We start from the raw sequence: 72,089 nt of genomic DNA, 5'->3' as shown, positions 1-72,089 counted from the left end.
CTTCGATGGTGTTATATACAAGCCATGCATTAAAATAGGCCTATACATAATAAAGATGTTTCTCAAGTGATCACTCTCACCCGTGAGTACGGTTATAATTATGTTCCACCACCCCCTGAGGACTTCTTCCGCGGTATGTGTGAATGTTCTAAGTGAACGCTAAAAAGCTATATATTAATTGCAGCAAGCAGTAACAGATGTGTGGTGTTTAATATAGCATGTTATTGACGGCAAGCTGTCATAGTTTGAAAGTACAATGAAGCTATTAAAACCAGGAATGATATACTGCGCCATTACTGATAAAAAATGAGCATATTTTATCTTTTTTATGCAAAATGTCTGACTGATAGCGATTCGTAGCTTTCTCTTGCAATCTCTCTTTTGAGATGTTATGTCCACGTTGCGCAGGCAGTGTGTCGTTCTCTTAATGAAATTGGGCATTTTGTCATTTTTTTTAAAGGGAGGAGTCATTACTTACAGCTGGGTTCCCAACGCTTGTCATTAGCATTTAGCCTAAGAACCACAGTTACATATACTTGCTTTCAGCAATGGGACGGGTAGGGCGGGTCTAGGCCGTTAGGCAGGTATACTTTGACCAGGACTATGTCCAGTATTTGGGCCTGCATACTCGATTGATGCAAGTGGGCCGGATCTGGCATATTGGCCGCCTATTGAGAAGCGGTGCTTGAACCCCTGATGAAACCAGGCTGTCCTTGTAACGCTTTCTTTCTCAGATATGTCTACCTAGCCGATTTAATTGTACTTACACGACTGGAGGCCCCAAATCTTCATCCTTAATAACGTATTAGCCTTTATTAGTATACTTCCGTACAGTAGATGCAAACCTTGATATAGTACAATATATTCCACTCGTCGGTATATATGTTAAGAAGAAGATAAAACGATGCGCATATGATAGACATTAACCTGCTATTTTAAACTTTCAAAACTTAAATAATTACCGATTTGTGTATGGTATTAACTAGATAATACAAAACCACAATTTAAAACTTTATTCTGTTCTATTATTAACGTGTCTGCAATAGGCTATGTTCAACAAATATGCCTCGTTGCAAAATGTAAAGTTTTATATATTATATTTACGTTAAAATAACATATGTTCTGCACAAAGTCACATTTAAGTCACATATTATATGGGATTGCATTTACTACGAATTATTGAATGCTATATGGAGATAAAAATTTATCACTTTGTCATGCAAGTTGAGGTTATTTTTTTGTATTCACATTTCGTCTTAAAAAAAACTGGATCCGTTATGACTTCAGAGACATGAATAGACAAAGTTTCCATCTAACATGAGATTGAAATTGCAAATTGATACGAAAATATATTTTAACATTTCCAAATAGTCTACCATGATACAATTAACTCCTTTTTGTGTGCGGTCATCCTATAAAATTCTGCAATGAAACCAATGATATCTCTCAACCTAATAATTAGAAAGCTGAGTTTTCATATCGGAAGGATGTATAAATTAACATGTGATATCGTCTGTCAACTTGGTTATACAAATCCAAATTGTCTGGATATGAATTGTACAAGCTACAACAGACTCGTCATATCTCACACACATTGGTATACAAAGTATAGTGAGCTACCCCTCCCGATGATAATATCATTATTGCTTACATAAATTATATTACATTATATTATTGCTTTCTATGTGGCAAAGTAAGTAACGTAACCAAAGCGACTTTGCTTAGCTCATGGAGCTTCGAAAATGGCGGTTATATTGTGTCAACGGATATGTATATTTCCATATAAATGCATCATTACATGCGCATTACAAAAGGACTGTAGGAATGTCACCGACGAGACAATTGACCTGCACCTATGCGCACATAAACTTAAATGCTGATTTATCTTTGTGAAACCCGTGGTCCTAACAACTGCCACTATCTTGCCCACAGACAATTATCGTTAGAAGATCAATTGTCGAATGTGAAGCTTTCGAATGTAAACGCAAAATGTTGACAATAATATCCCTAGTTCCGTTCGCACAGCAGTTCAAGCCTATATATCTCTATGCAACTCATTAATCCCACATTTCTTCATTGATGTCACACTTAATGAATATACATGAATATTAATCTTGATCAATTCTTTTTTTTACATCCAAGCTTATTATCGCAGTTTTTGCTCAATATTGTAAGAGTATATCCGTTATAGCTCCATAGGATATCCGACAGGAAACTCTTCTTCATTGACTTCACACTGAATGAATATTCATCGTGTTCATTTTTTACTTACATCCAAGCTCATTATCACAGTTTTTGCTCAATTGTATAAGGGTATATCCGTAATAGCCAGTATATCCGACATGAAATGCTCCCTCAATGACGTCACAAATAATAAATATTCATCGTGTCCATTTTTTCCAGCCAGTTGGGACAATTTTCTCTATACTGTAGCGTGAAGTCCCGCTTCAGAGCACTCGTATTGTCTGTACGAGCAGTATGAATATCATGTTTCTACCAGATCAACGGAACCGTAAGGAACTGTTTGTACTGTTCAGTTCAGTTCAGTTAATATATTTCGCATATACATATACAAAAACAGTGCAGTGATGGTATATACAGGATACTAGAAAAAACATAAAATGTTTATCAAAGCTAGTAACCCTAAAGAAAAAGAAAGAAAATAACAGAACAAAGTAAGAAAGAAAAACAAAATGTACAAAACAAAATTGACAATAATATCAATCACGGTACTTGGAAGTTAGATAACTCTTTAGTTGATACTTAAATGAAGCACATGATTTCGAATGTCTAATAGTAATACCAGTTGGGAGATTATTCCCATATTTTATAACAGTAATTGTTTAGCAGAAACTTTCCATGTTTAGAGCGGTGTCTAGTGACAGAGAATAGTACATTAATTTTGTTCTCGTGACGTTTGGGATATCTGACCCAAATCTTGGGTGTACAATATTTCGAAAGACACGAGGCAGTGCATTGTCAACGTATTTGTAAGCAAAAGTACACATTTTGAAAATATGAACATCGTTGACTTTGAGGACTACCAAGATTACTGTGCAGATAGTGTTAGCAGGAAAACGCCAGTGGCTGAACGTGATAGTTTTTATAATTCTATTTTGTAGAACTTTTAAAGGCTTAAGAAGGGAAATATTGGTCATACCATACGTTTCCACACCGTAGGATATCCTAGAGTAGACTAGTGCATAGTAAATCTGGAGAGCGACCGTGAGTGGACGTGAATATCTAAGGCGATAGAAAATGCCTGTGTACTTGATAAGGCTGTTGCAAAGGTCATCTATATGTGGCTTGAAGGTCAGTTTATCTTCAATAAGAACCCCCAAGTATTTGGCACAAGTTGTTCTACAGATGTGAGTACTATTAAGAGTAAAGGAATCTGGGCAGGGATGGAAATCATGCTCTCTACAGTGAAATACTGTGTCATTGGTTTTGCCAAGGTGTAGTGTAAGTCTGTTTGCGTCAAACCAATGTTTTTGTTTCCCTAAAGTCGCTTTGGCCTTGGACTGAAGGTTTACACAATTTGTGTGATGGACACGCATGTTGGTGTCGTCAGCAAAGAGCCCCAAATGATCGTTAGGAAGTACGTTACTAATATCGACATAAATAAGAAATAACAATGGTCCCAACACTGACCCCTGAGGAACGTCAGTATTAATAATACACTGGTAAGATAAAATACCATTTAACATAGGTAGCTGAACATGACATCATATTTCTTTCCACGAATGCCGTATGCATAAAGCATTTTAAGGAGAAGTTTATGATCGACGGTATCAAACGCCTTCTTCGGATAAGTAAAGACATATAACATGTTCACCCTTGTCTAAGTATGAACGAATACAATGTAACGTTTCAAGAATAGCATGACTAGGGTAATGAACTTTCCTGAAGCCAAACTGAAAATCAGAGAGGATATCATACTTATTCCAATAGTCACGTAGACGTTTTTCAATTATTCTTTCAAGTAATTTGTTGAAACAGCGTAATAAGCTTATAGGGCGATAGTTTTCAGGAAGTTTGTGATCACCCTTTTTAAAAATTGTGACAACCTTAGCTACTTTAAGGCCATCAGGGTAGATAGCCTACCAGAGGAGAGCACAAGATTGAAAATATAAGACAAAATGAGGACTATGACATGACAAATTGATTTCAAGACATTAGGAATGATTCCATCAATACCGGGAGATTTACCATCGTTCAAAGAGTTGATCCCTTTGAGTATTTCTTCATCGGTAACAGGAGAAAGAAGAATGGTTTGCGGCGAATCAGTATCCATAAACTGGTTAGCGTCAGAGTTGCAGTGAATGTTTTCTCCGAGTTTTTTTCCTGTATTTATGAAGTAGTCGTTAGCAGCGTCATCACTAATCGATGTATTGTTGTGAACAAGGTTATTAATATCTGGACTACTCTTCCTTTTTCATATTTAGGAGTTCGTTTAGTGTAGCCCATGTTTTTCGAGGAGAGAATTTATTAGCATCAAGAATACTTCTGTAATAGGAAGACTTAGCATATCTAAGCATATCTAATAGATTTGTTAAGGATGCATCTATACTTTGCAAGATTTGCACGTCTTGCATGAGACAGATGATCAATATACTTACGATAGAGAATATTTTACCTGACAAAAATATTTTTACTGACAATACCAGTGCTTTGAAGGCATGATATTGGTGTACAGTTTACAGTGGTATTAAGCATTAGGAAATTGTCCCAACAGGCTGTTTTTGTTTTACATCCAAGCTTATTATCACAGTTGGACTGAATTGTAAGAGTATATTTCCGACAGGTGCATATTAGCCTAAACAAAAAGTGCATTTCCACCGCATACGTCCATTACACAACATTTCCATGGATATTTAATTTCGTGAATGTGGAAAAGTAGGTGATTTATCTGAACTTCATAATATACCTTCTCACTGGGCCTGGTTTAGTTCATAATTATTCAAACTCATAACCGCCTTGGTTTTTGTCAGTTTTTTTTTACCTCACCATCAATTTATTTTCATCAAGACCCGTGCTTGAAACAGTTTTCTAAGCCATGCACGTATAAATGACACTTGGAAAGTCATGGTAGAAGGTAGCTTCTACTAGACATTGAATATTAAAGTGTGACATGGTAGACAAAAGTCAATCCATCAGAGACTTAACGACTTTACAAGCCTTACATATAAGAAACAGCGGCACGTGAATCTCCATTTTGAAGTTGATTTAGACAGATGCAGTCAGAAACTTATCACACTACAGAAAATGAACTCATAGTGTTATGATAGTATATAAATATAATCTATACGAATTGATCACACGATGAACTATTGTTAATACTGACTTAGTAATCTGGGTTTTTTTTTTTATGTGTAGTATATAGTTACGTGATGTTTCGTATATTAAAGTGTCGCATGGTCTAAACGTTTGTGGATCAATCAAAGCTTTATTTAGTTTGCATTATTGTAGTATCTGATCTTACTTTATTCGGAAGTGCAACAGGCTGCCGAAATGAAACGGAACAAAGAACATATTAAGCTTTTCTACTCTTTTATCGTATTACAGAGCAATTGTAAACTCTGAAAAGCTATATTATTCCTTTGAAAATACACAAACAACTATTATTGGTGAGTAATGTTTTGGTTGTGCGAATGGTAAATATACCATGCTGTTATTACCGCGAAGGAATTTCCACTGAAATACAGAGATATTCATGAAAAGCAACAAAGCTTGTCAGGTAATTTGGTTGGGCTCCTTAACATACGATGATATCCTGTCAACTCCATGTGATCAACAAAGCACCCAATCATGCCATGCATGCGTGCATTGTAAACAATATGTCATTTGAGGTCATAGAAATCATAGACTTAGTTGTCCAGCTACTTTAATTGATGAAACACATATGCTTAAAGATTCATTTCTCAAAAATAAAAAGTGGCATAAGATACAATCTGCACTGATGAGCGTGGCTTTTAACGGTCTTCAACATATCGAATTAAAATTTTCATATCAAATTAAAATGTATGCAAACGTTCATCATCTAAGACAGCTGTATAGCTTCTTGCAATACTGAGATAACAAGTACTGAATGAGAGCTACCATATACTATAGTCTAAACGGTTATCAATGTTAGCGGGGGAAGAGACAAGAGAGTTGGGGGAGTCCCATACCCCTATCCATACCGTTGGCAAAAACGTCGCAGCGCCTTTATGATTTCAGCATTACACTAATATTAGGTATGTGCACAGTTATAACAAATTTAGGCAAGGTAAGTATTTACGTTTATATACTTGTATACATACGTGTACACATTACGCTTATATACTTGTTGTACATACGCGAATTGCGTGTATACATTATATTGTAAACCTGTGAAATCGTGCTGTTGACGTGTGTACATATCTTTCTATAACACTACATAATTAGTTGATTCCGTAATAGTTCGGATTTCCCACACATACTGTGCCTACAGAGCTGAGGTAAACGGAGACTCGGTCAGCACTGATCACTTTCTGAAGTAATAAATTCGAAAACTTAATGCATATTTAATCATCTTGAGAAATTTTCAATAAAGCTTGCACCTTTTGACGAAGGCCAAATGTTGTGTAGAAAACATTGCAGTATGTATAATTAACTAATTTAATAGCAAACATAGTAAAAACTTCCGTAACTTTGTCAATACGTAACTTCAATGAAGACAATACATCCCCACCCATTTTTGTATCATATTAACGGACCATCAACCGAATGGTCCCACCTAAATGGTGGTTTTATGGCAAGAAGAATTAACAACGTACATGATTATTCCTTTCATTTTTGGGATGGAGGATTTCTTATTAAAGCCATTCTTTTCCTTACTGCATCTCTCGTTCATTCAACTTGATAAGCATATCCCTTTAGCAGCAAAACGGAAGTTTCATTTAAATGAATTCATAATTACCTCTTTGCATAAACACATCTCAACAATTCTCTTTAGAATTCTCGTAGGATTATAAAGTAATAAACAAAGCGAATAATTGTTGCCGAGTATTGCCTCTTGTTTCATACTTTTATTGTGAAAGAGTCGCTATGTTTTATGTATTGAAAATTGTCCACACGAATTATATGAAACATTGTCGTCTAAATGAGAACATCAGAGTAACCATACCAAGGATTTCAACAAGTAGTTCGCGCGTTGTACGTGGAATTTTCTAATGTGTACTTTCTCAATGTCGTCATCGACAACAAACAGATCTCATTAGTGATCTTAGATCCTTGAAGATGTTAGCTGGATATAATTAGGGACGTTTGTTTTTTGGACATTGGTGAGTACCTTTTCAGCCTGTTACACGAGTGGGATCTTGGTTAGGAGAAGTTTATCTGGGGCGGGTAAGGGAGGTTAACAAAATATTGATAAACTTAAGCAAACATATGGTTCCATGTACCTTTTCGACACATGTACTCGATATATTGACGCAATAGTCTGTGAACCATCATTATGTTTTCTTTCTTGTCTTTTACGTACAAATAGCTGCTACATTATACCCTCCACCAGCAGCTCAAGTTTGGTATTGTCTTCATTAGTTAGATTATTGCATGGCATGCATATAGGGTAGGTACGTCAGCTATGGAAGTGTGATATATGGTTAAGCTATATGGTGCTGAAAATGTTTGAACGAAAAGGGAACATATTGTTTCACCTCATTTTGTTTGATTGCAAAAGTAAATTAAATATTCATTTTGTTTAAATAAGAATGGAATATTAAATGAGTCACGATTACTACAAGTTACGAACAATCAAAATGTAGCATATATAGATACAAGAAAACAGGGAACACAAAACTTGTAGATGGGTAGAACAAAGAGTAAAAAACAATAACAACAACAAGCGAAATTCATAGTAAATAAATCAAAATAGAATGACAGAAGGATAAAATTTGTCAAGATTTTAAACATTTGTAGTATAACATGAAATAAAGAAAACGAACAATGCTATTAAGTGTTACGCTCATTTGACGAATGAAATATTTGACGAATGAAATATTTGACGAATGAAATATTTGATGAAGAAAACGTACACTATACCAAAGACAACGGTATGTAATCGGTATATAAGTTGACTGTTTATCCTATATTTTTCTAAAAAATAATCAAATTATGAAATATTCTGTTTCGACAGATTATATCGATCGTTCAAATAAAAGTGAGTAGATCATATAGTAAATGATATGTCAAGATGAACATTTAAAACTTGAAACATCTTCAAATAGACTATGATCGATACATAACACATTCAAATAACAAACAAACGTTAGAATGCAGTCATATTTTTTATCAATTGGTCAAAATTATGCAAACTAATTTAAGATGTCAAATCGAAAGCCACCAAGAAGATTATTTGCTAGCAAAACACTCCGTTCCTGATAAACAAAATGTGTTTTCAGAACATTTTATATTTTATATTTTTCTTTGTATACCGATAAGCTTAAAGGAGTATCTAACACAATCATCGTTATTATCCTGTGTTAAAAAGGTACTTCTTATACGAACAACTCTTCTAGTTCATTTTGATTAAGGTTATATATGTTTTAAAAGCCATAACAAGGTTCTGCTATTTCGTCAAGTACTTTCAAGTCAACGACTTAATAAATTACTTAAAAGTAACAAATAGTTCTATTAGTACTGACAACTTGGTGTCACCTATATTACGAAAGAACATCAAAACCGTGATATCTGCTAAGCGTATAATGAAGCAGTGTGTAGAATTAGTTTATCATATAGTAAGGAGCTTTATATCACATTAGTTAACTATGATAATGAGGTTTGAAATACTTTCCTTTAAATACACATTGACAGGCAAATGCATTTCAGGAAATGACTTTGCATGTTAATTAAAAATGATAAATCAGATTAATTTATGGTAGGCTGTATAATCAATGTTTAGGAGTTCACTCGATTTAGTTTCCGTGCTAACTACTTTGAAATATTCGCCACTTTTTGTTTTAGATTATATTAGATGCTCCGTCAAACTATACCTGTATGTCTCATCATTGCGTATATCTGAAATAAACTAAGGTAAAAATTGCTTGCATTAGACGTGGAATTATCTTCGTGATTAAAGATCGAAGAGAATCGATGGTTTAATGTACCTGTTATCGGCAAAACCAATGTCACGCACTAATTCATACACAGTTTGTTGGAAGATAACAGAGTATATTAAGATAATTTAGCAATTGTCTCCGTATGTGCGTATCTACGATTGGTTACAATTCAACGGGTTTAATGTATATTATGTATTTTTTTTTAGCTTAAAGGTATGCTGTATTGTCCCCAAATATACTAGATATTTAAATATGGTCACCTTTGGTCAAAATAATTAAACTGTTTTTATTACATCATTCGAGGAAACTTTTCTCACTGGGACATTCATGCAGTCATCTTGTGTGTCCTTAAAAGTATCTGAGAACAATTTGGATAGTAAAGAGCTCCATGAAAGTACTTTTAAAACTTCTCATATATTGTTTACCGGTTGCAGAAGCCAAACTGTTACGTATGAAGCACATTGAGTCTGTTAAACTGTTTTCACTTGTTTGGTTCTTTTTGACAATAAGTATAAACAATTGAACATTCAGGTGAAAACCTATAACTAATATTCAAATGTTTGGAAAGCTGGTAACGTATTCATCGGTCATCTTGCAACAATATATGTCATATTTCACACATTACAACTGTGAAACTATACCACCTCATTATGTCCTGATGATAGCCAAAGCAAACATTTTCATAATTAATTTCAACTTTGGACTTGAATATTTCTATATAAATGTTATTTCATACATCAGCTACCCCTCTACATTGTCAACAGAGGTGATCCAATGACTCTTCGTACTCATTACGAAAGGAAAATATCGAGTTAACAGTAAAGTATTAATGTTTTCAAGAAAGCGTTTGTAGCTATGATGCGATGAGCAAATACATATTGAAAATTCCTAATTTTTAGCTTCTTTAATGATGTTATTTCCTCACACAAAAATTAAACCACGAAATACACTTAAATTTCCTCGAAAGATGCAATATCCAAAGATTCACTGCACTTTCATAAAAGTTGATGATTTAACCCGGTAATGGTATTCAGTAATGTTATAACTTATACAAATGCTTCTTTCAAACTAATATAGACTTTCTGTTCCTTTCGAGTTACAGATCGTTAGCTTTTGAGCCTTGACAGATCAATAACAATTACACATGATAAAGGCTGCTTAAACTATGTATTTAACATATTTCTGTCTCATAACTGGAGAGGTTACTGGACCGAGTAGAAATTTCTCATTTCTCATTTTTATGTTACCTCTGGGAATTACTTTTAATTTCTGTTGGCATTTTACACATCTATTTACCATTTTATAGCCTCTCAAACGATATCCAACTTTGCAGTTAATATCGAAAACTTCCATCTAGTATGCGGTACGTATCTGTGTAATGTGTAATACTATATCTATATAATATACAACTGCATATATAAATAGTATGCTGTACGTATCTGTGTAAGTATAATGTGATATTAACTATTTATTTATATATATAGATAGATATAATATATATAGTATACCTATACGGTAACTTACATCATGTTGATATTCGAGTATCCGAGTTTCACGCCTGCAGTGTGCGGCGATCATCAGACAACTGGACTATATACATTCATGTATGTGACCTTATTTCTACCTAGCAGGGACTTAAACATTCATGTATGTGACCTTATTTCTTCCTAGCAGGCGTGAAACTCGAGTAACAACAGGCTGTAAGTTACCGTATAGGTATACTATTTTATGTACTTGCTATATATTCTATGTATTGAGCACTGTTGCAGCAGGAAGTGAACATCTGAATCTTTGTTATAATTATATATAAATATATATATATATATACAAATATATATATATATATATATATATACATATATAGATCATGAAGATACATTTCATAAGGCTGATGATCTATCACCCTCATTCATTTATTAAAGTAATGTATCGAATGGTTTCTCTTTAGCTTTTGTCGTCACGGTAGGCTAAATTATCTATCTACTCCGAATCAACAAGGACGGATCAAATTTTTTTCCCTCCAGTTCTGGACATTGTGGATCTCTAGAGATTGGATAATGGCAGTTTGTGAACATATTATTCGATGTCTGAAGGTAACCCAGGCCTTGGTAGTACGCTTAATATACGCAGTACATGCATCCATCGCAGTGACTATGGCAGGATTGCTAGTCGATAAGCGAATTTTCTGGTTTGAACTTTTTATACTGGTGTCTCTGCTTGAATATTGCATCACAATGAAGTGTAACAAAGGTGGGGATTGGAAAAGGTATGTATTGAATTACCAAATAAAACTCAACAACTAAGTGTAGTGTCAATGTAGTTTACACTTTACGTTTATTTACATGTCATTTAATAAGTTGGTTTTTAGTACTATGGTTTTTGAAAATGCCCTCTCTCTTTGTTAAATTTGTAATCATAATTTAATACTTCTCAACGTAGGTGGATTTTTGTTCTATTCGCACATATTTTAACATGAGTATGTTATGAGGGTAACATCTCAATGGTATAAAGCACACATGTCCTCTCAGAGGATATAGCGGTATTGAAGATCTCTTTTATTATAATGCTCTGTAAAATGTCATTTTATCCTCCTTCAATAGAGGAACAGTTTTACTGTTTTTGAAAGTCGACTGTATAATTCCGTTAAACAGGTGTTAGGGTTAAAAATAGGTATTCAAAATTTCCAAATCCAAAGTAATCTTGTTTCCCTGTAGCTAATTTAAGTAATCATATTCGTTAAGGCTTTTTATAGTGATATTCAAACACGACAAACTTCACATGTGTCTATCAGTTAAGCTACATACGTTACCAACTCTTTTGTCGTGGCCCATATGACGTCATGAATAGATAAGTCGCTAAGATTTTTCCCCTGCTTCTCCTTTCCTTTTCTTTTTGTAAATTATTTTATTGATATTGTTAGAGAAAAAAAGCGATATGATCATATCTATGAATAAGTGCATTCATAAGTGAGAAGTAATTAAAAACTTAACACTCAGATTACAAGTATAAGCGTGTAAAGTGGACGACTTACCAACTTCAGTGCTCTTGCATTAAAATCAGCTCAAAATTTGTATTTTTTAGTCTCAAATTACTTATTAGTTAGGTGTAAATATAAACTATGTGAACAAATAGTTCATGTTGTTGCAGTTCAATGAACATGGGAAGCTATATACGAAAGATTGCTTCAATCAATTCTATTATAAATTTTAGGCAACAACAAACTGTAAGTTGACATGAATTACTTATTATCATACGAGTGCAATTAATAAACCCTTAAACGGAAAAGATGTCAATTTATGTTTTCCATATTTTATAAAGGCATAGTTGAAAGCTGTTTATTTAAAGTGTTAATACTATTGAGTTTACAAGTAGCAGTTTTATATCGTCAACCAACAGACAAATAACGTTATATAACTGGATTGTGGTCAAGAAATTATTAATTTATAGAACGCTTGCAAAGTTTTGTGATTACGTTATAGACCTGCCACGGTCGTAAATCGACCTCAGGCTCCTAAATTAGCCTACATAGCTTCTTAACACCATTAGGCTCTTTGCGTAAACACTGTGTTGAAATATGTTCATGTCTACAGTATTGTTAATCATACAGCGTTCACACAAAGACCCTCATACAAAGAAAATAATGTGGCAGGCGTTGCAGACTAATTGGTAAAAAGAGGTCATTTTACGACTAAGGCAGGTCGATTTCGTAATTTCATGAATCCTTTCATAATAGCGTGCTATAGTTGGGGTCTAAACAGCAGAACCTTTAAGACTAGTCTGCCAAATTATAACGTTTATAGAATATTCTCGAACTGTCGTTTGATCGTCTTCCCCAGTTTACTCGGCACAAAAGAGAAAGCCAACCATTTCATATAGTAACAATGTACGTCCACTGCAATAACTTACCGTATATAATAATATGATAGAGATGATTATATAACAAGAACCTCCTCCTCTCATATAATATTCAACCACTTTCTTGGCTAAACTGATCGCTTGCTGATATATGCGTATATGCACGAGTATAAAAAATAACATTGCACAAATCAAACCGTGTCAAGACAGATCGATTGGTGTTTTTTTTTTTTTTTGCTTTATTCTAGTTTTCCGTTGATAGAAGTTATATAAGATATTATGGAGCATGGAGGATTTCTTGAAATTTTCATGTACATTGATTTCAGTAAAAATGAATATGTCAACAAACCTAACTGATATTATAGTTATCATAAATGAACGTTTCTCTGTTTCGGTTTTCTCTAGCATTTCACCGTCGGTTTTCATCTATCTATTATGGCTCGTTCCTCAAATTGTTATTCTTGAAGCCAAGGCTAGAACGACGATGATGGATAATAAAACTACCACAGTGGGACTAATACAGGCTTTGGTATGTATCTCATTCGGTCATGTGATCATTGATACTTCTTAATTTAGAATTTATGTAATTGTAAATATGTAAAATCTTTGGCATATCTTGGATTTTTTTTGGCTGCTCTTTTCTCTCAAACAGATAAACAGTTCCTAGCAAAACAAAACTTAAACCAGAGAGTAACAGGTGAACAAGGAGGGGTGTGGTGGGTTTGGGGATAGAGGGGAATCATAACACACACTATAGTCTATCATAACCAAGGAAGCTACCCAAACTATCCACTAAACGGAATGATAACTGTTACCGGTATATCAACATTTATAACTCATGAAAAACCGTTACATTTTAGTTCTGCATTTCAATTGTGTTCTCTACTTCAGCATTTACAAATGAACTGTATTTAACGTTATCTGTAGCTCAGTGATGTGTCAAATATTACTAGTTACTCCCTGTGCATCCATGTGAGGTGGGTGGGGGAGGGGCATATCGCATTAATAATATATTGAAATGATTATAGAAAAGAGAGTGTGGAGTATAAATATATTTTATTGATGATAACATTTAAGGTAATTTTTTACACAATCTTGATTTAGACATTTTTAACCTTCATTATATGCAGCTGATTTGTGTTTCCTCTTTTATTGATAGGGTTGGGAAAATAATGCTATTAATTCAGCTTTTACCAATGAGGTAAGCATTATAACACTTTATATGCATTCTAAGACCCGTATCGTACACAAACACACATGATAATCTGTCATGTGTCCTTTGTTCTGGCAATGCCAGGTAGGTGGAAGTACAATATTCATGGTTTGTGCTGAACCGGAAGATCATGTCTTCTCTTAATTCAAATCTATAACTATTGTTCAATTTCTTGCTTGATAATTGGCCTAGTAATTTTGGAATAAAAAATATATTGACAAGTCTCATGTCTTCAATGTCGTCAGTATTGCCTTCATTATGACTCACTTTGTTTCAAAACGAAAAACTTTAAGAGGTCCTAACTCTACCACGTTAATCCAACACATTAACGCGCGTCCAGCCAGACATTTGTCTCTGTGTCACAAATGCTTTTGAGGGTGACAGTAAAATGCTTGATCAAAACTGATTATCAGCCACCACTATCTGGCTGTATGTGGGTGGGGTGGGGGTGAGTGTGTGGGGAGGGGGAAATACCGATGATCTTTAAGGCTTATAGTTCTGATTATTTAATTTTTGTACTGTTATATAATTTAAATTCGAACGGTTAAATAATAAAACGCTAGCACTCAGTAAAATGTTAGCCTTAGTGATAAGAGCGTATATACAGTTCGCAGGTTGTACGTGAACTAAATGAGCGAACATGACAACTCCCTGATTTGTGTTCGAGTGAATTACTGTTATTATATTAATATTAATAAACCACAATGTTAAGTAGCTATCTTAATTACGTATAGGGCTTCGATAAATCTTATCAACATTGATCATGACTGTGATGAATAAATCTCCGTTCATTTTTCTCAGCTTTTGTTGAGGAATATACACTTTTCCGGCTCGTTTTCTCATGCTTCAGAAAACTTGTTTTGGGCTATTGTTGGAGAAATATTACTTTTTGCAGAGCTTTGCAAATTAAAAGATTCGAGTTCCATGAGCCTGCATAATTAATGCTCTCCCCTAACGTTTTGTATTGGAAAATGCCGATTCTGTGTCCCCCCTTATCCCCACACTTTCATTCGATCCTTGATGTTACTTCAAAAGTAATACTTAGATACTAATTTTTAATAGCTAATATCGAATAGCGCCATAAAAGAAAATGATATGGTTTGGTAAATGAACGAGTATTTCTAGTAGGTGGACCAATAACTCGTGAAGTATTGCAAGTAATGTCGGATATCAGAAGAAAAAGACTCCATGTTACTCGATGCCACATTAGCACGTTGGGACTAACCTACTGTCTCTGGATGGCAATGAACACTGCTATAGTCTCAGACATTATGGTGTAAAGTGTGAGCAGTTGCATTATGATCCAATATTATGTCGAAATTTAAAATGTTATTATTTCCCCCTTTTCGGTTTCTAATAGTAATTTTTATGATTTGTAGACGCAGGGAATAAGAATGGTAAACTAATGATAAATGTGTTCATACAATGACATTAATTGGATTACATGTCCACGTATAGTTTAACATGAACATATTTGATATCAAATATTATATCATCTACATAAAATTAAATAAATGAAATAGCTTCTTGCATCTAGTAGATGATACATACATTGACATGAACTCAATTTGACCAGGTACCGTAGTTGTTATGGAAACTCCCTGATTTTACTATCTCAGTGTATACTTTAAATGTTTTAAATGTCATCACTATCATACTTGTTTCCCCAGATATACTAGGGAGTCAAATAATGGCTATGCTGATGTTCAAAATTCAACAAGCATTTTGGACTGCATCTCCTTGGTATCGCAGGGCATCTTTTTGCCCTATTTAAAAAAGATTCTCATTATCTCAAAGTTAAAAGTTGAGGACACTCCTGGAACGTACTTTTGAAAGTGTCTTTTGAAGGCAGGTTTTTTTATATTGTCATGTTGAAATTGGAGCAGGACAAATGATGCAGCTATTTTAATTATAACTCTCCTATGTACAATGTTTGTAGAGCAAATAATCGAATACTTAATTGTCTCCCAAATTTTCAAGTGCTTCAAATAATTCAAATCTTCAGGGCTGCTGTCTTCCTCTTCAGAGATGATTATTAAAGAATAAAATACTTCAAAACATAGGAGTATATACTGCACTATTTTATTTCACATTACGAACATTGAATTTGCTCAGGTGAATATACTTGTTAGAGATGTCGGGACTATACCAAATGTGACTTACTTCAACAATCAAAGCTGTCACTTGCAGTGGGAATAGTCAGGAATAGTAAAAGAAGTCACAAGTTGATTTCTGGTAGTCTATAACCACGATTAGCGTTATATGTTTCTTTGTTTCTTTCTCATATACTGTACAGCAATCTTATTAATCATTAAATGATTAATGGATGTCTACAATTTATGCATGTACAACTGTCCCTCTGATAGGACAAAAATAAACTTGTATCCCTTTTAACGCTTCCAACCATAGAGCCGTGAACAGATCTTTGTCTCCATACATTACTTTTAAAAGCATTGCATTCATAATTTTGTATTTCTCTATAAGGAGACATTAAGCTACCATCATTCCTTTCTTATAGTAAAATGGGATGGAAGCAAAAAAAAAAATTTTAAACAGACTTTGTACGACACAAACAAAATCTCCATTGGTCTGGTGGGGTATCAGGGTATTTATGGACTTAACCTTTGAAAAAAAGTCACCCCAGACCAGAGTAGAGAGTGTGGGCACAAAAACCAAAGAACTTGATCCACTGTAATCCATTAGTACCCTAACATCGTACAAATGTAACTGAATGATTATTCTTTCTATCATTAATTATACGAAGTAATGATAATTCGGGGAATTTTTATTGGTGTCCTGTAAAAAATGTAGACGCCGTCTGGCGTCATCTTGGAGCGTGATACGAAGATATGCAGGTCATACGATGGCGTTGTTTATCATTTTGTGTGCATTATCACATTGCAACCCGCCATTGAAAAGATGAATGTAGGCGCTTCAAGAAACATGAAAGAGTGCATAATAACAAAGAGGATTAAGTGTTTTCTCATTCCAATTAACTTGACGTACAAAAAATGTACAGTTTTGACGTACATAATGCCTTTACATTGTACCTTTATGGAAGGCTTATTTTGATACAAGTCATGTACTTAAACTACAACTTAGGTTACAATTTAAAATTACAGATACGTGTATTTTTTTATTATCTATCAACACAGCTATGGAAACACCGCCGCAGTTTAGTCCCTCATACACTCCTTGTCCAGACAATGATGGTAATAATAGTGATAGGGCGGATGATTGGACCAAAAGGGTTTGTAACCAGAGGACAACTCTCTCAAATGATGGTTTCGTTTTATGGAATGGCCTGTGATATGCTGGAGTTTTTCACCCAAAATTCCGAACTGTTGTACGAACTAAGTTCTCGTGATGGAGACTTCAAAAAACTGCATATTATTATGACGAGTGTTTGGTCATTGAGTCTCTGTCAATTTGGTCTCAATCTGAAACTTGTTTTCTCTAACAAAGGGAAAAGTTCCGATGAGAAGGAAGATAGCGATCGTAGTACAACTACGACTCGTCGTGATAGAAAGTTGAGGGCCAAGAAATCAAGTTGTCGTCGTTTCGTCGAGGGTGAACTTGTTTCCATTCTCACCAGTCTTTTGTTTCAAGACGGTATTTATCTCGCGGCTCGATTGTACGTCATGTTAAAATATTTCGAGGACATCAACATATTTTCTAATCTACTATTCTACACTTGCAAGAACACCATTTTGATTATCATCTTGTCGTACCGTTTGCTTGCGGCAATGGAAGAGTCACTTGTGCCTGCCAGTATCAGAAGGAGTATAAGAAGCATTGGGCGTCCATCGCAGCATTAGAACGTTCATTTTCAGGGAGAGATATCGGACACTTTCATTTGTGTATGCTATACAATGTACTGAACAAGATTAAACCTATCAAGTTATTCGCTTCGTGACCGGACAAATACCCCCAGACAAATACCCCGGGACAATTACACCCCCCCCCCCGTGAATAACCCCCGGACGATTACCCACCGGACAATTACCCCGCGGTGGAGGGGGTGGGGACTTGAGTTTATTCTGGTTTAGTTCGGTTAGTATCCTGGGTGAAGTATCTGTGCCGGTGCATTGCGCGGGTGGAGTTTGCCTGGAGGTAATTGCCAGGGGGTGGGGGTAATTGTCCTCGGGGGTAATTGTCCTCGGGGGTACTTGTCCTCGGGGGTAATTGTCTGGGGGTACTTATCCTGGGTGGCATTTGTCTTCAGGGGTGTATGTCTGGGGGTAATTGTCAGGGGGGTACTTGTCCGGCAACCATTCGCTTCTGCTCAGTCTCGTGAAAAGTCAGCAGGTATCGCTAACCCGACTGACAGTCGGCCACGGTTGTGCATTTTGAGGCGGTTCACGACTAACAACTGCTGATTTTCAACAAAATTGGGTTTCAACGACTATTGAAAATTAGGTCGTATAGCAGTTAAGTGCGTTGTGCAATTTCTCTACCTTCTCGAGGGGCCTTAAAGCGGTCACACTTGCCTGTTATTTAACGGAATAACCAAAATATGAGATTCGCAATAGGTTCTGTAACCTTATTGACCACAGTGAAGTATATCTTCTCACACTAAAATGTGAAGACTATGCCTAGCCAGTGAATGCTTATTATTTTATCGTACGGTATAAAAAGTATAGGCTAGGCTCCACCACCACGTCTGCTTTGAAAGTCAAAGTTTGAAATGTGATACTTTTTGGGAGCAACATATCCGATATTTCTTGGGGGAAAAAAGCTGGTTCAGTGTAGTTACTGTCACGGCGTTTTAGGCTAAAATAAAAAATAATTGGTCAGTTATGAAAGATGGATAAACAATTTGTAGCTTTTCTAGAGAATTTGGGTTGTGTAACAATCTACTCTTAGAACTGTTCCTAAAGTATTACATTTTCTCCCGTTCCACGTAGAACACAACATTCATATTTTGGTGGTTGCTTAAGTGCCTGATCCGATGTTATTATTTTCAGCACGCCAGTTATCAACTGAATGATTCACATTTTTATCATTTGAGACTTGAAATAGCCGTGAGCCTAATTTACAAATACAATTTGGGGCGAACGTCTAGCAAGTGATTTGGTTTATGATATAATAATTACTTATATGAAGGAGTACAATCTTTAAGGCTTTTTTTTAAGTCATTACGTGCGTTTGGAAAAAGGAAATACATAACATAATGTTTGATCTTATGTTTTTACATAGTTTTCAATTGCCCATCGGTGTTGTTTATGGCTGAAATATGTCATAATGAATGAAAATGAATATTAGCTCTTCGAGGAAGTCGGAATTAGTGCTTGTAAGATTGAAAGGGCGCACAGGGACGGCAAAATGGAAAGAGGAAGGGACAGACACTTCCTTGTAAAAGGTCTCCTTTTACCAGGATAAGATTAACATTTTAAAGAAAGCTAGATAGGCCCTATCAACTGAAGATTATTATATAATAGACGATTTCACTACGACCGACTTGAAGGAGAAGAGGAAGTGGGCCTCGCAAGTTCAAGAATTGTACCAGAACGGTTTGCGCTTGAGATTCTCTGGGGGCTGTTGGAGGGGCAGAGAAGAGGAAGCCATATTTATTCAAGTAACTTCACATATGTATTGTATTACGTAATGGCCTCATGTCTCTGTCAGGTCTTCATGCTTCCCCTGTCGATGTGTAGCATTTGTGTACAGTATTTATGTATTGCTACTTCGCCCATAACGCAGTAACTTCAGCATCGGAAGGTTCGTTTTCATTTCATTTATGGATCCTTTTACGAAGTATTCTCCCGGCGTGTTTTTCACCCTTGGAAGAGCGGGAACTTTTCACTTCTTGTATGATGTTTGTTTTGTGTTTAATTGTTTGTATATCTTATCTTGTACCATCTCTTTAACTTTATTGACCTTACACGTACGTGAGTCTCGTAGAAGCCAAGTAAATTTACATTGCTATTTTCTTATGTCACCATCACTGTTATCACATATTGTTCTTCTCTACGTATTGCATTCTAACTCTGCTTTGTTAAATGGCTGGTTTAAGTATAATCACCTGTAACGTCCGTGGCATTAGGCAGGCTTAAAAGAGAAGAAATTTTTTCGCCTTTCTTTATGCTCAGTCAAAGGATGTATTCCTTTTACAGGACAATCATATAGTACCTCCAAGGATGCTGTGTATTGGCGCAATGAATGGGGTGGGCATGCTTTGTTCTGCCGCGGTTCCTCAACGAGCCGGGGTGTCTGTATACTCTTACAATTATCCTAGATTAAAAGTTAATATCCGTAATTCTGTCCTCTCTGCTCACTGGTAGGCTTATTACTGTGGAGACATTAGGCTGTAACAATTTGCACAGTTACCGATAGATCAAAAGGTGGTGCTTTAAAACATGTCGTTTACTAGTAGTACCAGTATTATATTATTCACATTCCTGAATACAGAGTCAATGGTCTATGTAGGTATGCACATGGTTGATGTTTTTATGCCCGATGTTATTATTATTATTATTATGCATGATCAATTATGTAAAATTTTTGATATAAACTGATGGTTTTTATGGCTAATAGTACAGATGTTAAAATTATTACATTGAATTGTCGTGGCCTCTCAGATAATAAGGAAAGGTTTGATGTCTTAAATTATTTGAAGAGTAAAAATAATATGATTTATTGCCTGCAAGATACACACTTTGATATTAATTTTAAACAAGTTCTTGATAAAGAGTGGACAGGGGAATATTTTTGTAGTTATTTAAACTCTCAATTGTAATCTTGTGTAATAATAACTTTGATTATACAATCCATAGTACAAAGATAGACGAGGAGGGTAACTATGTTGCAATTGATTTAAGTTTCTGTGATAAAAGATTTACTCTTTGTTCTTTGTACGGCTCAAACAAATATACACTTAAGTTTTATCACAATATTATGACAGTTTTGGAGGATTTTCAGAATATAAATTATGTGATTTGTGGGGATTGGAATTTGGTTATTGATCCTATAATCTTGATACATACAACTGTATTCACATTAATAACCCAAATGCAAGAAAGGTTGTTCTTGATTTAATTCAAGTGTTGAATGTTGTTGATGTATGGAAATGTATTAATGAAGATGTGAGGATATACTTGGAAACAACCCACTCCCTTAAAAATGAGTAGACTGGACTTCTTTTTAGTTTCAGAAGAGTTATTGAATTTTACCACAAGTACAGATATTTTGCCGGGATATAGAACAGACCACTCTATTGTTACAACTCAGTTCAGTTTGAATGATTTACCAAGAGGGAAAAGTTATTGGAAATTTAATAATTCACTTTTGAAGGATATTGATTATATCATCATGGTTAAAGGTACAATAAACGAGGTTATTCAACAGTATATATGCTGCTACCCCCTATAATCCAGAGCGAATCTCTGATATCCATCCTTGTGATCTAAATTTCCTTATCAGGGATAACTTATTTTTCGACGCTCTTTTATTAGAGATACGGGGGAAATCAATTTCATACTCTTCATTTAAGAAAAAGGAAGGTATAGTCGCAGGGAATCTGACCTTTTGACCGAAATTGAAAATCTTGAGCGCCATCATAACATTTTGGATCTGAATCATCTTGAGACTCTCAAAGACAAAAATAACGAGCTTGAATCTTTGCGTAAAACAAAGATGGGGGGGGGGGCATATTGCGGTCCAGAGTCATATGGTTAGAAACTGGTGAAAACCCCTCCTCGTATTTCTTGAGTCTAGAGAAAAGAAATTGTGCAAATAAAACGATTCAAACAATTAATGGATCGGATGGTACTCGTAAATTTACCAACAAGGCCATTTTAGATGAAACTGGCTTTTTACAAAAAGTTGTATGATTGCAAGAAATACCCATGATGTTATGTTACAAAGATTTTGTAAAAACTGATAATTTTACTTGTTTACATTGTGAACAAAGTGAGGGTCTTGATGGCCCAATTCAGCATGATGAACTTCTAAGTGCCCTCAAAAGGATGAGTAATAACAAGAGTCCTGGTTTAGATGGTTATACTGTTGAATTCTATAAAGTGTTTTTTAACGATCTCTCGTGGTTTTTATGAAGGTCACTGAATGAATCCTTTGATACTGGTTGTCTTTCAATCACACAAAGACGTGGTAAAATTACACTGCTTCCAAAGGGCAAAAGCCACGACATCTCTTGAAAAACTGGCTTCGGCAATCTCTCTCCTTAATGTATCCTACAAGCTTGCATCATCATGTATTGCCAACAGGTTAAAGCAAGTTTTACCTTATTTGATTAGTTCTGATCAGTCAGGGTTTATGGCAGGTAGATTCATTGGGGAGAATATAAGACATGTTTACGATATTATGAGTTATACACCGAGTTTAAATAATATTCCAGGTCTCTTACTTTTAATTGATTTTGAAAAAGGCATTCGACTCAGTTTCACATGAATTTATTTTCAAAACGCTAGATTTGTATAATTTAAGGGAAGGCTTTAAAAGATGGATCTCAGTCTTTTTACAAAAATGCACAATCTTCAGTCTTAGTCAATGGCCACATGACCCGATTTTTTGATATTAAATCGGGATGCCGTCAAGGGGGTGGTTTTTCACCTTATATTTTTCTTCTGTGTTCTCAGATTTTAAACATTGCCATTAATAATTGTGTGGATATTAAGGGTATCACCATAGGTGATATGGATTATAAAGTTTTACAATATGCCGAGGACACAACTATTTTTTTTAGATGGCACTGAAAATTCTTTTTCCATAATATTTCTGGTATGAAAATTAACATGGATTAAACTAGTGCTGTTTGGATAGGATCAAAGAAAGGTAGTGATGGTGTTTTATATAGGACTTATTACTTATCTTGGGTTGGAGATAATATATTCAGTTATATTGGGACAAAATTGTGTACTCAATTGGATGTTATTGTGAATGTAAATTATATTACTACTATGCAAGCTATTACAAAACAAATTCCCCACTGGTCAAAGAGGTTTTTGAAAGCTTTAGGTCGAATAGTTGACAAGTGGTTAAATCCCTTTCGTTGCAAAAATTGAACCATCTCCTTCTTTCACTTCCAACCCCAAGTAAAGAAATTATCAAGGAGATTAATTCCAAGTTTTATAACTTTGTATGGAGAGGTAAAGTTGATAGGATCAGTAGAAATCAAATGGCGCCTCCCGTTACAAAAGATGGTGCTGGCATGATTCAATTTGAACCTTTCGAGAAGGCACTTAAAATTACTTGGATTCGTAGATTGCTTAAATACAACATTGACAGTAGGATGTATAATTTATATAAGTGAATACTCCTAGTTGTAATCTTGACTACACTTCTGGTACTTATTGGGATAGCGTCATTAAAGAAAGTAAAAATACCTTTTGGAAAAGTTTTTCTCAGCCTAGAAGGATTTCACTGTTTCGCTCAACCCCCAAAATATTCATGATGTTTTAAGGTCCAGTATTTGGCACAACGAAAAAATTAAGGTGGGTAATATATGCATTTTGTATAAAGATTGGCGAAGACATGGTATTTTATATGTTAATAACTGATAAACTCTAAGGGTGAGTTCTAATCTGCTGATGAGATTTATACAAAATATGATGTGAGAACAAATTTTCTTTACTTGCATGGTATTAAAAAGGCAATACAGAAATCTTTTTCTGGTCTTTTAGGCCAGAGAAATAATTCTCTTGCACTCCCATTTCAAGGCTTTCATATAAATACTGTTCTTATGTATCCAAAAGGGTGTAAAAGGTTTCATAATATTTTATTACAAAATAATAAGGACCAATATAAATGCATTCACAAATGGAACATGCTCTTGTCCCCACTTTTTTTCTGAAGTAGATTGGTATAAGGTGTGCTCATACAACTGGAAATGTACTTCTGAGGTGAAGCTTCGTTGGTTCAAATTTCGTCTTCTTAACAGAATTTTAGGGACCAATACTCTCATGGTTAAAATTGGCAAAACCAATGATCCATTGTGCACTTTTTGTGGGGTGGCAGATGAGAAAATCAAATCGAATATCAATATTGCAGTTATTAAAGAGCTTCTTCTGTTTGTAAATTATTTGTACAAAGACTATGTGTTTAATAACATCCTTCTGGTTCTGAAATTCTGTTTGTACAAAAGTAAGGTTAAAAAAGAGAAACCTTCATTTAGCTATGGTAAAATTGATCTTAAGAATTTTTATTTAAAAGAAAAGTTTATGTATCAAACTAATTGTAAGTAAAATGCATTTGATATCAGATGGCATAACTGGAAATCTTTATTTGAAGTTAAATGATTTATTAGTTGTTGTGGATAACATTGACTAATGGTCATAAAGTATATGTTATTATGAACTGTACATTGTTTGGATACTTGATGGAATGATAATTAAAAAAAAAATTAAAATTTTTTAATTAATTTCTTAATAAATGAAACGTTTTTGCTGATATTGGCTGGGTGAAACCTTTTCATTTTTCATGGTTCGTCAGATAAGCAGCTTAAACGAAGTTCCATGTTTGGAAAATGAACAGTTTTGTATATTTCCTTTTCGAAACGCAGGGAATCAATTTAGCTTTGTTTGCACTGGCAACTTCAGTACAAAAGTAAAGCTGTGGTCAGATAGACGCTGCATTTGATTCAGTATAAAGGAACGCAGAACCTTTCTTGTAAAATGAATGAGTTTACTGTTATATCAAGTCTTATTCAAAGTTTACCTCATGTACACTGTTTATGTCATGAAAGTTGTCGCAAAAGCATACTTTAATTGCATGCATATTAGAAACAAAATATATACTGCATTGAAAATTATACGAAGCTAAATTAAATCATTAAAATAGCTTACTAAGTCGTTTTTAACCATGTTAATATTTCTTCATGTAATTTATCACTAACATGTATAGGAATGATTTTGTATTTAAATATGGTGTAGTCCCAATATAATGTAAAATAAAAAATGTGCATACTTGCATTGATTTAGATATGCAGTCTTATTTTCCTTGCATCGTGTGAATTTTGCTGCAAGTAAGGTAATGTCAAACTATAGTGAAGATGCTGAATTTAGCCAAATCATCCAAGCTTTTCATCAAAAGAAGATAAATTCAGAATGTAGCAGGAAATTCCAATACTTTTTAAAAATGTCACCTCCCCAGACACATTTACAAAACTTTATTAATAGCAAGTTGAGAGCAATTGAAAAATTTTCCAGAATGGCAAAAGGGTGCTTGGAAAACGTCAATTCCTCTTCCGAGATATACATATGGCGCATTGTTCGTATTGAATATCATGAAACGTCAATAATATATTACCTATTAGTTGAAAACCTTAACCAACATAACTTTATTTCATATTTATAAAATGTGATATTATTGTAACATGAATGTGATTCACATATAATACTTGATGTCTTTTTATATTTTTAGTCTCCATGAATTATATATTCACACCTTGATGTGGCGCCAGGCCTGACTGAAGATAAGGGGTCAGATGCGTGTACCGCCTATGGGGATGATGACCCATTAGGGGGCCCGTGAAATAATGTAATGATGAATAATGAAGTGTAACTTTCGAAATAGACTGGAAAAAAAAACAGAAGATTTGAAAGGAAATCAGGTGCCATTGATGTTTCATAGGGCTCGTCCTGGCTCACAAAGACCCCGTGTGACACATCAGATATGCATTTCCCAATCCAGTATTTACTGTGGTACAAAACTTTAAGATTGACAGTATAGTTACTGTAATCTCTGTGTGAATCGGCTGCATTCACACATTATTATCTCGATAATTAGGTAACATCATAGTAAACTTATACCAAATTGTGACAATCAACGTTATCATAGATTGAACATTCCCTGTCTATAGTTCACAGACTAGTTCCACCCATACTCTTGTTCGTTTTGCTCGATCAGGTAACTCTTTTTTAACTGAGAATGTATCATGCGAAATAGACTATGACAAAAACCAATGCATGCGAACTTAGGTTGACAACTTAACAATATACCTGTAATTGTGTTAATATGGTATTTACACTAACGTCAATGTATATTCATGCATGCGTAAAGTAACATATCAGCACAAAGCAGATAAAATCGTTCCTCTTGTAACCTATTTGCTTCATCTCTCTTCCATTCTATTTAAGTTTTACTTTCTTGTTCTCTTTTTTTCTTTAATTTGTCAAGTCTAACGGTAACTCAAGCCTCAATAGTTTACATTGGAAGTTGTTGTAAAGGTAGATTACGGTCACAACTTAGTTAAATTAATCGCTATCATCACTCATTCCTATTTTATTTCCTTTTTTACTTCACAACCCAAGATAAGATAGATTGATAAATTCCAGCAAAACCGAGAAGGAATATGCAAATAGCTTAGAAGAATATGCAAATTAAGAAACTGAATATGCAAATATACCGTATAGTTTCTTTATATTTTCTTCTTCTATACCAACGAACCAGAATATATCAAACTTTAACGTTTTGTATGTCGGGTCACATGTATGATCATGCACTGACTTGTATATAAGCAGACTACAAGCATTACACTGGCTTCGTTACCCGCAACATCAGCAGTTGTTGAGTTGACAATAGTATATCGATAACAATATGAAAATGAATTAAACGATTGCCCGTATCCCCTCCTATAATTACACCACATAAATCATTGCGCTATGTATATATTACTGTTGCTTTCCACGTGACACGTCCAGCGGACCCCCCCCCCCCAAAAAAAAAAGGCTTAACCCGAAACGGTGCAACGGACCCAAAACTGAAACCCTAGGAAACAAAATGCTCGACCGACAACACCCCACACTCACCGATGCTCTACAAATACAGAGTATTGTCCGCAGTCCCACATTGCCGCAGGCATTCCCTTTCTCCTCCCTTCCTCCCCCCCCCCCCTCTCACCCCAGCGTACCGCCTTTGCCCCAATACAAAACAAGTGTCAACAAACTGAGAAATTTGCTTCAATTTAAAGCCGTAAGTTACCATGCATCATTGCTAAAACTAAAATGGTTGGCATGCAGTCGACTCCATAAATGGAATGCAGCTATAGCTTTGTAGTTCTACTCTAATCCTAGCTATCTTCACCCTATACCTTATTATTGTTGCAGTTTACATTGTGTTCCTTTTTCTGTGGTGTATAGAAACTTAAAAATGTGCTAGATAAAACCCTGATGCTTGATCATCATATATAGTGACAGTCCATAATGGAAGAGTACACCAAGAACTGATCTAGTGGATATCAGGTCAATGAAATAATAGCTCATGCAGATATTACTATAGGTGAGTTTTTTCTTTAAAATTTCTTCTCTGTGGTCTTGATAACCTCCTTTTTGCTCTTCCTTCTCTTTCGATATATAAGGGTGTTTTTTATCCAGTCCTCCATTTCAAGGCCACTGGCGATATATTAGCTAATGCAGTACCACATTTTACACTCTCTGTATTACATTAACACTAACAACAAATCTTGAATGTTGTCATTAAATTTTACCCCTTGTCTGGTAAAAATTGTGTCAATTATTTGATTGTGTTGTAAAAAGAATAATATTTGGTATATTTATTACAAGGAAAGGTACATTGATTGATCTTAATTAGAGATATCGATCCTTTTATAATGCAGCTTCCCGTAGCTCATTTTGGTAGTTACGTTTGTTACTAAAGCCTCATCATTTCAGAGTAGTATCCAGTGACGTTGGGTCGGGAGAGGGTAAAGAGCGGGGTCTTAGGACCCACAAATATCTGTCAGGCCCCTCCAAAAAAAATAAACATTGTGGAAGCAAGTAGGTCATCCCTTAACCTTCCCAAGAAAAGAATTGGAACCCCTTAAAAGAAGGTCTACCTACACCCATGGGATTCCCCAGGGTAGGTATATGATGGATTTATCTAACATACCAATTTTCGGGTTCCCTCTCCTCCACACCCGCCCTGTTTTCTTCCACAACATACTTCAAACATAAAACTACTTTCCATTTTCAATCGCACAAGACTTAAAACAAGAAAAGTGAGCTCCGCGCCGTTAGTGCGCATGCGTGCTAAGCAGCCTTAATTAAAATTAAAAAACCGTACGTATGAAGTCAGATCCATCAGTAACGCATAACCGGCAGATTTCCTTAAATAAATTGTGTCGTTAGATTAAAATTCCATTGGTTCTTCTCTTATGGCATAGTAATCCATCATTCGATTAGTCTAATAAATTAAATATGTGCCTTTGGCTGTATACACAATCTCCGTATATGTATATAAACCGCTTCATATTCCGCTGCTTGTGCCAACTTACACAACTGTTGCCATATCATGCGTTATTCATAATTAGCAGGGAATCGTTGTCTCGTTCAGCTGACTGGATCACACTTTACAAAACTAAGACAAACTTAACATTATCATGCAAAACCATATATCAACGAAAAATAGTGTAGTTCGACTGTGGCCTTTTCTCATGTATGGCTTCGAAACAAGATGCTAACAATAAACGAATAGTTGCAATTAATTGTGTTTATTTTATTTGTTTACACATACCTGACGAAAGGGGGTCAGAGAGGATCCAGACCCGGGCCCGGGGTCAATGAGGGGCCTGGGAAGATGTGGGATAAAGAATGGCGGATTCTCATTTTCATAATATATTGGAAATCATAATAGGCCTATAATTGGGAAACAACAATAAATAGTGCAAAGTGCGTCCCGCTGATATAATATGTCCCAGTTTAGCGGCCTGCAGACACACGACGCCTCTGCTTTCACAGTCTTATAGGTAGTGCGTCTCTGCAAATATAACGCATAAATTGCAACAATGCAATAGCTGCTATATACTATACTACTTAATCGAGAAACACCGATTGTAACCAATTTGGCAATTAACTTCAAAAGTTGCCAAATTTGGTTACTTGATTTCAAGATAACGTCTTGTACGCAATGCTGGTAGCTTCTCCGTTTGGCTTACTGCCAAAAATCTTCTTTTCGCTCGTCTCTTAAAACAATTGATATCTCAATGATGACCTAGTGTGTGGCAAAATCATTACAGTTCTATCTATAGTGCCGCCACTGCCTTTGTAGATTCAGTTGACCAGTTGCTAAACATAATACATTTACCGAGGGTCAATTGCAATTGGTTTATTTGTAATATTTTACCTACTCATATCATCTCTGGTGTTTTTTTGGCGGACTGGAGAAAATTAACAGATTGATTTGTACTCGCACTTTCATGTATACCTACAGTTTTCATCATTTATAAATATAGCGCCATCCTGCAAGTTGTGGGATACTTAAGACAATGAATTGTTGACGGGTGCGCCTGAAGTATCACTCGAATATAGACAAAGTATGTTCACATACATGAACGCAGTGACGTGATCATGCCTTCAAAGGTGGGTGGATTATCTCCCATATCTTGATGTATATTTCTTCCTGACTGATTAAAGGAAATACCCCAACTAAACCTTTTGCCCTTGACTCACGATGGGAGGTGGGGTCCTCCTGCCATCCACCCCTCACCCCCTTCTCCCTCCCCTCCAATTTACGCATTAAGCCCCTGCATGCACGACGAGGATCTTGTATTTCCTATATCCATTTCAACAACTGCATTTTTTCCCTATATACCATTTTGTTCTATCCAGTGAAGGTGACCTACAAAATTTGCGCCCGTGATAATTCATGCAAGATATAACAAAATCAGTATTACGCGAATAAAATGATAATAAAAGACACAATGCCCTAGTATATATATAAATATTGCTTTACGATATTCCAATTCTCCTTTAATAAAGAAAGTTATCCATCTCGAATCCATTGTAGCAAGAGTGATAGTCATGGATTCTATTTATTTATAGCTTCACACTTCCAAGGATCACCCAGCTGAAAGTTTCCCATCATTAATCATATACTACATGCAGTCGGTTACAGTCGCACTAAACAATACTAACTTGCCTATATACATCTGTCGCTATAATTGTAAGCGCTAGTATACCCTGAAAAAAAGTCTACTAGCATATCCTACTGAATTCTGTTTTTTTCTTCTTATTCCACCGGGTAAATATATTGTCTTTATTACGTAACGACTGCCTCTTAAGTTTGAAAGCAACTTGACTGATCACTCAAATGCTACAGCTATCATGCTCTATTGTTACAATACGTTAACGTAGAGGCTGTATGGTAGGCACAGTGACGTCACGAGGAATTGTCACGATATGTGCATTTCATGCATTTTATGATATGCAAATAATTGGTATATATGTGTGTGCATATATCTATCTATCTATCTATCTATATATATATATATATATATATATATATATATATATATATATATATATATATATAAATATATATAGATATATATATATATATATATATATATATATATAAATATATATATAGTCAGAAAATTCATACAGTGATAGATGTAAAACATATAGTTGAATAATAGCAGTTGTGTGAATACCGTTGGAGTTCACACTACAGTGATCGGTCAAAACTGATATGAAAAGGAGATATATCAAATATTTTTAAATAGTACCTAACAATGCACAATTCTGAAGATAAGTTTTCAGTTGTCTCGCTAGGCATGGTGGTATAAAATTTTGTATCAATAGGAGTACTGAAACTCTTCACAATGTAAAATCTTTATGCAAGCTCGGCGGCAGATATACCGTATACTCATTAATTAACTACGCACGCTTTATCTGTGGTATAGTCATCGTGTATGTTCAAACATTTATCAATGCTGATACTTTCAGGTTATCGTCGCACTATGTAATACTTACTTGCCTGCATCTATCGCAATAATTTGTACGTCTAAGTATACCCTGAAAAGTCTACTAGCATATCTTAATTAATTCTGGCGTTCTTGTTAACGGAAAAAACAAGACCGACAATAACAAGAAAAGCAAAACTTACAACGACAACAATGATGAAGACGACAGCTACGACAGCTACGACAGCTACGACAGCTACGACAGCGACGACAGCGACTGGTTGAGAAAATTTCTCTAGCTAATAAACTTCAAGCTTTAGAACTATTTGTTCATGATTTTCTTAAGTTTGAAAAGTAGTTGTAAGAAGCTCTTTTTAGTTTAATGTTTAACAATCTCGAAGACATATAGCTTTATTGAAGTATGCCCAGGACAACTGTCCTGTTAGCACTCTGTTACGTTTCAGAAGCAAATGTGCCTGTACCTATCGCAAAGTGCAAACTTGACCCATTGGAAAGTATAGCAACAATATACCATCTGTCCTGATTAGACAATGTTAGCATAGTTTAACTTCTTGACACCTCTAACCAAAGAATGGACATGTGTTCCAGTGACACTTACGTACACTACTATGTACATTCTTCGAGAAGTTATTATATTTTTTTATGAATGAGTTTTACAAGGGATACATACATACCTACATGCACATGATCATATTTATTGATATGCAAATTTCATATCAATCAAAATTATTTCTTAAGCATCAGTCCTTGTTATAGCCGCATATGATTTTCGAGTGTTTCTTTAACAGTGAAGCTGCAAAGTAAATCCACAACGCTGAAGCTGCGTTTTGTAAGCCTATTGCTAAGTCAGCCTTGATAGGTTCTGCCTCATTGATCAATAACGAATATTATAAGTGAAGATTTCAATTTAGTCCTGCCCGCATGTCAGCAGAAAATATCGCCAAGTGATTCCATATAAGATTGCTGAAGAGTTGCAGGTAACAATCTTTACTATTTGGTGGTTCGCCAATCAGAACAGCTGAAAGTGTCGTCTGATGAACATCATTTGTTATATCTTATCAATCTGAGAATTTCGTCAGATTCCTTCTATACGCAAGAGGGATGGTTGTCGGTATATAGTTTGTCAAAGAACATGAAAACATTGTTTTGGGACTATTTTCCAGCTTTCTCTTAGTGGAATCCCTCCAAACCAGAAAAAGAAGGAACAATGTCGTGCGCGTCTAAGATAGTAAAGACTGTAATGGCGTCTAAGGCGTTATTCGTTCGAATCGTGTATGCCATCCACGCCAGTGTCGCTGTTATCGCCGCAGCTACATTCACTCGAAACTTCAACATATATTTTTTCCAGTTATTCCTTCTTGTGTCAGCAGCGGAATACATCTGGACGATCAAAAAAAGTAAGAAAGGAGAATGGAAATGGTAAGAGCTCTTCACTATTTACTTGATTTTGTTTCTTCATGATTTGATTTTGTTCAGGCTAGATACTTACATTTATTGTATTTTATATATGAGTCTAACGTGAAGTGACGTTACAATGACCTATGTAATTCTAATGGTGATTTTAAGGGTGTGTTAGTATCGCTATTTTCGTGTTCTCGTTGATTTTTTTTTTTCTTCAATGACTGCAGAAATTATATTATAATTTGACAAATCGCAATGTAATTCCTTGCAATACCACAAAATGGCGTTGGTGTTGTCAGGGTATCATGGTAACCTTGCATGCACGTTAAGAGCTTCTTTTAATATATGATAAACAATGGGTATATTTTAGGTATCATTTATTACCCACAATTCCTTCTACCTGCATGGTGCTTCCAAACTGTACATGTATCTAGAGAAAGTGTATTATAATATGTATAAACGAATCAAGTTCAGCTTCTTGGTTGACTTTGATGTTAACACTCAAAGGACACTCAATTGATCTTCATCACTTTCCACTTTATCACAAGTGTACTTTACTGCTAATGCTTGGAACAAATTGTTGGCAGAAGTAACCAAAAATAGAAGAAATATGCATGGTCATTATAGAAATGACGCCAAAAAGGGGTATTGGAACAAGTTTGATTAAATACTTGATGGTTAAGTTAGGGCTAAGTTCTTTACTCTTCGGTGGTCCTGTAGAGATTGATCCTATTTGCGTTGCGTTATTCCCTTCATTCGTAATATATTAACTTAAATAAGTAATTTCCTGTATGGCGAGACCGATGCAACTCTATCGGTCCATCACAGGCTGCTTCCGAAAGGTGATTTTGTTCTCCGTTTATACCGCTCCAAAATATGATACACTATATTAACCGTATAGGCGGGTCAGAACTATAATATATGGGCCATTCAATATATATATATATATATATATATATATATATATATATATATATATATAGTGTGTAAGTCAATGGAAGCAATTAATTGTCTCTTTAATTTGAATTATCTCCTTTGTCCACGTGCTGCAGGCCTTTAACTCTTACCCTCTGAGTCGTCCTTTTTCCAGCTAAGAACCTGTGTAGCCCAGTCACATATACCTCCCCTCCCCTCCCCCTCCCCTCCCCTCTCCCCTTCTTGACTTAGCGTGCACGGCGCAGTGCTTTACCCGGATTGCAATACATGTACACGTAAGTGCAGTACCACAATATAGGGGAATGTCAACCATATATGAAATTGAGGTTATACACTATATATGTAAAAGCATACAGTCTTACACAATTATGCTTACACCAGAGAGTACGGTACTTAAGCTGTCTTAGTCCACAGACACACCCACATACCAATACTAATTACTTTCATTTAATCCCAGATAGTTCTGATTGTTCAAATAATACATATATATACTCGGCTGTTATGTAACATTATGTTAAACCAGGTAACTACTATTAAGCCATACTAAAAAATGCCAAATAAACCTATAGGATATAAGGAGACCAACACTGTCAACATACTTCATTAACCAAAGTACTGGTACCATGCAGTATTAAGGGAGATTGAAATTTCCATATCACCACGTGACATTGGATAATGGACAAACAGGATGGACGAGTTCTGTCTGCTATACAAAGAGCAAATCTTTCCGGACACATACTTCTGGTTTTTTGGATTATGGTGTAAAACCCTTTCAATGAAGAGAAGATTACGACAAAATATTATAACAATAGTACACTGTATTACAAAGAACAAAAACCTCTTACGTAGTATATCAGTGATACCCCGAAATAGACTAGTTATATCACGTATTCTGAACCACCAAAACTTGTGTTTTCATTACTCACTCAGTTTTTACTTAATTTGGGGTTCATTTATATAATGTAATATATGTCACATATTATAAACCAAACAGCTCCACCCGACACTTGTACATATATGTATCCCATCCCGTGCGAAAGTTACCGAATAGTTTTTTTTTTCTCCCATTGTTAGATAATAACGAAGGTTACAATTTCATTCAAATTAGTATAAACATGTGAATACATCTACTGGGAGGATTGCAGGATTATTTTGTTATTTTTTTAAAGTACGGATTTTCTCAAGTTTTGTTCAGTATATCTTCGAATCTCAATTTCAAAAATATATAGTTATCACAACATATTAACATTTGTAAACTGAAATTTGTCGTCGTTATATGGATGAAAATGGAAAAAGTACAATTTAAAAAAAAAAGAATAAAAGAAGAGCGGGAGTGAAGCAATAACACAATGATCAGCTTAAAGGGACAAAATATAGTCTGGAAAGGTCCAAAACCGAGTCTGGATTCTGCAATAAATATGAGTCCGAAACAATTCCGCGTCCAGAGCAATTCGAACCTGTTGTACGCTCGAGTCCAGTGTAGTAAAAAACAAGGACTGAACTCAATAAGTTGTTTTCAACTTGTCAAGACTTTTGTATGTCATTTATGTTCTTGTGAGCACCAGCCTATAGTATTCAACATATATTTGTGTTTTTCATTCGTTTTTATGTTTATATCAAGTTATAATTTCTGAACAATATCAATACTTTTTCTTTATTTCAAAGTGTTAATTGTAAATCCATTTGACCCCATCATGGTGGATATTTCTAAATATTGTTTAACCCATCATAGGAACTAACCGAATGAAACGTAAAAATAATACATCTACAATACAATGATTTATAGGTATTAGCTAACGTAATGTTATCTACGTAACTGTAAACAACATGGTATACAATGGGATACAAAGTGAAATTAAAGCAATAAACACGTATATGTGCCGTCCTACAGTAACCACTTTGAGGAGACAAATAAGCGACAACAAAACAAGGTATTCATTCAATTTTACTATATATTTTTATCTCTGCTACCTGAATATTAAAAGTAAAAAGAGCTTTTTCAAGACGTTCAAAATTCCTTTAGAAATTCATGTAACAAAATGCTTACAAAATAATTTTCTGTTCGATCCAAAGAGTGATGTTATAGAAACCTTGTAGTTTGATATACAGCTCCATGTCGAATGATGTCACCACAACATGCTGGTAGTACATAGAGTGGTAGCCATTTTAATTAACTTTGCTAGTGTCTTCGAAATGTATCACTGTTTTAATAGCTTTTAAGTACCACAATTATATTTACGAGTCCAACTTCTGTTCAAATTATGCAAAAACAACAAAATTGGAATTTTAAAGTTATCTAGTCAAATATTGTTTCTAAAAATTGTCTGCCGTAGGCAACGAAATATAAAGAATTCAATTTAATTAATTAATATATGTACATCACCACCATCGTCGTCATCCACCAGGGAAGTTGATAGACGAGAATCAGGAGCATGCCCCATTCTTCCAATCCCACCCCCCCCCCCCGGCCAATCCCTTCAGTTTTGAATATGACGGGAGTCCAAAGCATTTTCCAAGGTATTAGCATGGTTCTTGTTTCCAGTCGGCAACAAGCACGTGATGTTGTTGTATATTAATTAAGTTGCGAACCTCGTGAATCTTAGTCTACTAAAGTTGAAGGCTGAGAGGTTCAATAACGAAGATAGAGTCAAATGATGTTCGGGCTTCATTTGCATAGCGATGTTGAAGCATCAACACCACGTGAATTCACCTGTCCATATGTCATGATTCAAGTTATACAATTATAAATCATATATGCACTGCAGTGTACTCCAGGGTGTTGGTGTCCAGGGGTCAACGGACATTTGTAAACTATACTGATTTTAATGAAAAATGATAATATATATATATATATATAAATGCAATGGAGGTAAACGACAAAGGAAAATGAATATATATAAATGAAAATCGTAATGAGTTGGAAAATCAAGAACAGTGAAAAAACTTTCAGCCTCCACCGAGATTCGAACCACGGGCCTTCCGCTCTGTACGCGGACACCCTAACCACTAGGCTATGGACGCTGATTGTATGTCCAGAGATTCGAAACCGGTAAGGAAGATCGTAATTCCACTGTAGGCGTTTGTCACCTGTATCGAACAATACTAGTTTTGTTTTTGGTGACATATTTTGCCTTACTCTAGAGATCAAACATGATGCTGACCAACTCGAAATCATTTGTGATTCCTAAAGCCGGATCTCGAACGAGATACTTTGAACAGACTTTATGTTAATGCAATGGAGGTAAACGACAAAGGCAAATGAATATATATAAATGAAAATCGTAATGAGTTGGAAAATCAAGAACAGTGAAAAAACGTTCAGCCTCCACTGAGGTTCGAAACCGGTTTCGAACCTCTGGACATACAATCAGCGTACAGAGCGGAAGGCCCGTGGTTCGAATCCCGGTGGAGGCTGAAAGTTTTTTCACTGTTCTTGATTTTCCAACTCATTACGATTTTCATTTATATATATTCATTTGCCTTTGTCGTTTACCTCCATTGCATTAACATAACGTCTGTTCAAAGTATCTCTTTCGAGATCCGGCTTTAGGAATCACAAATGATTTCGAGTTGGTTTGCATCATGTTTGATCTCTGGAGTAAGGCAAAATATGTCACCAAAAACAGAACTAGTATTGTTCGATACAGGTGACAAACGCCTACAGTAGAATTACGATCTTCCTTACCGGTAGAGATGCACGACGTTAGCCTTATAATATGTTGTCCATGTCAATGGAGTAACGAATGTATGCAAAGCAAGAATGTTTCAATCACAATAATTTGTAGCAAAACACATTCCTTTGAATTGTCAGCTATTTAAGTTTATACTACACATGTAATTAATACCAGTAACTTCCCAGATGGGATAAAATACTCCGCATCTTCAACCTTGATGCTCCTCTCTTTTGATATATCATAGCCGATAACTTATTCTGAGTATTGACTTCTGACCACGCTCCGTATAATACTACGGTACTCAAATCAATAACACTTGTTCGACAACTCATGTCGCCCCACTTATAAAAAGAAGGTAAAATAATTCTATTAAGCTTCACTGAGCAGATGGCGTTCGTTTGGAGACAATGTATTTGTTTTGTTAGGATGATTTTGTTAATAACAAAATGGTGGATTAGATAGCTTACTTAATGAAGGAACGTCTATCTTAGCTTTTATTATTATTTATATTCATCTCGCTTATACATTCCGCTGCGTAACCTCTGCATTATTTATAATTCATTTTCGACTTTATTATAGATGACTGTGGCCGGTTGACACGCACTCTGTTGGACAAGTAATATAGTGTGCGTTAATCATGCCCAGATGTAAAATTGTGACGTTACTCACCGTACAGTTACATATGTTACATACCGTATAGTGTGTTCAGTAAATCCTGGGTAATCAGGACACATTTCATTCCTTTCATCAAGGATACAACGGGGTAAAGGGTGCCCGGAGAATTTAATCTCGTGGGAAGCATTGATATTACAAGTTTGTTCATTTAACGTTCAAACTTAATTGTTCAGGCAATATTCACAAAACCTTATAGCACATCTCCGATTTTTTACCCAATAATGAAAAAATGGGTTAATTCTTGGTAGCATTATTTGTAATAAGCTTCAAAATGAATTACTAATGTTTCATGTTGACGTCGAAAACCAAATGATATGTTATATCTAAGCTTGCCCAACCCTAATGTTGTGGCAAACCACACTGTATTTATATCAATTTCTTTACTGGTAGTAACATACAGAGGGCATGCACATGTACTTTGTATACCGTGTTTAACGAGGGATTATTAATTCGAAACAATCAAATTTAGCACTAGAACTGTATTTGCCTGCAAATACGCAGTATGGTAGTGCGCGTGGAATGTTTGCAGTGTTAGGAAGAACTTTGGGGCTTTCATGGTGTTATTTTGGGGCGGACAACACACCAGGCCTGGGAGTATAGTCATTTAGTTACCTACAAAATGAAGGCTTTTGTTAACGCCGTGATAGGCTCAGAATTAGGTTGCCTACGCAGCTTACCTCTGAGACTGCAAATGTACAGAGACTATATGAAACTTTAAGATTCAACGTTCAGTCATGTAGGTATCGTTCACTTGGCACTGCAATAACAAGAAGAGGATTTCAGGACAGCTTAGGGTTTTAGGGGTTAAATCACTGGTTGTCTTCACACGTATGTCGAACTGAACATTGTAGCCAAAATTAAATTTCATTCTGTATTCGAAAGCATGTCAAGATTCAGAACGAACTTCGGATTGTTATCCTAATTCTCATCGTTTCTTTCTTGTTTTTCAAACTTTTTTTCAAAATTTAATCATGATTTATGAAGCAATATCATAAATCTTTCAAGCTCCTTTTGTAGGATGTTTGAAAATAAGTAAAATAATGTTAAAGTAAAGAGAATGACAGTGAGAAATGAAATATATACGTACTCACTACAAATATCGGACTAAAGAAATATATTGTCATCGATATAAGCTTCGCTATGAGACAAGCCCATATCAATTCCACTCTGTTTAAGGCTCTTTTAACCACTGAAGAAATTAGTCTCATTTCATCCGATCATATATTAATGTATATGAATTATTGCGTGCAACCGTTAACTTGTTGTCATGGATATATGTTGTATACAAATTTCAGTCAGGAATCTGATCTCCCAGACATAACAACCTGACAAAAAAAAGCGAATTAATGTCAAACTTATTAAAATTGTAAAAGTCAGATTTTCATTAAATGATGTTCGGGAGAGAATGGTTTTATAATGTTCAATTTTGCGTTGGATTTTATAATTGATCGAACCTTGTAGTATTCAAAATATGATCGTAATTCCCCCTCGACCTGTGTGGGTATACAGTCACACGATTGCTCCTGGTAAGTGAGTCATTAAAGATTATCAGTGGTGTTCCCAAATTTTTAATGCTAAAAATTGCTAAAAGTCTTCCAAAGGACATTGCTGGAGGTTTTGACTCAAAATTCAAGGTTCAATTAGACACTTAGACAATTAAATGTATAATTAAAGGATACATAGTTTTCTGAGGTTGGCTGTTTGTAAAATGCTTGTTGAGGTCTGGACAGTCGTGACCATTATTTGATTTTCTAGCAGTTTTGTGGACAATATTTGTAATCTTTTAGAACTGAATCAAAGACAGATAATTTGTTGTCTCCCAAGTTTGTATGCATTTTGGGGTTTTCATATATAGATACCTCATGGTACAACAAGAGTACCAACTTTCCGACGACAAACTTTTTGCATTTTTGTTCCATCAATGTTTTGGTTTGAAAAGTGATGTTCAATTTTGTGCTTAAGACACAGAGAAAGAAGTGTTTAATAATAATTAAAATGTGTATAGACAAAATAATAATAATTGGTCAAAAAGTGTCGTAGAAAAATGAGCGGTAAAATCATGTGATAGATTCAAGTGTAAGAAACCATCTAGTGCTGATTCTAAAATAATATGAAATATAGAAAATATTGATTTTCAGGAGCGGTGGAGTCACAAGCGGAAAAAGACTCCTAGTCTTGTGAAAATACTCAAAAAGCGTTCTCTTTCTTGGAGAAAAGAATCCTTTCCATTTTTTTTATTAAAGAATTGTATTTAAAATGTTAGAAGATTGATCAATTAAGAAAGAAGAAATTGCCATTTTTGTAAAAAAAAAATGTAATTACAGTGTGCTCTTCAAATACTGGAATTTGTAGGACAAAACATTTTTTGGGGGCGTGAAGCATTGAGGTAATTTGTGATGACCTCTCAAGTCCAAGTCACATTCGCTCTGATCCTAGTTTATGCTCTCCCACAAACCCCTCCCCTCCCCCTCCCACCTATCGCTTAAAGCTGAGTAGTCATATATACTTCAGCCATAAAGTAGTCGGACCGTTGTGGTATACTGGTTGGTTTCGTGAGCATTCAAGAAAGATGAGGATTAGTCTTCTCCAATACAGTGGCTCTGCCTTTCTCCATCTCCACTCTAGCTATCATGGTGAATGATGTAATTGTTATCTCCACTCCCTACATGTAATGTATAGGGAGATGAGATATTACACTTCACGCCGGTGAAACTGGTCTAAATTGTGCGAAAAAGTGTTTCGCGAACCTCCGAGACCGCAATTCCGATCACGTCCAAACTTGGTGGGTATAGGTGCCTGACCATGTATTGTAGACTCCATTCCATCAATCATTACAACTCCATGGATTGCCATCTTGTTTACCATTGTAGAACACTACTGACATTCTCCTACGATGGTTACAAATATTCCCAATATCTGATGACGTCACACTCCAGTCTACATCCTGGACGATTAGCTACATTGATTATTATTTAACCATTCTTTAAGGGTAAAACAAAATTTGTTATCATGAGACTAAAACCAGACGGAAGAATTCTGCTAACGGAGGTTTTAAAATTATCATTTTTTAAACTGTGTTACTCCGGGATTTCAAAGAAAGAAATGAACCTACAAGTCACGTGATATAACTATAGTTTTGACCTCGTCAGCATCTGATGGTAATTGTCCTTCTCGTGTGTGTTTCCTCCTTGAAAAAAAAGAAGAAGAAAACCAGTAATACAGGAAGTGCTGTGGATAGTTAAAACATATGTCCCAAACAATTCAGTATTTGAATCAATTTACTTGCCAAGATTATGGTGTGAATATTATGATATTGATCCTTCATTGTGATTATACGTAGTATTAATAGACGGGTAATGCAGCATGTATACGCAATGACTGTATATAGATACCCGATCAGGCCATAGACTTGAAATGAGAAACAAACATCGTCGTCTGCGGAGTTTTCACATATAGATTTTACTTTGCATTTTGGTTGACAGATTAATTCCACAATGCCCTGTTCATGTAAACCTCATCAAAAGCAGCCGATTCACACAGAGATTACAGTAACTTTTATCAATCTTAAAGTTCTGTACCACAGTAAATACTGGATCGTGCTGACAAATCTGATAAATCGGTAGCATGGTTTTATTAGGTTTACAGTAACAACTAAGAGTATGTGTAATCCCAACAAGTCAAAACAACTGGATTAGTTGGAATTACACATATCCTCAGTTCTTACTGTAATCATAATAGCACATGCTACCGATTTATAGCATGATCCAGTTTTTACTTTGGTACAAAACTTTAAGATTTACAGTAGTAACTGTGTTCTCTGTGTGCATCGGGTGTCCAAAGTCACACCTACTCAAACTAATGTTTTATGCAGACTCTTCGATTGAGAATTTACCCTTTGAGAGTGTTCACACTGTTCACTCTTTCAAAGAGTGAAGTCATCATTTTAAATTTTCAAATGTAGGTCTAATGAAATTAAAATCCTTATTATTTGAAGAGATAAATTGGTATATGAATTCACTTTTAGGTGGCAAGCGTGAATTTTACTCACTAAGGGGAATCGCCATACTGGACATTATCGAAAAGGGAATTCTAACTCTTTGAATTAAAAATTAAGTAAAGAATCCATAATAAAGGTCTAAGATATCACCGACAGAATTTTACCAATAGTTTATTGTTTATGATGTAATTACTTGTTATAAGTATACCATTTGTCGCAATACGATTTATCTGCCGTATTTCACTCAAATATCAAAAGGCATCGCTTGCACGTGATCAGGACTTGTTTTCTAGCATTTCGTCATCGGCATGATGAAAAATAAGACCTTTAGCCCAGATCATATGATGCAAATTCCAATAAAGTCAGATCTAGGTAAGGCTACATGTAATTATAAAGAGTGGCTTAGACTTTTAAGAGAGATGTTAAAAATCGACTCTGATACTTATAGAGGAAACTATGCATGCACTTACTTCTTTATCTACATATGTGCGAAGAGGTGCTTCCGCTAGTAACACAAACAGCTGTTTGTGCACGATTTTAGGTTGTAATGTAATATGGCTCAGCAATGACTTTCAGTGAATCACTCTCAAAATGTAACTTGTAGACAGAAGTAATAAACGTCAAGAATCATAAAATTCAAAATTATTCAACTCACAAATCACAAATCACTTTCTGTATGTCTATTCAGCTAACATTACAACCCCGAAAATTCGCGATAAGGTATTCTAGTCACGTGAATATTTGACCAATCGCTACACTACGTATGTCTAATTTGTCACCTATGTATTGTTGGTGATATCGCAGCCTGAGCACTGAAAGGTTCAAAGTTGAGGCAGGGTTAGTGTTGATTGTATACGTAACAATAGAGTCGTTACACCATTGCAAGTCCATCCAACATATCATTAACTGGTATGAATGCCATAAAGTTAGGGTTATAAATAGGTTAAACATAGTGTTATACGGAGGCGATGACGTCACTTTATGTATATATACACTACTATTTCATATATATATATATATAGATAGATACATATAGATATATCTAGATATATATATCTATATATATCTTTATATTTATATTTATATCTTTATATATATATATATATATATATATATATATATATACTGTGACGTCATTGCCTCCGTTGACCGTAAATATGATTGTCAAATATCAAACGTAATGTGTAGATTATTACATGTCTATCTGGGTGTATGTGTAGTGTGTGATTGGTCAAAACGTATCTATTTTATGAAGAAAATGGATCCTTTTTTCCCTCTTGTGATACAGTCATACATTTCCTTCATGGAAAAACAAGCAATCATTTAGGTTGTGTACATAAGTAAAAAGGATTAGAAGAGTCCTACCGTATACATAAAAACAAAATTAAAAAAATGATATTTAACCTAACCTATATATGATTTAATATTTGCATGGGTGTCATTAAGTCTTAGGAATTAGGTCAGGGATTATAAATAGCATATCATGTTATGTGCATCTCACTTGTGTCTGCAAGCTGAGTACATTCGTATTCAGAATTTTCGCAAAGAAGATTTTAATCACATATTGGTAGCTTTAGACAATGGCATGTTTTCCAAATTCATTTCTTAACGATGCGAGTTTATGAATAAAACAGGTTAATGAAAGCGAGTGTCTAGCAGATCCAGCACTTTGTTAATGCTCACTTTTAATTTTTTACGGTAATGCATATATGAAGCGTGAACGATCGTAATTGAGTTGAAATTTCATTTCTTTGGTCACCGGAAAACGTGGGTTTAACACAAATGAGCACAGTACATGTACCTCTGAAATGTCTTCATTCTTTCCAAGGAGAAGTTAAACTTGGGATTTAATCTATTTCATTCGATCTAGAAATGTCACTCATTCAATGAACATTAAATTCATCGAACATGAAAAAATTGGTCTCCGGCAACAGATATTAAAGTTCACGAATAAATCTCTCCTTGTTGTACTTAATACGTTCAATGTATGTCGATGACAAAAACCAAAAAAATTCCTAAAGACATTTTTTTTATGAAAATGATTAACTTAACAATTAAGTATGAATTGGATACCTTTCCTCTCGTCATTAATTCTGTTGCTATATTACCTTTCAGTACTTAATTTTTCTTGTCCTAACTTCCCACCTCTTTGAGGAGAACAATTGAAAGAATAAGAACTTTGTAGAATGTGGGAGGGGGTTGGCGGGGTGGTGGAGGGGGAGCAGTGAGAAAACGATTTGACGCTAATAACGTCACCGATTACCATTTACAAATATCCTTGCCCAGAAACGTAACTGTACACAGTGCACTTTCCCTTTCTTATATATGATTAACGTCTCGTCATGCAGGGTGTTCCACATATAAATCAAACCACAGATGAAGACAAAGTTACAGGGTAGCAAAGTTTAGATCCGTAACTATGACCCTAGAATACATAAACATTTAACAATTCATAATTCATAATGTTATGTCAACTTTACCCTTTTCATACTTCAAATAGTAACGAATTTCGTGTCGTCGATCGGTATCTCCTGACTGCCTCAAGTTACAGTTGTTCACATTTCAGAAATTTTATTCATCCCAGCTTGATCCCACTCATTATCAGTGTACCTTCGAAATTTGATCACCTACATTTAGTGATTTGCAAATCTGTCATTGCAAATATAATGGTCAGTATTGTTACGCTCAATTAATTTCACATATGCTCCTGAAATATTCGATAATACCACATGTTTTTTATTTTTTATTAAAGCTATGATTCGAAATGAACCTGATATCTTTCAAAACTAGAACCAAAATGAAACACATTCCAAAGAGAGTAACGCAGTAATCTATAAATGAAACCATATTCGAAGAGAGTTCTTTCACCATATTTTATTTATTGTTGACTTTGCATCACAGGTTCTTACCGAGTGTCGTTATTTACATAGCCTGGCTGGTTCCTCAGATATTTATTCTGGAGTATACCGCCAAAGCGAAGCGAAAACACATCCTAGAGGAGATGAACAAACCTCTGAACGCTTGTCGAACAAACCTGGCCGGGTACTCATCCCTACTTGATAGCAATTTCCTGACTGTCAATCTGACAACGATGAACAGTGACCTTAACTTCTCTGGTGACGAGGTAAATAAATATAGTTAATAATCATAACAGAATATATGTATTTATATATATACATACATATATATATGTATATGTCGAAATACTGCGTTGCATATGATATAGAAATACATGGAGCTCGAAAACATGGTTGATACTATGAAGAAGTAAATTTATTAAATTGAAAAGTTGCGGGTATAACCCCTCAACAATGTAACAAACATACAACTAATAAGACGCGTAGAAACACAGTCTTTAGGGATACGATAAATATATATATATATATATATATATATATATATATATATATATATATATATATATATATATATATATATATATATATACAAAGGTGAAGATGTCTCATTCAATTTCCTGCACAAATACAGATACAATCATTTTTACCGAACGTTGCAATTTTCGTCATCCTTCATCCGATACACACAGAGAACACAGTTACTAATGTAAATCCTAAAGTTTTGTACCAAAGTAAAAACTGGATCGTGCTATAAATCGGTAGCATGTGCTATTTTGATTACAGTTAGAACTGAGGATATGTGTTGTTCCAACAAATCCATGCAGTTGTTGGGAATTGTTGGGATTACACATATCATCAGTTCTTATGTAATCCTAATAGCAGGTACTACCTATTTATCATATTTATCAGCACAATCCAGTGTTTTTTTTTTACTGTGGTTCAAAAGTTTAAAGATTTACAGTAGTTACTGTAACCGCTGTGTGAATCGAATCGGCAGTATCCTTTATACGTCCATGACTATATTCTCACAAATTTGGAAGTTGAATCTATGTCACATCAACAGGGTACACAATAAAACTGTCACGTGTTATTTACCTCTTAATCTGTAGGATTACCATGACACTCTCCGTCAGCTAGCTGTCCTACTGCAACAGAGTATGATGTTAGTGTTCATCTTAGGTAGATGGTTAGGACCGAAGGGCTCATTGACACGAGAGCAACTTTCACAGTTACTCCTCGCATACGTGGGCATGGCTGCAGATATGCTGGAATTTATCACAGAAACCCTCACGATACCCAGGGTAGCGTGTAACGACATGTTCTTCACAATAGTAATGGTTCTGTGGTCCTGGAGTTTGCTGCAGTTCACGTTAGGTTTAACCGCCACCAAGCAAAGGAAGACACGTGTAGTGGGCACGGCTAAGGCTCAACAAGAGGGGTGTAGTGTTGTACATGGCGTGAGAAGTTTTCTATTATGTTGCTGTGGCGGTGAAATTTGGGCTTTATTGGTGAGTGTCATCATGCAGGACGGACCATATTTGGCCATGCGACTTTACCTGTTGATCAAGTTAAGCGAATTCGGACAGATCTTTTTCACGGCTAAAAATGGCATTCTGCTATGCCTTCAATTATATCGTATCGCTGTGGTGGTTGGAGTGGTTGCAACAGGAAAGAAAAAGACAGAGGACAACAATATTGAAGAGGATTTAGAAGACGATCCGCCATATAAACTTTCATATGTCACTACTCAGAACGACGGAAAGACAAATTCTACATCGGATCCTCCTGCTATAACCGAACAGCATCCTAATGACATGAAAATATGAAGGGGGGAAAACCCGACACAATCTTCCATGTCATTTTCGTACATCGATAAGCGAAATGGTGGTTAAATGTATAATGGGGGATGACGTATGTATTTTCAGTATCATTTATTGAGACAAATTACAGTAATAAAATCTCGTTAAACTTGATTGTTACCAGAGTTGGTGTGCACGGGGATAATGGGTGATAGCAACGTTAAATCCATGACTCGAAATGGGTTAAAAAGTCCAACGATGATTAATGGAAGTTAAAATACCCTTTAGAATTTCCAGGCAATGTCGATGAACTGGTTAGGTAGCCTGGTTAGGGCTTTGATTTGTACCGTCATTTAGGGAAGGGGCAATGTCAAAACGGGTGAAGCAACTTTGCGCCAGGGTTCTGATAGAATATGAAACGAACAGTATGAATTTCCGAAACCTCCTTGCATTGTGCATTCACTATAACTGAGTTACCCTATAGCAGCATCATATACAAATTTATAACAGGACATATTTGTCCTGATTCCTTCATTGTATAGCTAATCTGGCTTTTGGTTACAACTACTGAAAGTATAGTATGAGTTTCAGCACTGTCTTTTACGCAGAATTCGAGTCAATATTTCTCTCAAACCTGTTCAGATCAGACTTTGCCGTTTATTTTTAACAGACAACAACGTTTTCTTATTAGTTCATAGACGGACGTAATCTTTTACGGCGTCAAAGTATCTTAATAATATAGAAATTTGGTGATTTATAATCACACGTAATCTCCTCGACAGTATTTGTGGGTGAAAATTGGTTCCCCTTGAATGCATAATCCCAATTGGGGGCGTTACAATTTTGCTGGTAGAGGGAAACATATTGTGGTATTAGAAGATATACAGGCTTGGTAGCATAGAATCTCTGTATATATTTGTAGCTGCGCATGCATAGAACGTATTGTTATCGTGACTACCATGAAAATTGTGATTCAAACAATGAAAGTAAATTGATATGTTACCACGTCTGGGTGCTAGACGTGTTTATACAGACATTCCTGTTTTCTCGTCCTTCACATTTAGTTAATTAGTAAATATGTAGGGTCCCCACATGTAAGGCCTAAATGGTTGGCATACCCATATAGCAAAACCCATACATGTGGGGACCGATTCTTTTTTCTTTCTTTTTCGAATCGATTTAAAAACTTTTGAAATCTAGATTTGGCCCTGGGTCGCGTTTTTGAGAACTTCTGACCCATAGCTGCTTTCTGTTTTTCTAATATATTGAGTCGATGATTTTAAAGGTGAGTCAAATGATCGTTTGTTTAAATACAGGCTCTCTCTCTGTAATAAGCGGTCTGGAATGGGGGTTCTTTTGCGATGTGAAGCAGGCCACATTTATATCTGATCGGCTATGAACCTGCAACTAATATTGAACATCGCGCGGGAACCATAGAGTCAAAACATTTTGTTCATTCTAGAGTTTCTTTACTATTGAACAATTTAAAAAAGTTAAAACCGTGGTTTTCTTCAGTATAAAAACACACCTTACTTTGATGTAAGTGTGATTTTTTTCATTTATCTGCAATGTTGTGAGTCTTAATACTGAAGTGAATTTGTGCTTCTTGTTAATAACATATTTATGATTGTGATAAGAAAATGAAAACGCAAAAGTATTGGTATAATATAAAATGCTTTTTAACATGATTTATGAATTTTTCAATACTTTACTGAATAATATAAATTTGATGTTATTGAATAAAGGTGTAATGTACAAATATTTTGCAGCATTGTATATAATATTCTGCCATAACGTATTTATACAGTATTATGACAAACAATATATGCGCATGAGTTTGCATGTATCCTTAATCGTGCATACACATGACGATCGTATCTGACCTTTTGAGAATATTGAGGGTTGAAAGAGATTGTTGTCTAGCATTGTATTCGAACAGCCGATACTCATAGTACAGCAACTACTGTTCATGTCCCACAATCGTGCATCGGTAATTACCACTTTGTGTTCGTCACACGGTAACATGTGGTACAGGTGGCACTGTAACAAATGCAAAGCGGTTAACTTGTTCCCATGTAAGACAAAGAACAGCGCGACTGGACAAGGAGTCTATGAAGATGACAATGCCTCCTAGATGTAGTAAAGGAGGTACGGTACCGCTTGATTCCAGTTCACACCTCTCCTTAAATTACGCCATTTCGTCATGCCGAGAGCGAAGAAAGGCCATGTTTGAGTATATCCATAGGCCTACTTATAGCATAAAACGACTAGACACGACTTCATTTTAGAATCGCGTATTAATGAACTCGCACTAAATGGTTGGTACAGCAAATACTGTTTATGTCCCACAACCGTGCATCAGTAAGTACTTCTTCGTGTTCGTAACACGGTAACCTGTGTTTACAGGACATTAACAGTAGTTACTGTACGAGCTATGAGTATCGTCTGATTCAACCCACTGAACATAGAGATGCAAGTCCTCTACTCAGCTAAGTGTAACTGTCTTGTATTGGTCAATTCAGGGATTATAATTTCGTTCTAGCCAAAAATCTCTTTTAATAACTTTATCAATTGTATCCATAGATACATGCACTGTCCCAGACTGTTCTTTATAAGCTAATAAATATTTGAGATTGATATAAAATTGATATCGATATGCCATACTGAACTATGTATTTTTGGAACATTATGTTATGATTGCTTAATTTATTTGCGTCACACACTCCCTATAATAGAAGTATAAAACAAGATAATATTACTACATATGTGTTACATAAATCTCAGTGCGGAGCATTATTGGATCTTAACAGTTTATTATTTTGCTAATATATTAAGGGTTTCTTATTTCTGAACTAATTATTAATACTCAGATACCATGTTAAAGGTAAACTACTCACTTGAGCTCCCACCCACCTACTCAATCTCTCACACTCCTATACTCTCTATCTCCACCCACCCACCCACCCACTGACCCACCCAGCAACTTTCTCTCAACAACCCTCTCTCCCGCTCTCCTGTGAACCTACTCACTTATTTTATTTAGCTATATATTGACCAATAAATTACTCGTACAACACATTTACTGTTAAAATAGTTTAATGCACCATTCACCCACCCGCCCACCCAAAGAATGAATCAATCATTTACTTAATTACTTTCTCACCAGCTCAATAAGCTAATCCACAATCAAATCAATCACGCAACCATTCGAGCAATTAACCGATTATTTTATATTTGAAATGTTGATTATTTTCGCCTTGATACATCATACACTTTGAGTGCTTAAAGAAGCTATAGTTCCTAGTGAATGGATCAAGAGTAATGGACATTGAATAATTTCTATTTTAAAAAAAGTTTTTGGGGGAGGGGGATGATATTATGTGTAATTGTTGAACAAAAGAATAAAACACAAATTTAAGCTTATACATTGAAAGTATATCTCGAACGGAGCTGTTTCAAAAGACCTAATATTTCCGTTTTACATCTATTAAGCTCTGATGCTTTTAACTATTTTTTAAACTACTTTTGATTAAGACTGCACTTTGCAGCAAAATGCCTATTACCGGTACAATCCTTTCCATCTCCCATGCATCGTTAAACATTATTTTCCAAATTAACGACGCCTACCACTAACGGTATGAACATGTTTTTCCTTTTCATGGCCACGAACAACGACGGTTACGAACACGTGCTTAATTGTTGACTGAACGATGGTAAAATTCTTAACTTCGATATGATAGCATTTTCTGAGTTTCGCTTGGAATACACATGTGTTAAAAACCACGTGGTATATTATTAAATTTAGTACCGACGTAACAATAAATGAAATAGAAAACAGGAGCTGTTGACAGGATTGAGGGAGAATGAGAGATCACTAATACTGACGTTAACAATCACTGCTTTTACCTCAATTCCCTGCTATTTGGCATTCGTTTCAATTTAATTGGTTTCAGTAAACCTTTCAAACTACCACTCGTTAACAGTTATTGCAGATGGATTTCTTAAGGCTAAATTTATGTACAAATGATCAATTGTCGACTTGTTCAAAGTCGTTTTGTTTTCCTCTACAATATACACGGAGACAATCACAAGATTATTAATTTTCAGTCCTGTATTGTCTTTCTCAATTATCATAAAAGAATGATATATTATCTGACATAAAAACTTGCAAAATGTAGAGATTGAATCTTAGGAACATATTTTGGTTTAGTTCGTGATCCTTCAACTACGTGATTCCTAACCCCGCCCGCCCCCTCCCCCTCCCTCCCTCCCCCTGCTAATTTCGCGCATGCGTTCAATTGTACAGTATAATAACGGTAAATTAGTGAATTACTACTTGAAATTAGACTCAAACTACACTGTTTACGTTTACTTCTTGCACAGTGTACTTTTGATTTTCAAATTACGGCAGGTTACAGTTTCTGTCAATGCAGGTACACACAATGTGTAGCCTATAACACAGTGCGCGAAGTTACCATACATCATCGCACACCCTGCATAGAAGCAGCTCTCTGCAAACTATCATAAACAATTCTTGTATCAACAAGGAAACCTTAACAAATTTGACATTTTGCCATAGACTATCTTCATATACAAATGAACCGATTGAACCCTCGCCTGATACAAGTATAGACAATATTTGCCGCGAAAAAAATGACATATTCATAAATACATAAAATAGTAAAGTAATTCAAGCGTTTTTGCAAGTATACTTTTCAATTATTTAAATATACCAGCCTTTTTTTCTTCATGCTAAAAATAGATGCACTTGTTCTAGTACAATGACTTCTGACGCATGGAAAACATAACCAATAAAAATAAAAAAGAGATTATACCGAATAGATGCCCTATATGTCTATGCATATGAGTTGTGGTAGTGTCGGTGACCTATACTGCTGTCCATTATGATGACTGGCGATATCACATAACCTATAGCAGTGAACCCAAACGTTGTATTTTATTTTCGTTCAAAATTGAAATGCATTTAAATTGAGTTACACAATCAAAGCCATAGGTTGTTAGACAGTGGATGAAGATGATGACCGTCGAATCTACACACATTCATCAGGCATTGGAAAATATATTAAAAAGAGGACTTGACACAACACATTCTTTAGAACGGAGATCGTATCGATAGGTCGTCTGATTTTATAGAAAATTTACCACCGTCTGTAAATTAATAAACAACAAGCACATTTTCTTTTTAATATTAGCAGTTCACCGTAGTTCTAATGTCACACAATGCAATTGTTATAAAAAAAACATTACGAAATGTTTTTTTTACTGTAAACTAAAATATATGATTACAATAACTATAGAGATGTAAATTTAACCTCGAAAATTTGTCCTGCTTGATTGCTTTTTAAGTTCGTAAACATTTATATAGAGAGAACTGATTAATATTTTAAATGTTTATTAAAATGTTAGTGCGTTGCACTTAAAGTAACAGATATAATTACCATGATCTTAATTACATGCTTTAAGTTATTCATGTCATTCCAATTTAATTTATCTCAACCGATATCTAATAATGTGATGATACATGTGACGCATAATGACCAGATATGAATAAACCAAAATCATTATAAAGTGTCGCTCACAGTGAAATGTTACCGACCTTTCATACCTGTGCAATTATTTGATGTTATTTTATGTTACGCTCCGAGGAAGTACTTGTCAAAGTGTTACGTTTTTTTCTTTATATCGTGTGGAAAGGAAATAAATAAACGTCCTTGACAAAGTTCCTTTAAATTTGCTATGTATATACAATATTTAGGGCAGACGTCAGCTACTTTGACCTGCACTTTTTATAATCACTCAAGCTGATAAAATAATTTGAGATCTTTTCAGTAGGCCAGGCAAATATCATGAATAAATAAAAAACATTGTTAGCAAAAAGCAACACGCAATAAATGGATTTAATTTGAATAAATTAAGCATTGAGGAATTTTCATTTTCATTCTCTTATACAGCCTAATTAACTATTACACTTTAAAGTTGGAAGCTTTCTTAACGATTATTCTGCAGAAAAAGTTAACTAAGAAGGCTCTATGTAACAAAACTATTGCACGATATCTATCTTGTCATTGCGATTATTGCACGACACCTCTCTCTCGTCATTGCGATTATTGCAAAACATCTTTCTCGTCATTGTGATTAATGCACAACATCTTTCTTATTATTGCGTTTAATACACAACATCTTTCTTGTCATTGTGATTAATACACAACATCTTTCTTGCCATTGCGAATAATGCACAACATCTTTCTCGTCATTGTAATGAATGCACAACATCTTTCTCGTCATTGTGATTAATGCACAACATCTTTCTCGTTTTTGTGATTAATGCACAACATCTTTCTCGTCATTGTGATTAATACACAACATCTTTCTTGCCATTGCGAATAATGCACAACATCTTTCTCGTCATTGTAATGAATGCACAACATCTTTCTTGCCATTGTGATTAATGCACAACATCTTTCTTGTTATTGTGATTAATGCACAACATCTTTCTCGTCATTGTGATTAATACACAACATCTTTCTTGCCATTGCGAATAATGCACAACATCTTTCTCGTCATTGTAATGAATGCACAACATCTTTCTCGTCATTGTGATTAATGCACAACATCTTTCTCTTTTTTGTGATTAATGCACAACATCTTTCTCGTCATTGTGATTAATGCACAACATCTTTCTGGTCATTGCGATTAATGTACAACATCTTTCTCGTCATTGTGATTAATGCACAACATCTTTCTCATCATTGTGATTAATGCACAACATCTTTCTCGTCATTGCGATTAATGTACAACATCTTTCTCGTCATTGTGATTAATGCACAACATCTTTCTTGCCATTGCGAATAATACACAACATCTTTCTCGTCATTGTGATTAATACACAACATCTTTCTTGCCATTGCGAATAATGCACAACATCTTTCTCGTCATTGTAATGAATGCACGACATCTTTCTCGTCATTGTGATTAATGCACAACATCTTCCTTGCCATTGTAATTCGTATGTATTCTCTATTACTCTACTTTCCTTTTTCTTGTCTGTTTGTTCGTTTGGAAAACGTTATCACAGTCCCTTGTATTGATACTAATTTAAAGGCATGTATAGGCCTACTTTCATTTGAACAATCGGTATGTAAGAATCCAAATAGCGCAATTATTATGAGTATAACTGAACAGGTGCATGACTTCATGGAATTCTTGAACATGATAATGTTGTTCAGTTATAATGGAAATGATCATATTTGTCAATACAAGTCACGGTTGTAGCCCCGGAACGGTTATCCTTTTACGTCTTTCTGTTCTCTTGTCAAGTTGCAAAATACGTTCTGCGTCATTGGTCATACCTGCATAAATTATGGTTTCAATTAAAGTTGTCCTCGTTGAAAGAAGAGACTCGCCCAATAAAGTCAATCCATATTGGCATTATTTAAAGTTTTGGGTAACAATAGTCTCTATTAGATGCGCTGTTTGGTGGTACACTCATCAGAACAGTGGAAGGCGTCGTCTGGTCAACCTCGTTTTTCTTTTTTTGTTATCAACCTGAAACTTAGGTCTTCTTCGTGCCATATATATTTGGACAGTTCCCGGTACACTATCTGACTTATCGTTTAAAGTTTGTTTTGGACTCCTTTCCTGTGATTTGACGAATTTCGTAAATTAGTACTGATATATTTTTTTCTGTCTGTTTTGGGGTTTTCTGTAACCCTTTCGGAAGTAAGGATGTCGTGTGCGGCAAAGATTGTTAAGACCATAATGGCGTCTCAGGCATTGCTCGTCCGCCTCATTTATGCCATTCATGCCAGCATAGGTGTTATCTTTGCAGCTAGTTTAACTAAGAACAACAAACTTTATTTTTTCCAGTTATTCCTTATTGTTTCAGCAGCGGAATACATCTGGACGATCAAAAAAAGTAAGAAAGGAGAATGGAAATGGTAAGAGCTTTTATTGTGCTTTTTATGGTGTTTTTTGTCCTTGATGTGTCGGATTTAACTTTTTTTTCGTTTGTATTGATTTCAATAAGTAATAAAGTGTGGTTTTGAATTAAATAATCAGTTGAAATTATTTTTTAGTTGAAGGCATACCCATGAATGTATACTCAAAATTTTCTAGTCCATTTTTTTTAATATATATTTGACACGGTTTATATGGAGAATAACTCATTACCTTCGTTAAATCAAAGATTGGTTAAGTATGGTTTCACACAGCAGTGAAAATGCCATTATTATTGCAATCAACTGTTTTCTAAAGAGTACCATGTAGCTGTAGTTGTTGTATATCTAATTGTACTTAATGGATGATTTAAAGTCAGTAGTTTGGTGCTAATATTTGGCATAATTCTACGGTAACGGAAACATTCAATGTCACACAAAGTATCTGCTTTGATCTTTCGAGGTATAAGAAGGATAATACACATATGTTCTTACATCCAAGCTTAAATTCATAATTAATATAACATCTAACAACCCAACCAAAACATGCTCTTCAAACAAGTGGTAACTTCATTTGGCTGATGCCTGGACATAAGTATGAATAAGTTTCACAGTTAACAAATTTAGAAATTTCCATTAATTCTTGTAGAAGGCTATATTGATTTTGAACCGTTTTATATAAATGTTTAACGATAATACCAGTTTTCATAGTGTATCAATGAATATTTCTCTCGTCTACCATGGGCCATGTTAATAAATAAATTTGAGAGAGTTTAGTTTAATATCTGAGTACACCAGCAGGAAAAGAGAGTCTGTTCAAGTTATTTTCCATTTAATACTCGGACATTCTTCTCATGCATAATTTAATTAACTTAACCCCATCCGCCTATCGAGATAAAAATCTTAAAAAAATCTATGTCAGTCTTGTGGGGTGGGTCATAATAACAATTTTGGCTGAACTCAGTAAATGATATACGATTATTGAAGTATTATAACAATATAAATGACATTATTATCTCTTGTTTTATCTCAGGCTCCTGCCTAGCGTCGTAATTTACATAGCCTGGCTAGTTCCACAGATTTTCATTCTGGAGTATTCTGCTATGGCCAAAGGCAAAGATATTCTACGTGAATTTAACCAAACGACGAGTGAATGTCGAACCGATTTGTCAGGTTTATCATCCCTGGGTAATTCCTTGAATATCAGTAAACGAAGTGACGAGGTAAGGTTCTCATTTTGTATTATACTTAAAAGAAATACTGAAATGTTCTCATAAAACACAAGATTCAAGATTACAGCTATTCCCAAAACAGAGTTAGTACAAAGTTTTGAGCATTTCTATGTTTACGCCCTGTTGCGAATATAATGTACCATGAATAAATTTAAAGAAAGGTAGTATACAAAATTAAAATATAACTACCATATGCATACTTTAGCAGAACTAGTTAATATAAGTTATAATAACTGTATGTAAGTGATACAATTTGTTATATTTCATCTGTAGGAATACCATGACACTGTCTTGCAACTAAATGTCCTACTGCAACAGAGTATGATGTTAGTGTTCATCTTAGGTAGATGGTTAGGACCGAAGGGCTCCATGACACGAGAGCAACTTTCACAGTTACTTCTTGCATACGTGGGCATGGCTGCAGATATGCTGGAATTTATCACAGAAACCCTCACGATACCCAGGGTAGCGTGTGACGACATCTTCGTCACAATAGTGATGGTTCTGTGGTCCTGGAGTTTGCTGCAGTTCACGTTAGGTTTAACCGCCACCAAGCAGAGCAAGACACGTGTAGTGGGCACGGCTAAGGCTCAACAGGATCCGTGTAGTGTTGTTCAAGGAATAAGCAGTTTTTTTCTTTGGTGCTGTGGCGGTGAAATCTGGGCTTTGCTTGTCAGTGTCATCATGCAGGACGGACCATATCTAGTCATGCGTCTTTACCTGTTGATTAAGCTGCACGAAGTCGGGCAGATCTTTTTCACGATCAAGAATGGCATTCTCTTCTGTCTCCAGTTGTATCGTTTTGCTATCGTCGTTGGGGTGGTTGCTAACGGTAAAAATAAAGAAAAGGACACTAAAACAGAAGAGAATTTAGAAGGGGATCCGCCATACGAAATCGCATCTGTCTCCAAACAAGAGCAAGCACAGGACCTCTCTACTAGTCTTCCAGGTGTCGTAGAGGAAAACAATCCTGATGATGCCATCCCTTGATAACATTTGTTCCCGTGACCTATGTTAAATTCATTTTTGTTAAAATCGATGTATTAAAATACCATATTTGATAAAAAAGAAAAAAAGAAAAGTGTATTCACATTGTGAGATATACGTAGAGACAACTGTAGAGTTTCCAGGTAATAACGAAGTGAGTATTCCGCACTCAGGACGACCAAGTTGTAGACATTTTTAACTTTGCTATTAATGTATGATCACATTTGCATGATTCTTAACGATGTAACCTTTCCCCCTTTATATTATTGAAGTTAATAGCTACCAGTCTAATACCATTTATTGTATACTAAACGTTTGAGGATTATAATATACTTGTGCCATTGCGTATTATATAACGCAACATTTGTTGTTCCTTTAATCTTGCTGACCATATGCAATACTTATTCGTTTGTGAGTGTTAAATCTGGACAATTTCCCTCCCCAACACCCATACGTTAAAGAGTATGGAAACTTCATAGCGTATATGTAACCAAAAATGTGAAACGCGCAAAAAACACACAGAAAAGATTACTCCGTTACATTTGTTAAATGTTTTTTTTCCAGGGAGATAACGCGTATCCTAACGTATGAAATTAAGCACTGTACTACAGCCTACATTCGTGAAACCGATTGTTTTCAAAGTGTAAATCAAGTTGTTTTTTTATCCTTTGTATAAAGCAGTATCATACCAGTTTGAATTGGAAACGCACACGCTTGCTAACAGCTGCATGGACATACATCATTAAGCATGGACAAGTAGATGCGTACATGGTCATTTGTTTCACACCATCAACATGCACATTTAGTGATTTGTTCCTTAATACATTTTTAGTTTAAAGTTTATTCATAAAGACGATTACGAGCTTGTTTGTTTGCTTGCGTGTATTAGTTGTTGCTTGGTGTGTTTTTGTGTGTCCTGTTTTTATCAATATCAACAACTTGCAAGAAAATAATTGAGTCGGAATAAATTAATAATAATATTTTCTTTACGTTTGCCTTGAAAGTTATTATCGTTCCGATAAGATCTTTAAGATTTAAAGCTGACCTCCGAAGCTGACCTAAGGTGGGTGCTGTCTAACCTGTTCTCATACTACAGTTGATCGCATGAGGTCCGGGATATCTTAATATACGGTATAAACCATATTCCATCCTGAGGCCAATCATATAGATGTTTCTGATACCCTAGTGTTAACAATCACGTGCTATTTGACACTATTAAATTAAATTAATGATGCTTGTGATATACGAACTTATAGTTAATCTGCATGATAACGTTATGACACATGTGCAGCAAAAGTTACTGCATCATTGAAATATTGTCTTTCAAAAGAGCCGCTATCTACTAAAAAGGAATTGTACAAATGCCATACCCATACAACTAGCCGATAACGGTTCGCGTTACGGTTTGGAGAGGTAATTTCTTTTAATTAATATTTCATTTTTATGCGGGAAAGGCAGTAACATAATACTCATCACATGTTATAAATGATATATATACTATGTCAGTTTATAGCGTCTGCATGGGATTGTTTGAACTGTACTTTTATTATCACCCAACCTTATAACCGCCCGTGACCTTGACTGTCGTCTTTTGTTTTGTTTCCATGGAGATAACAAGATAAATGTATCCTAACGTATGAAATTAAGCACTAAACCACTGACCTGCATTCTTGAAAGCGATTGTTTTCAAAATGCAAATCAAGTTTGTTTTTTCTTCTTTTTAAAGTAGTATCATACCATCAGTTTATATTGGAATCGCACACGCTTGCTCACAGCTGCATAGACATACATCATAAGATGGACAAGTAGATGCGCGCATGCTCATTCTTTTCGTACCATCACCATGCACATTTAGTGATTTATGAATGGCGTTCCTTAATTCTTTAAAACATTCTTTATTTTAAGTTTTATTCTGATAGACGATTGTTTGTTTGTTTGCGTGTTAGTTGCTTGGTTTGTATGTGTCCTGTCTTCTTTTTTTATTTCTATCAATTTCAACAACTTTCAAGAAAATAATTGAAGCGGAACAAATTAATAATCTTATCTTCATTCATACTTAGTAAAGATTCCTAAATCCTATTGGTCCATTCAGGTCAGCTGACCGTGGTTAATCCTGTGAGTAACGCACGGTAAAATTACCGGCGGATGAATACAATTGATACCATGTTACCATGTTTTGTCGTCTGCCCTGATGAGCTATCGAAATACATCAAAAACACAAAATGGCTAATATAACGTTTGATTTGAACTTCGATTTGCGCACTTTAGACGAGGTAGACACTCAGGAAAACAATGGAAGATTTGCAAACCTGGTTGAGAAAGACTTAATTCACAGAAACGATCTTGTTCAAAAGTCTTGCAAGATGCCACCAGAGGTAAAGGACGCGAAAACATGGATCCGCACTCGAGTCTAGGCCAAAGTGTAGGCTGCACAGCTGTTGCCTCCAACAATGACATTAACGTTACTGCTGCTTTTAGGGCTGAAACGTCTAACATGTCCAAACTGTTTTCCAAATGTTCTTTCCAAAGTCCTGTGAATGTTTACTTCCAAAATTCATAGTTATATCCGTATTAAAACACCAAACAGTTGTGGATGCTTTGAGTTTAAATATATCCAGTATCTGTCCGTAATTAAATGTTCGCAAGGCCGTTATGTTGCTCACAGTATTATAAATTTAAAGTTAAACGACCGCAGTGCCAAGCACTGTGTAGTGTGTACGTTCAAGTGAGTGTACGTGTTCAATACAAGGCCTACTATGTTATAGGCGGAGTGTATAGCCTAGTGGTTAACGCCGGCGTCTCCCAGTCATGAGATCCCCGGTTCGATTCCCCGCCGACAGCAATGTGTGTCGTCTGGCAAGGGTGTTGTTCAATAACAACTTCCCTACATGGACGTTAAATGGATGTGTGCCGAGAGATTGGCTTCGGTCAGCTTGCGAGTCTACAAGCCTCCATGGCTTCTTTCGCGAGTTCCTGCTTGCGGGAAGATCACATATACATACATACATACATACATACATACAGTATAACTGTATACCATACGTACATGTTTGTCCCTAGAATGGTTGCTATGGGAACCAGAAGCTGTGGGGTATTGATATGATGAAGCCAACTAGTAATTGTTTGTAGTTCCTTGTTATTGAGACCTTTCAAAAATAGTTTTATGGCCGCAATATTGCCAAACATTAGTTAAAAAGTTATTATGGTTCATCTTTTATGAATGACAGCCTTTCAAAGACGTTTCCTTTATAATATTCACTATCGTTCAGTATTACTTTATAATTGCACATGTACATTATTGTTATGCTGGTTGTTAATCGTTAATTCGACTTACGGGGCATCACTTTAATAAATCTTCGGTTATACGTAACCAAATATGTTTTGTTTTATGATTTTTCCCCCACACAAATGGTAGTGTATGAATGAACGGGGTTAATCAACGGTCTAGCGTGCGTTACTCACATGATTAATGCACTCCGGGTGTTAATGCTATCGCTGGATGCACTCGGGCTCCGCCCTCGTGCATCGCTTGCATTATCCCCCGATCGTGCATTAATCCTGTGAGTAACGCACGCTAGACCGTTGATTAACCCCTTATTTACGTTGCCTTTAAGTTATTACCTTTCCGGTAAGAGCTTTAAGATTTAAAGCTGACCTTCGAAGCTGACCTAAAGGGGGGGGGGGGTGAATCTCCGTTTAGCTCATACTAAAGTAGATCGCATGAGGTCCATGATACTTTACGTTCGGTATAAACATATTCCATCCTGAGACCAATCTTGTATAGATGTTTCTGTTACCCTACTGTTAACAATCACGTGACATTTGACACTAGTAAATTAATGATGCTTGTGATAACGTTATGACACATGGGCAGCAAAAGTTACTACATTATTGAAATCTTGGCTTTCAAAAGAGCCGCTATACTACTTAAAAAAAGTATTGTACAAATTTCATACCCATACAAATAACCGAGAACTGTTCACGTTACGGTGTGAAGAAATCATTTCCTTTAATTATGATGATTAATTCTTTGTATTGTTATACATGATATATATATATGTCAGTGTATAGCGCCTGCATGGGCTTGTTTGAACTCTACTTGTACTATCACCCAATCTTTTAACAATCAAAGCCTAGTTATAATGTAAGACTGTGCAGAACGACTTCAATGAATTCCCGGGAAATGTCCCTGAAGTAACCTTCTTTGGGATGTTTTGCAGTATATCTGTTTGTTTCTGTGTGTGTGTGCGCGCACGTGCGCGTGTGTGGGTGTTTGGGTAGGAGGATTATGGGTGCGGGGAAGGGGGGTTGGGAGGGGGTCGGCAGGGTTTAGGACAATTAATAAAATTTGTAGAAATTCGTGAGTGAGCAGAAGATACCGCTACGAGAGTTGTGGCATGGGTTGGGACGTACTATAGGCCTCACCTCTGTCACCTCTTACAGCTCAAAATCTAATCGTTCATGGTGTCCAAGCCTGCATCAATGGTGGATAGAACATGCCATTTGAAAACTGCTAGAAAAGGTAGTTGAAATTAGCCGAGAATTAAAGCAGCCATTTGCGTTTGGTCGGCAAATTCATCAACAAATAAGAACCTCGGAGTCACGGTTTCTCAAACAAGGTTTCAGTTCGTGGATCATCCTAAGACACCCTCTTTGAATTTGTTTTACCAAGAGACTGGTTCATAATTCAATCCATTTTGAAGATATTGTCTGTCAGAATTTTTTTTTAATTTTAAATATAGTCTTGCACATACGACAGGTGAATCGGTAATTGACCCGCATCGAAACGAGATTTAGTATCGAGTTATTACATTGGATACTAAATATATAATGATATATAATGGTGTTGGACACAAATCTTTTTATTTTAATTTAGATCAAGGCTAAATCTCGCTTTTAAAACAAACAAGTGTTTCTTAACTCGCTTGTTTAGTTGTAACTGTTTCCTTCTATAATTACAACCATAGAACTGTCACATCATATTCGTAAGCATATTAAACATTTTGATAACGAATCTTCCTACCTTTCCTCTGTTTAAAAGCTTTCTGTTTACTGTAGCTCAGATTATGGGTGGCTGAACAACTATACGAGATCTCAGAGCTTCATCGCGCATTGTTTTATGAGTAAAGGGCTGAAGCATGCATGGAGCTAAAACTCTATGGCTGGAGTAACGTTAATTAAAAAACAATACAGTTATTACAAAAAGAGAAAATCCGTTGTTGTATCGCAAAGGATGTGTTTTAAGCTATGCATAGTGCAGGTTGATCACTTTCTTGCTGTTATCATCTTGAAAGATTCCAATCAACATTTCATTTTAATGAGTCTGTAAAGTTTTTATTGGCAGTCTTTTCCCCGTTGCCCCTGGTTACTGCATAGAGAGATGTTTACTATCAAGTAGAGGGTGACCGTTGTGTTTTGTTTCATTGGCATTGAATGCATGATGTTTAATGACGTAGCACGGACTGCTCTTTGGCTTAATCAGAGAACACAGACCCCTGGTTTCATGAGGTTTAAAATTGCTTTTCCAATGAATTAAAATATATCATTATGTTACATGGTTCAAATCAGATCGTCAAAGTATGTGACAATGATAAAGAAGAATGTGGAAGTTCCGTTCTGCAGTACGCATTTTGTGAAAGATGACGTAAACACAAACATCACCGCTGACCAATATGATAGAGAAATTTGTTTCCACATAGTGCCCTTAGTTATAGGTTAAGAGGTATCCACTTATGTGACTGCCACTTATGTGACTGCCAGTGACGTGCGCAAAGGGACCATACCCTACCACCACCCCCCCTCCCCATCTTCAGTCGGGGACATTCGATAGGGGAAGGTGGAGATCACTTCTCCGGGCCGACGCCCACACTTCTCCATTAATCTCTCTACCACCGAACGTAACTAAGAAATTTGAACCCTCCCCCATCATTTAAATCTTATGCAAGTCATCGGTAACAACCCAACGTAGAATGCAGCTTCAAAATTGGAAGTGTCATGTCATGTGTAATTCCTTGAACATTATGAAAACCCACAAACTCTGCATACTGATTTATGAACTAATGTAATAATTGAAGAAATTCAATTGTAGTTTAACGCAAAGGCCTTCGAGGATATCATGCGGCTTGTCATCTCTACATGAAATAATATCTCCGCTTTATAGTAGTCGTAGTAGCAGGGGCGTAGCGAAGGTTTTTTTGTTGGGGGGGGGGTGTGGAGAATTTGATTTGCCGACGGATCTGGAAGTGGTGACTGAAATGGGGGAGGGGTCTAAGGGGAGGGGGTGTCCCCCTCCCCTTTGGCAATTTTTTAGTTTTGAAACGTCCTAAGATGCAATCTAGTGCACATTTTAAGTCAAATTTGATTTGCCGACGGATCTGGAAGTGGTGACTGAAATGGGGGAGGGGTCTAATTTTTAGTTTTGAAACGTCGTTAGATGCAATCTGGTGCATATTTTAAGTCAAATTTGATTTGCCGACGGATCTGGAAGTGGTGACTGAAATGGGGGATGGGTCTAAGGGTAGGGGGTCTACCCCTCCCCTTTGGAAAAATTAGTTTGAACGTCCTTAGATGCAATCTGGTGCATATTTTAAGTCAAATTTGGCACGGAAGAAGCTCCCGTTCTCCTTTTCTCTATTCAGCTTTCCTTCTTTCTTCCCCTTCCGCTCTCTTCACCTTTTCTCCTTTTGCCGACAGACCCAAAATTTGCCGACAGCGACCAAATTATTGGGGGGGGTGTGACACCCCCCCACACCCCCCGCTCGCTACGCCCCTGCGTAGTAGTAATGGTAGTAGTGGTAGTAGTGGTAGTAGTAGTAGTAGTAGTAATATTATTATTAGTAGTAGTAGTATTATTAGTATTAGTATTATTATTAGTATTATTATTATTGTTAATAATATTACTATTATCATTATTATTATTATTGTTGTTGTTGTTGTTGTTGTTGTTATTATTATTATTATTATTAATAATATTATTATTATCATTACTATTATTTTTTATCATTATTATTACTATTATTATTATTATTATTATTTTTATTAATGTAACATCTGCTTAGGATTGCCTTTTCGCAAGATAGCTTATACCAATGGCTAGATATTACTCTGTACATGAATATTCAACAGATAGAGTTAACGGATTATTTTAATTCCCAATATTGACATTGGTGTCCATTAAAACGTAACTTGAGTTCTTAATGACAAATTCAGAGCGTATAAGCCTACAATTTAAGTGGATAGGGTAGGGACATGAACCTTTTCGTAAGGCTGCATTACGTGAATAGAGACATACATCACTGCTTACGTGGGTAACCAACGAGGTGATAGGATTTTAACACTTTATAAACTGATAAAATGAGAGGAGAACACAAATGACAATGACCTAATGATGCGAAGCGTTATCGTATCTGTATACAATAGTTGTATGTTATAGCTGTATATGTTATATTATTGTATGTTACAGCTGTATATGTTATCTTATTGTATGTTATAGCGATATATGTTATCTTATTATATTATAGCTGTATATGATATATTATGATATGTTATAGCTGTATATGTTATATTGTTGTAGGTTATATTTGTGTAGGTTATAGTGGTCTATGTTATATTATTGTATCTTATAGTCGTATATGATATGGCTGTATGTGTTATAAAGCTGTTTATGTTATAGTAATATCTTAATGTTATATACGTATGTTATAGCTGTATGATATTTAAGTTATATGTTATAGCTGTATGTTATACTTTTCTATTATGGCTGTAGTATGTTACAGCTGTATATGTTATAGTTGTATAGTTAAGCTGTATGATACGTTATAGTTGTATGTTATAGCTAAATAATGCATATAGTTATATGTTATATCTGTGAGATATAACTACGTGTTATAATTGTATGTTATAGTTGTATGTTGAAATTTTCTGTTATAGCTGTAATATGTTACAGCTGTATGTGTTATATAGCTGTATAGTATTGGTGTATGATATAACTGTGTGTTGTATATATAGTTGTGTGTTGTAGCTATCTGTTATAATTATGTTAAAGCTGTATGTTACAGTCTGACTTGACTTGGTCATTTTGTGCATGTTTTAAAGGAGACACAATCCCAATTATCATCTATAGTGTTTCTGACTGATATCCCAGTGAAAAACAACTCCCAAGAGAAAGGCTACATGCATTAGTGTGCGGCCTTGATGTCACAAGTGGGTAAAAGTATCAGCGGCTGGTTTGTTGTATTTTGTATAAGGCACCATGGTCGATCTTATTACAGTCTGATTCACTTAAGTTCATTGAAAGACTCAAAAACGATTTTCAGTGGAAAGTTTATTATCGACCTGGAAAGGTAAAGGAACTTATTTTGAGCACACTTGTGGTATTTTTGTCCTCTAAATGCCGTTTTCAAGAAAACGATAACTGAACATGTTACATCACACAAAGGAGGGAGTTTTTGATGAACAAAGCGAAATAATGTTCTAAGAAAAAGATTTGTTTTTCACTATACAAACTGCGCTAGGGCTATGTGGAATTCCAACTTAAGCTACAGCTGCTAAGTTTACCATGACAACCACTGAATATTCATATTTTGATGCGTCCAAATATGACGTAGAAAATTGGAAACAAATTTGGAAGAAGTTAGACTTTTTTATATTTTGATCTCATTTTATTGTGTTATCTTTATACCGCATTTCCTTAGCTTAGAAGTTTATAAAAAGAGCTATTCAGTTGATAGCAACACTAGAAATAAAATGCCGCTGTTCGTTGCTGTTGTGTGTTAATTTAATAACGGTTGCACAACCGTCTTTGATATGGTTTGTCACTTTTAAGTGGCTGCTGTTATCCCATGTCCCAAGATGACGCAAAAGAACCCGGGAGGATGCGAAGAGAGTCGGTCAAATCGACCAGAAGCGTTCTCAGTGGCTTGCGTGAATCCTTGCGTATTGCCAGAGAGCCTAACCACTATTTGCGAGGGGAACGTGTGCAGCACCCAGTGAGGACAATTTTTTTTTACTTTCAAGTCCCGCTTTTTCAAATCACTTGTATTCTCAGTATGCGCAGTATGAATATCATGTTTCTATCAGATAAAGGTTAGGAACTGTTCGTACCGTCAATACGAGTGCTTTGAAGCATGATATGGGAGGACAGTTTAAACGGGTGTTAGCATTAGAAAATTGTCCCAACTGGCTGTGTGCAGCCGCCATCCACTGAATACGTGGCATGATGAAGCACTACGATTCGCCGAATGATCAATGTACGGATTCTTCCAAAGGACATAATGGTATTTTCTATAAAAAATATTGTGGAGTTATAAAATAGCGCCATCATCTTTATGAAGATTTAATTCTCGCTTTCCGTGTTGTTTGTGACAACTCAGTTGACAAAATGTATAGTTGAACCAAATTCAATTGAAAGACATCATTCATCGTTGAGCTAGCAAACACAATTAAACTATCATGGGAACGAACAAAAACCCCAAGGCCCCCCACCCACCGCTCTCGCCCCCCCCCCCACCCCAAAAAAGAGGGAGAGGGAGAAGTATTAGTATAGTTAAATATTTTATCGTTCAAATTTCAAGACTATTTCACTATTAGGGTTAATTTTATCATTCCACGGAATACAAGGAGTGAAACGTTTTACTGATATTCCTTGATATCTTCTTTCACAATATTTTAATTTATACAGCAACACTCGCTGTCGATCATGTTAATAACTTGTCTGAGGATGTTTTCAACATTTCTAAATATGCAGTCGATCTGTTGTTGGTCAAACCTTGGTATTGACAGAATGTCGTTGTAATAGTTCTAGTTGCAATCGGATTTCTTCTGTAAGTCAATGGACTTACATTCTGTTGAACAATGAAAAGCTTCCATATACTGGAATGTCAATTGATACATGTTATATAGCCAACACGGCAACACGTAATGGGCTCTATCATTCGGTGTCGAGAGGCTGATGTGTACGGACAAGCTTCTATATATCCTGTCATATTATCATGTTAAAATTGTTGAAAAAGTGTACGACAGTACTTCAGAATTAGCACTGAAGCTTTTACATTCAAATAGCTCGCAGTAAATCTATTCATACTAATGTTGGATATGTAACAAAGACAAGGCAATACGTTTGCGGATGTTTGACTCATCTTCTCAGAGGTACGTGCTCGATGCTATTTATTTACCATTTGCTTAACAAAAAACTCCCATTTGTGATGAATTTATCGAAATCTATTGAAACAAAACACGGCCGCCACTGAATATAAGCTTATTTCCCTGATAACATTACCACATTAGATAAGCTTTTCAGATGAAAAAAAATAGTTGGCACGAAGTGTGTGATGTACTGTATTGAACGATTGTTAACTCGACATTATGGGTAGTCGGATACATTCGATATGTTCCCAGTCATAATGGGCGAAGATCCTGGTGGGGACAGCGGGACGCGTCCCCACCAACTTTTTAGTGGTGGGGGACATGATATACCGTGTCCCCACCAATTTGTCTTGACCAAACGCTGCATTTTAAATACCCCTGTATTTAACTTTGGCGCAGTTTGATTCAGCATTGTGCAAATGACATGCAGCCTTTCTCATTGTATTATATTTATCCACAGTTGTTAAATATTGGACGGAAATCGCATTTGCGACAGTTTGTAATTGTTTTCTGGGAGAGGACCCCCAGACCCATCTTATTCAAAAGTCTACTAGGATTATAAGTCCCCTGATGTTTTTTTTTTTTTTTGCTGCAGAAGCACATGTATTTTTCAAACTAAATTTCAAAGCCATGAGATCTAAAATTTAAGGAAGTTTGGGAGCATCGTTGGGTCTGGGAAGTGTTATTTCCGGCGATCTGGGAGGTATATTTGCCAAAGAAATCTTCTATATTCGCTACGCGCGAACCCATGGTCGCGCTCCGCTTAGATAGTGTCAGAGAACAGACACGCGTCCCCACCATTATCCAAGACTGATCTGCGCCCATGCCAGTCATGAGCCAGTATTACATGTATGATGTACTGTATTGAACGGTTGATAACTCGACATTATGGATAGTCGGATACATTCGATATATGTTTCTAGCCATGTGCCAGTATTACACGGCTTCGTAAAAGTGTCTGAATTCATCATCATCACCATCATCATCATCATCATCATCACCATCATCATCATCATCATCATCATCATCATCATCATCATCATCATCATCATCATCATCATCATCATCATCATCATCATCATCATCATCATCATCATCATCATCATCATCATCACCATCATCATCATCATCGTCGTCGTCGTCGTCGTCGTCGTCGTCGTCGTCGTCGTCGTCGTCGTCATCATCATCATCATCATCATCATCATCATCATCATCATCATTATCATAATACAACTTTGATAAAAGTTTCACCATGAGTGACAATTCTTAAATCTATACAGTATGCTAAGACAATGGAATGACACTTACAATAAAGCTAAACATCTTGGGAAATTAACTTTTGAGATTATTAATTCAAGCAGAAAGTGGTGTAATTGTTATCTGTAAAAAAAAATTAATAAAAAACCAGCAGGGTAGTCAACAATGGCATGTGTGGATTCAATTACGATTAACCAGCTGATCCGTTCCAAATTGCGTCGTGCACCCGTAAGAAGAACATCAAATAACATAACACAAATTCACCGCGTTTTATAAACAACCACGCTCCACCTAACACACACAACTCCATACCTCCTGACAAGATTAATTTTCCTTATATATTTGCAGTGCATAGTTCTCAGCAATGTAGAAATATAACTTTCATTAATTATTATACAACAACAATATGGTCATTAACATTAATGTGCCGTTTGCCAAAACCTTTGAAGAAGCTTAATGTGTTTGGACAGTAGTTTAGCAATTCTTGTTTATAAGAAACTCTTTTGGACTTAATGACATAATGAAGGAGGTTAATGAGCGGTTAATTAATAATTCCATTCGGTTATCCATTCAGACACCCTTTCGTATTAGCATTTATTAAATATATAAAACACAAAGTGACAGATTCCAAACTTTCCCCTTATGCGTTATTATTTTAATTTAATCCCTGACTAGTTTAGCTACAGTAATGTTTTATGGTATTTGCGGAACAGTTTCAAAGCATGTAGCAAATTCACTTCAGCTCAAAGTAATTAGTATACGTTTTCCATCACTAATTATAATATGCAAATGATTTGTCTTGAAGTTTATTCAACTGACCAATCCCATTTGTTCATTTAGATGTCTCAACTTCGTCTTGACTGTACAAATTACTTGAGTTGATTTGATTCTCAACAGTTGTGGGTCCTGTACAGCCCCAATGCCCTTGATTCATAGCATCTTTAAATTAAATGCAATGATTCACTCTGGAAGTACACGGTTAAATGGCGATGTTGTTCAAAATTCCATACCATCCTCTGTGTATTTTTTGGATTTTGGATTTTAGTATCAACAACGAATATGAATGACCAGCAATACACGTCATGCATGAGTCAACTGCCAGTCCGAATCTCAGTAAATTGTCAAAAATATGATAACCATATCTTGTTTGTTCAGGGGTTTTCTTCTCTCTATATATTTTAGGGAGAATTGTTTCCAAAAGAAGATCACTGGTTTATGCAATGTATCCGAACATCGTTTCCTGTTCTAGTATATTATTCATTGCCACCACAGACTGGTGTGTTCCAATCAGTTCATTCCCATATGACTTATTACAAGAAGAAGTTACAGGTAAAGGTCGAACAAAATATCACCTGTCAATTTTGTAATGTGTAGGCGAGCTTGACATTATACCCAAATTAACACATAGCAGGTAGAAGTTGTCAGGTGCCCTTAGATTATTTCGTATGTACATTAATCTTCATCTCCGACAAGTTAACATGAACATTAATGAATATAATTAAGTTCCTCTTTTCTTGTCGCGCGTGAGTACAATCTCACGGTTTGTCGAATCACAGTGTAATGGATGTTATAAATGTATAATGGCAACTCCTTTTAGGATTATGAGACAACAGTCCATTAAATAGATGGACTCGCTTCATAAATATACATTAATTGACGCAGAAGAGCGGTTGTTAGCAGCTGAGACATTTTACTCAATGTAATAAATATGGAATGTTGCAATGCCGCAATGTGGACGGTGATCTTTATTGCAGCTATACGTACCATTCATATGCAAGCTTCGTCCAATTGGGGCATTGTATTGCGTGTGACGTGATATGCTGAGGCGTATAGCTATAGGCAGTTCTGGCGGTTCATTGAATCGGGACCCGCAATGTCTAGGGCTCGTAAGGGTTAGTTCCGACATTTTGGTCCAACGATTCACACCTACCAGTCAAGTATAAGATAACTTCGTAGTTGTAACAGTGTATGTCTCTGTGTCAAGGGCAATTGAGGTAAAGTAAAGGAGGGCCCGGCTCTTACTATTGAACCTCGCCCCCTGACACACTAGCTATGCCACTGGTGTTATGATTGATCAAAGGCTTGCAAAGTGGCTTTTGTGATGTCATGTATCATCAGGTGGACGTCGCAGAGACGCTGTAACCGAGAAACGACATATCGTTGACATGCATTCACAATGCAATCTGTAAACCGGCATATGTAAGGCTCGGACGACGAAGATATATTTAACCTTAATAGAACCAGACCTTTCCAAGTTGACCTGTTACTCCAATAGGAATCGACTATGCTTTTCTCAATGATTTCAAATTACTTTTCATAATAGTTTGACGAGATTTCAAGAACTGCTTCGTTCGGCCACGACTACAACCTCTCGACACTGTTCGCCTTAAGTGAGGTTACAGAAAATATGGAAAATTATGAAAACAAAGCTACATATTTCATATGGCTCGCAATGTCATCCGTAGCACGTATATATATAATGCGAATTTCTCATTGGCCATAAAATGTGTTAGTGTATTGGCGCGTAGTTATAATAATAATCAGCAGTTAGTTTTACGACGCTGAAGGGACCACAAACGTGGGAGAAACCCGCAAGGGCTTATGGATTACAACTTTATAGGTCGGGTGGCTTCCAATTCAACATTTTAACTCAAAATTTTGGATCTGTTCAATTTAGAAAGTCATTATAGATGGGAAAACCGTAGATCGCTCTTGGATGAAAATCCACCTTACTATAACCTGGCCGGGAATCGAATCCCGAACCTCCCAATTGCTAAGCCTCGTTGCTTCAAATGCCACCGCCTTTATCCATTCGCCACAGCACCGGTATTTATAGTTATATATATGCCCGCAATGTCGTATTTATATACCTCCAATATCCATATGATTATTACACTTACATCACAACTGTACACTGCCTGTATACGATTCTGAACCACTGATATGCGGACGGTTCTCTGAGCTGACTTACAACCCGTATCTCTATATGCGGATCTGTATACAGCTCTGAGCAGACTCGGCACCGTCCCTATGTACGGATCTGAGCAGACTAATTTGATAACGCCCTCTATTATGGGTAATGATAATAAGCTGTACAACCCGCCATACAAATCAATAACCTTGTCAATCAAACTGGCTCCTTCATTTTCTATGAAAGCAGTGACAAGAATATATGAAAGGTGTCCATGAAGGCTGATATCTCGAATTGTAAGGGTATTCCTTAATTAAAGTGAAGATATCTGTAGAAAAGTAATTGAAGTGGGTGTGTTATACAGTAGTTATGTGTGAGTCATTCCATACGGCGAATGCAGTGTACACGAGGGTTACAATCGCTCGATGCTGTATAGCACCGAGTAAACTTAAAGGCTTCCATATCTTCATGATTTACAAAAGTAGAAAAATGGGTCAGTTTTGAATTGAGGTTGTTGTTCATGTTTATTTTCGTGCTTAGGATCTCTTTTGGGTGACTTTTCCTTAGCAAAACTAAGATTTTTTTTTTTAAATTTTCCGACGTGATTTGTGGAGGAATTGACGAAGTCGTGATTCGAAAGGAAATTATAAGTTTCGGTTATCTACCCCTTTGAGTTTTTTCATTGGCTATTTGTATTATGTTGTATCTGAAAGGGGGAGAGGGTGGGGTGGGGGTTGGTGCGGTAGGGATGTTGTTGCATCTAATTTCCCAAGACAGGGGTTCATCCACAGACAAACTTATGTAGGCCACAACTAGTAAATACCTGAAATATAGCATTTTTGGAAGTTTCGTCACAAGCTTATGCAGCTATTCGGTAATATAGTTCTCATTATCAAAGCATTACCCTAAATACACCAGCATTTCTGTATCACAAGAATAATAATGATTGTAATTGTAATAAAATATATCTGTAGGGAGGGGACGGGGGTTAAGACTGCCGTACAAGGATAAATACGTCACCACAGATAATGTAGTCTTTGAAGATACTGCATATTGTTTTAGCCATAAGCTGTATATTTAGAAAACATTGCAAAGTTGGGAGTTCGATTCATGTGCATGTTATTTTTCCGGTTCTTTCTGAATACAATCATTTCAATAGAGCATGAACTTATGTAGTGTGTTTAGGTTAATGTAGAAACCACATGAAAACATTTATATCAAATTTTCTTCGACTGTTTTAATATGTGATCGGTGCCTATCTCTACCACACTTTTCTGTTTTTCTTTCTTTCCCTGAATATTATTAAAATTGGGATGTTTTACCAGTAAGCACAATCTTCCCTCCTGTCTCTTTCTATCAACTATCCCAGCCCCCCCCCCCCCCCTCCCGCCCCAATTTCATCCGAATGATTACAATTTAATTTCATGTAATGAGTAATGACTTGAACGACAAATTT

General features: G+C 35.7%; 3 protein-coding genes across 7 annotated transcripts; all 3 read left to right on the top strand.

Moving 5' to 3' along the window:
- The first annotated feature begins 7,043 nt into the window (after positions 1-7,043).
- On the top strand, positions 7,044-26,513 carry LOC139971553 (transmembrane protein 26-like). 5 transcript variants are annotated; one of them, XM_071978127.1, is made up of 6 exons: positions 7,044-7,304; positions 10,387-10,443; positions 11,029-11,346; positions 13,341-13,464; positions 14,095-14,136; positions 17,304-26,513. In XM_071978127.1, exons 2-6 carry the CDS (start codon positions 10,439-10,441, stop codon positions 17,964-17,966), a joined length of 1,152 nt encoding a protein of 383 aa, XP_071834228.1. In that variant the 5' UTR covers positions 7,044-7,304; positions 10,387-10,438; the 3' UTR covers positions 17,967-26,513. The 5 variants fall into 5 exon arrangements, with proteins under 5 accessions (XP_071834228.1, XP_071834231.1, XP_071834229.1 ...); XM_071978130.1 differs by having other exon boundaries at positions 7,046-7,304; positions 11,105-11,346; XM_071978128.1 differs by lacking the exon at positions 10,387-10,443 and having other exon boundaries at positions 7,046-7,304; positions 11,105-11,346.
- A 5,267-nt stretch (positions 26,514-31,780) lies between these two features.
- Positions 31,781-48,906, top strand: LOC139971097 (transmembrane protein 26-like). The gene is made up of 3 exons (XM_071977295.1): positions 31,781-32,227; positions 44,393-44,615; positions 45,459-48,906. Exons 1-3 carry the CDS (start codon positions 32,016-32,018, stop codon positions 46,173-46,175), a joined length of 1,152 nt encoding a protein of 383 aa, XP_071833396.1. The 5' UTR covers positions 31,781-32,015; the 3' UTR covers positions 46,176-48,906.
- Positions 48,907-49,050: 144 nt separating this feature from the next.
- Positions 49,051-58,363, top strand: LOC139971098 (transmembrane protein 26-like). Its single transcript, XM_071977296.1, has 3 exons — positions 49,051-54,106; positions 55,137-55,326; positions 55,609-58,363. The coding sequence occupies exons 1-3, from the start codon at positions 53,895-53,897 to the stop codon at positions 56,323-56,325; spliced, it is 1,119 nt and encodes a 372-aa protein (XP_071833397.1). The 5' UTR covers positions 49,051-53,894; the 3' UTR covers positions 56,326-58,363.
- The last annotated feature ends 13,726 nt before the right edge of the window (positions 58,364-72,089 follow it).

The sequence above is a fragment of the Apostichopus japonicus genome, chromosome 8, assembly GCF_037975245.1.
Source record: "Apostichopus japonicus isolate 1M-3 chromosome 8, ASM3797524v1, whole genome shotgun sequence".
Taxonomy (NCBI): Eukaryota; Metazoa; Echinodermata; class Holothuroidea; order Aspidochirotida; family Stichopodidae; genus Apostichopus; species Apostichopus japonicus.
This window is presented reverse-complemented; position numbering and strand designations above follow the sequence as displayed.

What these genes read in the sequence shown, in the direction of transcription:
- LOC139971553 (XM_071978127.1), top strand. An exon ending in TGGGACTAATACAGGCTTTG is followed by an intron (nt 13,465 to 14,094) that starts GTATGTATCTCA and finishes TTTTATTGATAG; the next exon opens with GGTTGGGAAAATAATGCTAT. An exon ending in ATTCAGCTTTTACCAATGAG is followed by an intron (nt 14,137 to 17,303) that starts GTAAGCATTATA and finishes CTATCAACACAG; the next exon opens with CTATGGAAACACCGCCGCAG.
- LOC139971097 (XM_071977295.1), top strand. Translation starts at nt 32,016, where the DNA reads ATGTCGTGCGCGTCTAAGATAGTAAAGACTGTAATGGCGTCTAAGGCG. An exon ending in AAGAAAGGAGAATGGAAATG is followed by an intron (nt 32,228 to 44,392) that starts GTAAGAGCTCTT and finishes TTTGCATCACAG; the next exon opens with GTTCTTACCGAGTGTCGTTA. An exon ending in TTAACTTCTCTGGTGACGAG is followed by an intron (nt 44,616 to 45,458) that starts GTAAATAAATAT and finishes CTTAATCTGTAG; the next exon opens with GATTACCATGACACTCTCCG.
- LOC139971098 (XM_071977296.1), top strand. Translation starts at nt 53,895, where the DNA reads ATGTCGTGTGCGGCAAAGATTGTTAAGACCATAATGGCGTCTCAGGCA. An exon ending in AAGAAAGGAGAATGGAAATG is followed by an intron (nt 54,107 to 55,136) that starts GTAAGAGCTTTT and finishes GTTTTATCTCAG; the next exon opens with GCTCCTGCCTAGCGTCGTAA. An exon ending in TCAGTAAACGAAGTGACGAG is followed by an intron (nt 55,327 to 55,608) that starts GTAAGGTTCTCA and finishes TTTCATCTGTAG; the next exon opens with GAATACCATGACACTGTCTT.